We start from the raw sequence: 71,117 nt of genomic DNA on the forward strand, positions 1-71,117 counted from the left end.
ACTATAAGGTCAACCCTGTAAATACTCACTGCTTTTTGTGATTATAATGCAGTGTTTGCAACTTTAACCTCAAGAAATACCAATAATTCTTGTATTTATAAATCACTTTTCAATCAAAATGCACAAAGAGGAAGATTATAAAACACATGCGAGGATGAAGGAACTTTAAAACATAGCAGTTCTCTATCTTAATGCAGCAAACCCAGAGACATCATGTCTTTTATTCCATACTTTCCTCTTTTCTCTCAAAACCTGGAGCCCACAACTCGAACCAGCAGCTCTGTTGCAGTCTGATATGTCTTAGAAGGTATTTTAGCCACAGTCCACTGGCCTCAAGCAGAGAGACGGCGCTAAAGAGGTCTGGTGACCTGAAGAGATTATATTTTTAAACGTGTAGACTTCAACTTCCCTGACTCCGGCAACATCTCCTCGGGACATGTATTACATTTAGCTGGAGTGAAGTGTTTCAGCTTGAACTCAGAATCTCAGGGCTCCAGTTCAGGTTAAACAGAAAAAATACCTGGACATGCATCGGAAAACCAAAAATGTCCTAATACTGTGTGATGTCCTGCAGCGCCTGAGGTTTCCTGATGTGCGACTGGTAAACGCCTGAAGCTTGACAGCAGTATTAGTCAGTAGGATTACACATAACCGTCACACACACACACACACACACACACACACAACACACACAAAACAACACACACACAGAGGCGTGTCTGTCAGCAGTAATACTGAGGTGATGCAGGGAGGATTATCGTCACTTCTCTTAGCCTGCTTATTACACATTGTGTGTTAGTGTGTGTGTGTTAGTGTGTGTGTTAGTGTGTCGTGCAGCGGTTGTTAAGCAGGATTAACGGCTCCGTCTCTGGGCTCTCAGACTATAAATTGTGGGAGTTTCTACCAAACACACACTCAGTGGGCTGCTCTCTTTTCTTTTCCCACTTCATTTTATTGCTCTTATTTTTCCGTCTCCGCCACCTGTCAGCCCCCGCTCGGCTCCCCGGTCCTGCTGGTGTCTCCGGTAATGGTCTGACTCATCGCCCACAGACTGGGATTTGGGGGATTTGAGGCGTCACTTGAAACGAGATGGGGACTGATTAGAGATGTGCAGCGTGTCACCTCGTACTGTCACGCTCTGAGTTTTATTAGCTGCCAGAGGTGAAACACATTCCTGCAGCTTTGACATTCAAACTTGAATTCACTCGTTAAAATTTGAATATTCCTTTTATCGTTTTCCACCTTTAACAGAACAATTCTTCTCTCCTCTCATCTCCTCTGCAATCAGTAAATCAAAACCACTATAGATTACTGTACTGGATCAGATGAGCCTCTAACAGCACGACTATTTTTAGAGCCTGAACCGTCTGTAGGTTCTTCTACACGGATATAAAAGACTCACAGAGCTTTTTATTATTCCAGCTGATCAGACACAGGATTTTGATAACATCTTTTCCCTATGTTCGTCATGTACATAGAAATAAATAGACAAAAATGCTCTAAAGTAAAAGTAAAAACACCACATTAACTTTCCTACTTCAGTAAAAGCAAACAAGTACTCGCTTTTAAATATACTTTGAGTAATTAAAAGTAACTCTCAGATGGTCTGCTACATTACTGTATGGGGACGGGTTTCTGCGTCTTCACGGCTGGAGTAAAAGTAAAAAATATCTCAAAATAAATCGACTGAAGTGAAAAGTAAATGTACTTTGTTACATCCGACTAATCTTAGAAACAAGTTTGGCCCATGAATTTCTTGGACATTTTAATTCATATCCTACTGGACAGTGTGAACATCTTTATGTGTCGTAACTGGAAAGTGTTATATTCCAGAAAACCTGTTTGTATTGTTCTTAATTGATCATCATTGTTAACATCATTCATATTTAATTAATTGTATTGAGGTTTATTGCTCTTTGTTGTTTATAGTTATTCTCAGCTTGAGTGAGAATAGAGGACCTGAGAGGAAAATACTGGTGCAATGCATACAATATCAGGTTTTCTTTTGGATCACACCAAAGCTGCACAATGCAGAAAAGGTCTCTGACAGCTGCTGAATGGAGAAACAATACTCCTCTAGAGAGAGGAGGAGAGGGGAGGGGAGGAGGAGAGAGGAGGAGGAGGAGGAGAGGAAACGAGAGGAGAGGAGAGGTAAATGAGGAAACAAGGGAATATAAGCCCCAGAGCCATTAGTCTCTGTCATCACCCCTCCCCCACCTCTTCCTCTCTGTTTCCTCTCCTCCTCTTCTCTTCTCCCTTCTCCATCGCTCTCTCTGTTATGTCTTTTTCTCTCTCTCTCTCTCTCTCTCTCTCTCTCTCTCTCTCTCTCTCTCTCTCTCTCTCTCTCTCTCTCTCTCTCTCTCCTTGTTAATCTGATAACGCTGCGTCGAGATGATATGTGATGACAGAGGCAGTTTGATGCTGATCATGTGAAACTTATACGGCTGTTTCAGTGTTATCACTCGTAGGGAGTCGTCAGCCCAGAGAGAGAGAGAGAGAGAGAGAGAGAGAGAGAGAGAGAGAGAGAGAGAGAGAGAGAGAGAGAGACGGGAGCAGAGAAAGAGAGAGAGAGAGAGAGAGAGAGAGAGAGAGAGAGAGAGAGAGAGAGAGAGAGAGAGAGAGAGAGAGAGAGAGAGACGGGAGCAGAGAAAGAGAGAGAGAGAGAGAGAGAGAGAGAGAGAGAAATTTGAGCAAAACCAAGTTGTATTTATTTCATTTGTACAAGGTTTTTTAATTATTGCAACTAGGCAGAGACAAGCTGAAGAAAGAGAGATGGAGAGAAGAGACACAAACATAAACCATGTAGAGCAGAAATAGTTTAAACTCCTTCATACTTATGAAGACATCTGCAACTGTCTTAATTTTTACTAGAATTAATAGAAAATCCATGATTTGGGCTTTTTATAAACGATTTGTTAATATCAATGTGTGTGTGTGTGTGTGGCATGTTAGACCAACTCCCTGGGCCAAAGTAGGGCAGGAGAGCCTGGCATTGACTCAGCTTCCTGCATGAGTGACCTGAGGAAACAGTGTGTGTGTGCGTGTGTGTGTGTGTGTGTGTGTGTGTGTGTGTGTGTGTGTGTGTGTGTGTGTGTGTGTCTCCGCCCTAGAGCGAGCTGCTGTCAAACAGAGGGAGGAGCAAATGAACGCACCAGCGAACAAGAGATAGGAAAAAGAGTGTAGTGGAGAGAGAGTTAGCATCTGTTGTTTCTGTGGCAGCTGAGCAGCGCTGGACTGACTCTAATCACACACACACACACACACACACACACACACTCTCTCACACAGACTAACTACTGCATACCTTCACACACACTCACACACATTCACATCATTCCGCTCTCTGCCTCGCTCACATTCTGAATCTAGCGTGGGGCATCTCTCTCTCTTTTATACACACATCTGTGCTCTCTCTCTCTCTCTCTCTCTCTCTCTCTCTCTCTCTCTCTCTCTCTCTCTCTTGCTCTCTCTCTCTCTCTCTGTCTCTCTTGCTCTTGCTCTCTCTTGCTTTCTCTCTCTTTCTCTCTTTCCTTTCATTCATTTCCCGGGACTTTAAGCTTCAAACCACATCCTCTCTCTCTCTCTCTCACACACACACACACACACACACACACACACACACACACACACACACAGACGCACACACACACACACATGCAGACACTGATCTGAGAGTCGTACCGGCATCGCATCGCGTTGGGGACGTTGAGGCTGCGTGTCCTCCAGCAGCATGTGAGTACAGCAGAGGAAACACAGAGCTGAGCCGGAGACGTTGTTGCTTTAGTTTATTACCCCTGACTTTAAAGTGATCTGCTCCGACACTTTCACTGATGAGGACGATTACAGCTCTGACTTCTCAGCTTTGATCGGAGCAGCAGCCTCGCCAGCTCCGGCTTTGTGATTCTGTTCAGGATCCGATAGCACTGATATCGTAGCTGCAGCCCAGTCTTTGCTCTTTAGATCACAGACGGGGGCAGCATCTCTTTTTCTAGCTCTCTGTTCCCATCGTTTAGCACCGCCTCTCTTGCTCTTGTTCTTTATTTCACTCTTAGAATATGATTTTTCTGCAAATGCAACAATCAATTTCCTGTCTTTCTCTTTGCTGCCTCACTTCATTCTCTCTTGTTTCCTGTGTTTTAGCATCATCTCTCATTGATAAACTTTTGTTTTAATTCTTTATTTCACTGTTTGAAATAGTATTTTTGATGCAAAGGCTGTAAAGCTCAGTCACATTATCAATTTCTTCTTTCTTTCTCTTCTCTCTTTTGTTTTCTCTCTTTTTCTCTTAATCCCATAATGCTGTATTGAGGCGATTTGTGTCAACAGGGACAGTTACATGTTAATAACGTGAACGTGTGCAGAGTATTTGTGATCCGGACGTGTGTGGGATCACCCCGCACAGAAATAGAGTTGTTAATCCGTCAATTTATTATGGATTATAGAGCCGAGATTGAAAAAGCCATAACGAGGTCAGGGATGGAGACATTGAAGGTTAACACCCCCCCCCAAAAAAAATGAAAGTTTGGGTGAAAGGCCACTTGGTTTTCTTGTTATTACAGAAAGACTGGAGGCTGTTTCGCTTCTGTGTTCGTGTTGTGCTCTGAATTTAACATGAGTCAAACCTAGTTCATGGCTTCATGAGGTGAATCTCCGTCCTCCAACAAAAACATCCCTGTGTAGTTTTTAAAAAACCATCCTGGAGAAAAAGCCATGGCAGGTTGTGTTATTCTCAGCATTTCAGTGTTGTTGTCTTTTTTCTGCTGCTCCAGTGCAGTTGAGTTGTTTGCGTTAGATTAATGAACGCTGTGGGGGAAATCAGAGCTGAGATCTGGGAGTTGTAGGCTGGTTTTTGACAGCGTTTATAGGCCGAGCGTTTAAACAAGGAGGGAGTGAGTGCGAGGGGAAATTCGGGAGACGCTGCAGGTTTCAGATCTGCGTGTGTGTGTGTGTGTGTGTACCACGAGTATGATTGAATTACTCAGGGTTAATTAGATTCTGTAGTCCACAGTAATGGTTTAGAGACACACACACACACACACACACAAACACAGGGACATCCTTCAGAGGGGCTTTTTCAGGCTTATTGCCAGCGGCGTTGTCATCCGAGTGTTAGTTCTGAGGTTTCTGGGAAGCTGTGTGGTGTTAAGAGGACTCGAGGACAGTCGGTGAGGATTTATTACAACACACAGCTGCTGTTTCCACGGTCACTACGAATCCAAAAGTGCCACGCGTCACTGTCATCGGGAGACGGCGACTCGCAGGTGTATTTACTTTTTCAGCTTATCACCCCGTGAAAAGCCATGAAAGTGCATTAGAGGGAGCGTTATGTCATTTGTTTTTCCACTTTGTGCATTTCCATAAATAATGTACATTTATAATTAAAGAGGCACAATGACATTTTTATGGCCACTAGAAAAATAAATGGGTCAGAAACTCGAGTGTTTTTTGGGGTTTTTTTGCTGCGTGAAGCGGGAGGATACTAAAGCTGTGCTGAGTGTGTGAGCAAATCATTGCTCTTTGCATTGATTGGCCGACCGGTTGCTCCCTCGCAATTTACTACTTGTCTTTCAGCCGAGATGTGGATTCGGTTGCTGCTGGCAATTACACTGAAAGTGCTATTTGAAAATTCATGTCTGTCTGTGTGCACGAAAACAGCAGATAAATGTGTGGAGGAAAATTAGGATTATAAAACAGGGCAAAGTGCTAATTCGACAATTAAATAGAAAATCTGTGCAGCGATAGAGTTGAACTTTTAACATCGTTTTCCATTTCAGCCGTAAAAAGAATGGAATGAGGATGAAAGAGCTGCACTGGATGATGCTGTGTCACTCCACTGCTGAGCTGCAGGGACGTCACAGTGTGAAGTCTGTGTGCACGTCTAATGAGACGCTCACCGCGCACCCGCCTGTTTGCCGACCGCAGAGTGACATGTGAGCGGCCCGTGTCAGATTTGTCAAACATGTCAAGCTGCTGTGTATGACAGCATTGTCTGAGTGACATGAGCTTCTAGGCCACTGCAGTATGTCAGCTGCTCTCAGGACAGATATTCATTCACACCGGTCATTGCATGATGAGCATAAAACTGTTTTCTTGGGTGTTAACATGTGGAGGCAGGAAGGAGGAAGTTGTGTGTGTGCACATCGATAGTTGTTTTTTGTCAGCTGGAGAAACAATTGACCAATCAGAGCTTTGCAAAGTGCGGGGATGTCATCTTTATAAACAGCTAACACGCTATAATAGTGGATAATAATGAATTAATGAAGTGAAATGAATGTGCAACATCATATGTATTCACAGTAACTCGATAAATCACTCCCCAAAACTGCATCTCCACCCATATGGGGTCTTTGGACTGCGGGAGGAAGGTGGAGGACCCAGAAACAAACTCTATACAAGAAAGGCCCCTGGCCAAATAGGGATTTCAACCAAGAACCTTCCTGCCAGAAGGCATGGGTGCTAACCACTGCTCCACAGTGCCACCATTGAACATTTCATTTATTTAATTTCAACTAAACTGCAACAGCTGCTTGTTTGGTGGGAAATGTAATAGTTGGCTGAAAGAAGAGTGAACAGGAACGACAGATTCACATAATTATCTGGAGGTTCATTTCTATAAATGGCACATTTTCATAATTTTCACATTTTAAATATATCAAGTTACGTCAGTTGGCATGATGTCGCCTCACAGTAATGAGGTTCTGGGTTCGAACCTACCGACCAACCAGGGCCTTTCTGTGTCCGTGTGGGTCCTGAGCTGCTTGCACCAGCTTAGGTCGTGTCTGTATGTCGGCCCTGTGATTGGCTGATGACCTAATGTCAGCTGGGATTGGCTGCGGCCTCCTGCGACCTCTGAAGATAAGCAAAAATAAATGATGGATGGATGGAACTTGTATCCGTTAATCTGCAGCTGGAAATGATTCAAAACATGTTGTCAAAGAGCAAATCGGCCAAAGTCTCTGTCAGTGATTTGATTCAAAAATATCTAGTAGATTCTAATTCTATCGACCGTCCTCTCCTCGACTAGAACAGTAGATAGTAGAGTAGATGTAGAGTTAGACAGCAAATACAGGTTTTTAGGATTTCTGGTGATGTCCATATTGTAGAATTCTGACGATGTGCATGTGTGGACGTGCACGTCGATGTGCGGAGGTGATGTTATTGGCACGGATCAGATCTGATGTAACAGGAGTTAATATCCAGATCAAACAGACTATTAGATTATAGCTGTGGAGAATCTGATGACAGCTCGACGTGTGCGAGTGTGTGTACGTGTGTGTTGAAAGACGAGCGACTTAATGAAGCCCGTCTGCACTTGAACATGGAAAATAAACTTCTGCACTGGCTGTTATATTGGTAGGAAACGTGGTTAACACAGCACATAAACCTCCGCGGTTCGTCAGGCTGCGTTTGTTGTTCTGTTGTTCTTTGATCCACGCGTCGTAACGTGGCATAAAAATCACGGTTACTGCTTCTAATGTGGAGAAACAAATGTGGGCCTCTTTTGGCAAACATCCGGCCCCAATAACACAAATCCAGGCCACCTTTGGTTGACATGTGGTATTGCTGTGGTTTACTTGTGGCCCAGACCTTGCAAACAAGAGCCGTCATCCAACGTGGTATGTGGGCCAGATAGGGGCCAGATGTGGGGCTCATCTGGGCCAGATAGGGGCCTAATCTGGGCCAAAACAATTTTGCTATTTGGGAAGTATTATTTTTTAGAGGAGATTTGTAAGAAAAAGGAAAATACTAAGACCTCTGGCATTGCATTAAAGTTGTCTTCTAAATTCTCCCAACAATGTTTGTCCTCTTTGTGTGTGTGTGTGTGTGTGTGTGTGTGTGTGTGTGTGTGTGTGTGTGTGTGTGTGTGTGTGTGTGTGTGCGTGCGTGCGTGCGTGCGTGTGTGTGTGTGTGTGTGCAGAGTACAGTCGTTTCGAGGCGAAGATCCATGACCTGAGGGAACAGATGATGACCAGCAGCGTCAGCTCCAGCTCCACGTCGCTCCGCTCCACACAGAAACGCACACTTTACGTCAGGTAACACACACACACACACACACACACACACACACACACACACACACACACACACACACACACACACACACACACATGCACCAAACGGACAAAGGTGACTGACTGTCGAGTGTCCTTCAGTGTGACACAACTATTATAAGGTCTTATCTCAGCTGTCGACTGTTTCGATTTGTGTGTGTGTGTGTGTGTGTGTGTGTGTGTGTGTGTGTGTGTGTGTGTGTGTGTGTGTGTGTGTGTGTGTGTGTGTGTGTGAAACACTTAGAGAGGTTATCACATCTGAAATCACAATTAGATTGTCTGGCAACCTCCGTCTCACACTCGTGCACAAACACATCCATCGTCAAGTCTCTCGATTTCTCTGTGTGTGTGTTTGTGTGTGTGTCTCCTTCTGTCCTTTTGTCATTCTCGTCCTTGTCCCTCCCCGGTTGTTCGTTCTTCTCTGGATCGCCCTTCCCTCCTTAGTTTCCTCTGTTAAGAACCTTTTTTCTACAAGAATCACAGTGTTCGAAATATTGATTAAACGCCGGGTTGCTGGCTCCACATAAGTCACATTGGCGCTGTTAGGAAATCAATAAGGAGGAAAACAAAGACGGGGAAAGCAGCTCTAATGGCAACACCAACGATTGAATCCAGTGGCTTTCAGGAGACAAAGGAGACTTTATTTAGGTCGAGATTCACCTGAAAAGGATTTAGTCCAAGAGCAAATATCAGTGATGGTTTCTGTCAATGATCCAAAGACACAGTATTTAATCTTGAATGTTAAAGTCACAAAAGAGAGAGAGAGAAACCACGATCACTGAATTCAGACTGTGGGAGTTAAACCTTTATCAAACAACAGCCTGAACACAAACTGAGAGGAGGCTTTAGATGAGAAGTGCACACACAACACAACACAACACAACACAACACAACACAACACAACACAACACTTTATAGGAATAAAGACATTTCTTAAAGATGGCTGAAGTGCACATTGTCTATAGATTCTTAATTACATTCACTTAATTACATCTATTCTATGCGTCACTGTTTTTCATGTTTGGTCCACTTGCTTTTCTCCAACGCACCAGTCGCTGAATAAATGTGAGATTTTTCTGTTCTGACAAAGAGAGAAACAAAAACTTTGAAACTTCAAGTTCAATGAACAAATTATCGCACATGAATGGAACATCGAACCTGAACTGTGTGTTCAAGTGGCCTGGAAGGAAGAGGGCAGCAGCAGCTGGGACAGTCACCTTGAACTACACACTCACAGACACACACACACACACACACACACACACACACACACACACACACACACACACACACACACACACACACACACTGACTCACTGAACAGAGCAGGCCGGGGTCACAGTCGGTAAAGGGAGCCAGAGGCCAAAGGTCACGTTCATCCATCTGGAAGCTGTAGTATGCGACTTGCAGGTCAATTGGTTTTTTAACAAACTGGTTTTAAGTTGATTTCATATATTTGCATATATGACTGAAATATCTCTTTTTTATTCTATTCAATTTACTTTCTTCGAGTGTCTACGCTAGCATAACCACATTACTTTGTAAAACTTGTATTGACCTACTTGGCACATACCCACCATTAAAAGAAATAATCCCCTTTTTGAACTGAACTTGAAAAATATGAAGAAACGTGACATTGCAGCTGCTTGCCGTCACCCTTGATACATTTTTAATAATCACCCATAGGCATCATCATCATTAGCATAAATTAATTGTGCATCCACAGCCTTTATGTGGTTTTGTTTAACAATGAAAAAAAAAACGTCATGTGATTAAGCCAGAAGAGCAGGATGTTTATAAAAGAATTGCTTTGATACCACTTAAGTGAAATGATGCAATATGAAATTTTCTGCAGAAAGAATAACATTATTATTCGGCTTCTTTGAGAAATTTAACAAATATCACATTTGTTTTGCAGCAGTGATGTTTTCCAGCAGTCACACAAACACGTTGTTAAGAAACATATTTCACAGAAAGAAACAAAACAACTGAAAACAAAGAGTTGTTATTGAAAAGGAGCAGGTTCACTGAGCAAAGATAAATCAAAGTCAGCTCCTCATCCAGCTCAACATGCTCGATCAGCCTGAAATCATTTGTCAGTGAGTTTCACGGAAAAGACACAAAACCACTTCTGCTTAATTTCTTCCCGACCAAACATATTATAACACGACTAAGGGTTTGTTATCTGTGCTTCTTACATCCGACGAAAAGAGTCTTCGCTGGTTTCAGACCGAAAACCAGATAGAAAACCAAATTTCACCTGCAACCATCAGGAGGCTGAATCTGACCTGAAATCTGTTTGCATTGAGCTGTGGTCGGTTGTTCGTTCTCTCTTCAGGCAGCTGAAAGAGAATATTTTATTATTGTAAGGGTCGAGATTGTAATGCATCTTCATAGGCAGGTGCACATTAACTTTGATGTTAATAAACACACGTTTTCCTCTGCAGAGAAGTGTCCTCTCTCACAACCAAACCAGCTGGGTGCAGGAGCTTCTGTCTATCACACTTAAAAAAAAAACTCCAATGATTAATCAGGAGATTAAAGGAACTACTTTGAACCACGAGTCTGGCAAGTAGATTTGTGAAAGGTTTTATCCTCAAGCGTCATGGTAACTCATCTGATTGTGTTGTCTGAGCTTCACTTACAGAAACACACAGCACACCTCTCAGCAGAGAAAAACCTGGAACCAGCAGATTTATATTTATATAAAAATTTATATTAAAACCACTCAATGCACCAGTGAATCATCACAGATTTAATAAGGACATTTTCACGTGCCAGGTAATTATCTTGATGCCCTCTGTAATATAATCAATTACATGCTGAATCTCAATGATAATCTCTAAAGTCGAGTCAAAATGAGGCCAGGATCATTCCAAGGTTATGAAGAATAATGTAGTAACCCACCAATAACCCGCATAATGAATCAATGTCATATGAGAAGCTCCTGTATCCGGTTACTGCCCAGAGACGACCAATCAGCACTTCAATATTACAATAAAAAAGCCTCCAACAGGCCAGCTGATTGGTCGGGATGAGGCTGTTGGTGCGTGACAGATTGGGGGTTTCTGGTGCTCTGGGCTGCTGTGTGTGTCTGTGTGTGTGTGTGTGTGTGTGTGCACATTTGCAATGGGGGTTTGTACTACATGCATATGCATAATGTGTGAGACACAAACTAACCTTTCCTCAGAGGAAATGTCGCTGAAACAAGGTGACATACAGTGTGGATGACTGTGCTTTGTGTGAAAGGTGTGTGTGTGTGTGTGTGTGTGTGTGTGTGTGTCCTCTGTTTTATTCCCTTCTGCTCATTTTACATTCACACCCATTATGGTTCTATTTTAAATACACTGTATGGCTCAGTAGCTCTGCATTGTAATCCTGTATTTCACTGTGCACCACCTCTAACAGGCCGGGGCAGCTCCAGAGCAAACGATAACAACGACTTTAGATTCTCTGTAGAACATATGTTAATATTTATGTTGGAATTGTATTCCAGTGACACGCCGCGGTAATTAATGTGTGTTCCCTGACTCGAGTAATTAGATTTCAGACGGTTCCCACACAGGAATTAAAATGTGTGCAGTGCTGAGAACAGGTAATTGATTTAGAGCCGCACTTACAGTACTGCAGCCTCAGAAATGCAACACGTGATCAATCAGCTGCAGCAGTGTGGAGGTATTTTCACTCTGCACATTGTGAGTGAAAGGAAAGTTATCAGCTGAAACTTTGCTGTGGAGCCGCTAAGGCAAACGCAACCTGCTGTTTGTTTTAATGGACGTTTTTTTTTTGCTGACGATACACTACTGTGCTATAAGGACCGTTTAATGTCCATAACATATCCACAGGTTAGCACACACACACACACACACACACACACACACACACACACACACACACACACACACACACACACACACACACACACACACACATCCACCGGATTAATCAACGTCTTTTCCATAACTTGACTAATTAGATTTCTCCCTCACGGGACTGAAAGTGGCGGTAACACTGAGAACATGTAATTGATTTACAGTTACACACAGTCGCTGTGGCCATAGTAAAACTACACACTACACACTCTCCATCAGTGTTTCCTGCTACAGCGACAAAATCATTCAAATCATCTGGGATCTGTGCTGTTGTTCCTTTGTTGCTGTTGTTTCTCTGATAAACATCAATTCTGTGGAGCAGCGACATTACAGAGGGAAGTAGAGGTTATTCACACACAGACTGCAGACAGCCGCCCTTTGCTGTACAGATCTGTGGATCCACTAATACACAGAAACACAACCCTGCACTTCATGTCATCTTTTACTATTTTAGAGCCATTTAAATAAATCACACATTTCCTCACTAGAAAAAGCTACCATTTTACATTTTCCAAAATAAACGTTTCCTGGAACTCACCATGTGATTTGACACTAATTCATTTTAGATTAAAGAAGGATCTGCTGGAGCTCTCCTAATTAATTCCATTATAACTCAAATTTCGACACAGGTTTAGACTTTAATGCTGAGGACAGCAGGTCAGCTCAACATTAGAAAATATGTCAAATATTAAAGGACAAATTTATAATATTTACTTTGGTTTAAATGCAGTAGTTCTTTCAATGAAAGTCCTAGCAGGAAATATTTAAAATGAACTATAATGGAACATTTTGTATTCATATAAACTTTATTGGATGTTTCCTGACCAGATTCCATCTAGAAATGATCTTAATCTGATGACATAATTTATTAATATGTGTTTCCAGTGTCCACAGTGAGATCAGATTGAAATCAGTCCACCTCTGGCGTTAATCCTCCTCTGGTTTACATGGGTACAAAATTTAAAAATAGGTTGGTCTCATTGAATAACGTGTGGACTGAGGAGAGGATGGCTGTAGCTGCCCACATAGTTGTTGGATTGACAACACAATTGCATTTACACTTGTGTTTTTACACAATGTTTCCATGACAACATTCAGTGGTTTGGTCGATCAGATCACAATCCACCCTCAATGCATCGTGGGAACATTTACACCTGTTCCTTCGTGTGGTCGAGCTCCATCCAATTGCAAACACATTTTACCAACCAGTCTAACCAGTGCAGGGATTTAAGGTTTTCACCCTGGACTCATTAGATCAGTTTTCATCACGTCCGGTCCTTTCTAATGGAGATTGACACGTTTGAGCAGTGAGATAAATTTATAATGTTCTTTCTTTATTGCACTGATGTGTTTCTACCTCTCCGTCTGGTTTCATGTCTTTCTCTCTGGGGTTTTCTCCTTCTCTGTCTGCGTTCTGTTTTATTGATGAAGGCAGTAGGGACTTTAGGGTAGGCCTGTTATTTCAGCTCTAGTTCCTTTGCACGCACACACACACACACACACACACACACCCACACACACCACACACACACACACACACACACACACACACACACACACACACACACACACACACACTGCTGGCCTACTTTTCCAGGTCTTCGTACAGCTTTTGAGCTCTGTGGTCACAGAGACAGATCGCCGTTCAGACACAACACACACGTCAACACACAACAGCGACAAACAAGTCCGCACAAACAGACCGACACACTCAGGTGGATGTGTACAATTGCTTATACACACACACACACACACACACACACACACACACACACAAACACACAGACAGGGTCACAAATAAATAGTGTAGAAAAGCAGTTCTACTATTATAGAATATCATTATTGTCTGTCTTTCTGTCTGGTTTTGATGATTTATTTTATTGTAAGCCTTTAATATAGGTTTTAAATGATCAGTAGTTGTGATGAATATATTAAAAAATAACTCAAATTAAGATTAAAGGTGTGGTTAAAAACTGCAGTTGTGTTTTTGTTTTGTTTAATGTGACATCTTCTCTCTCTGTCTGCAGAGCATTGTTCGACTACGACGGAAGTGCGTCCGATCTGAGCGCGCCCAATCAGGCCCTGCCGTTTCATTTCGGGGACATCCTCCATGTGAGCGGCGCCGGCGAAGAGGAGTGGTGGCCCGCCCGTCACCTCAGCCCCCCGCCCCCGAACTGCCCCGAAGTCGGGGTCATCCCCAGCCGCAGGAGGTCAGAGTTATTGGGGTTTTTTTGGGGACGGGCAGAGGATTTCAGTGATTCTGAACTGAGAGCTCAGTCGGGCTGTCGACTCGAGTCTGTCACAGCTCTCACGCAACATGCTCCTCAACATTTACCTTATCTATGATCTATGATCATGATTTAATCATATTAAAAGCATCAGTGCTGCTGGGACTTCTCCTCCCTGCTCCTCTCACACGACTGCTGCTGTTCACATTTTAAAAGCCTCACCTCCACTCTGCAAAACATAAATAGTTCAGATATAATGTGACACTTCTCTGACATCTCATCCCTCTCTGACTTGATCGGAGTAGGATTGTAAATACTCTATATGCTGCAAACAAGTCATAGGACCGGCTCTGTGACGTTGCTGTTCACATGCCACTAAAACAGAGACAACCGAGCTGTTAATCTCAGCTCGTCAGCTCCAGCAGCTTCACATTAGTTTCTATTTACGTCAGGGTGTCGTTTTGCAGTCGGCTCATTACCCTGCGAGCATCATCATCGTTTCTACCTCGCACACTGTGAAAAGGGAAAAGTTAGAAAAATGAAAACAGATTTTTCTAAGTCCCTGATCCTTCCCCTGGTCCAGAAAGGAGATTCGTGCATTGGACACATTGGAAACAACTTCACATACATATAATGCGTTTGACACAAAAGCCCCTTAATTGAATTTTGGTGCCTCCAACACCAGAGACAATATGATATACAATATATCAGGCAACTTTCCCTTATCCACACCTCCCTTCTTCTTTCTCACTATCCTCCACCGAGAAGGAGGTGACAGACAGATGTTCATTTCTGCGGAGAAGTGAGAGCGTGTTAGAGTGATGGAGAATAAGTGGGAGATGGAAGGAGGGAACAAGGAAGAGTGGGAGTAGGTGAAGGAGCGAGTGAACATGGAAGGGAGGGATACTGTCACACGGGGGGTGCAGTATTAATAGACTGAGGTGTTAGAATATAGAAGATGTGTCAGGGGTTGGTGCATTGGGCTAATAGAATAAATGTGTTTTATTACTGAAGCCCCAGGTTTTAAAATATGATGTATAAGAAGATTTAAGAATATTAAACATCCAACAGAGGTGTAGGATTATTAGGAGCTGTTCAAATGATGAGTATTAAAATATAATGTTTCATTGTTATTAGAGGTATCATGAATGTGAGGTTAATAATCATATTAGCAGCCATGCAGTCTTTCTATATGAGATGTTTAAGCGTCCTTCTCCTTCTCATTTCCTTCACCTCCTCCTCCTCATTTCTCCTCCTTCTCTTCTCCTCTTCTTCTCCTACTTTCAATCCTCCTCTTCCACATCCTCTATTCTGCTCTTTCCCTCTTCCCCTCTCCTCCTTTCAACCTCTACATTTGTCCTCCTTTTCCTCCTTCTTCCTCCTTCTCTTCTCCCAGCTCTCCTCACACTTCTCTCCTTCGGTTGTCTCTCTCCTGTTCTCTTTTATTCCGCTCCTCTCCTTTTCTCTCCTCTTATCTTCCTCCCTTCACATCTCTTTCTTTCTCTCCTCTCCACCTCTTGTCCTCCTTTCTTTTCCTCCCCTTGCCATCTCACTCCCCACCCCCCTTTACTTCTGTACCTCTACTCTTTGTCTTGCTTGCTCCTCCTCCTCCCCATTCTGTTGCTCCTCTCTTCTTCCTAACCTTCCTTGTACCTTTCCGTCTAATTTCCCACCTCCTCCCCTGTTCCCCTCCTACTCCCTTCTTCCTCTCATCCTCCACTCCCTCCATCCCAAATCTTATCCTCCTCCCATTTTCCCTCTTCCTCTCCACTTGTGCTCTCTCCCTGTCTTCCACTCTTCATCCTCCTGTCCTCTCCTCACCTCTCTCTCCTCCTCCTCCTCCTCCTCGTCTTCCTCTCCTTCCTAAGTAAAATAACCAGTGGATTTTTGCTTGGAAATTACATTTTGATTATATTCTTTGAATGGAAGAAAAAAAGAGGAGTGGAGGGATGGAAGTAAGGGAAGAGGGTGGAGAGGTAAAAGTAAAGATGGCCCTTTTTTTGATGCAGTCATGTTTATTTTTCAGAGCTGGGCTGTCGTCGGGGATTTAAACCGAAGCTCGTCCAACATTTTACCTTAATTTCTGCTGTGGACGACAATGCAGCCGCTTTATTTTCCCCGTCGGTTGTTTTTCTGTTTACTCACATGCATTATGTACGAATTCAGCACAAAAATAAATCTGACTTTTCAGACTAAATTATGAAATGAGGCTTCAAGAAGCAAACAGGTCCCTCAACTGAGATGCTGCACATCCAGCTTATTGGAAATTCAAGCAGCGAACATGATCGCCAGCAGGAAATGGTCCCGCACTGGAAGTGACAAATCTAATTTTAAACTTATAGGAGACCAAAATGTCTCGGAAGCCGGAGCGAGCAGAGGCTGTATGAAAGCAGAGCGTCTGTTCTGGTCCGTGACGCTGCAGCTGACGTCATGTTCTCTGTCTCTTGTCCCTCTGCGATAAGTTAATCACAGGACATTCAGATTCGTGGACATGGATCTGCTCTTTTCTGTCAAGTTACATCACATCTGGACGTCAAATTGCACGAAATTCAATCAGCCGCCTCCCACTGCTCGGCAGAAACCTCACAGATGAGATACAGTAGATCCAAAAATATACTTTAAATACAGACAGGGACGAAATTATATATTGTAGGATGGTATATTTTTAGTTCTGAGGTTAACCTAGTTCTACAGTTTGAGGGAGGCAGATTTTTGTTCTTTAAAAACATCCTGATGATTCTGTGTTTTGCAGTTTTGATCTTTCAAAACATAAAAGAGGCTTCAGATGGAAATCCCTTCACAAACAGAGTTCAACCTCAGTCTCTGTGTGAACAATAACTGTTGTGTGGGCAGAGTCTCGCAGGCTTAAAGCATCACAGTACGAACCTGAAAGCACTGAATGAAATGAAAAGTCTTAAGTGTTGAAGGAAGTTCACACGTTTGATCACCGATGTTTCTTATAGCTGTCACTTGAGACATTCTGTCCTTCTGTCTCCTTCCTCTTTACGTCATCCTGTCTTTGTTGGCATCTGTCGTCTCTCAATATGTCTCTAAATGCTTCTCTCTCTCTTGTCTCTCCGTCTCCGTCCTGCAGGGCAGAGAAGAAGGAGAGGTCGAGGTTAAAGACGGTCAGAGTGTCCAGGTCTCAGGACAGATCGGTGAGTGGTGACTTGTCAGATCTTTGATTGGTTTGTAGAACCAGCGTGCGTCTGACTTTGGAGTGTTGTCAATTCGGCACAGGAGAAAAACAACCTCTCCGAAACCATCAAGTTTGTTTCCACTGTAAAATCCTTTGTTGTGGTCTCGTCATCAATCCAGTCAACTTAAGAAAGCACCGACGAGTAGTTAAGGCTTAAAAGAAATAGCAACAAGTTATTTCTTTGATCTGGAAACTTCCTGCCTGAGTTCACATGCAACGTGACTTTAATCTCACTCACACATCGTGATGACGTGGGCTGACACACGAGTCTAACACCAGCTATTGATATCACTGTGGTGTCAGCTCGCTCTCTGCTTCCTCGCACCTTGTGAATCAGCAGCTCAGCACGGTGAAGAGCTGATAATTAAAAAATATCACACACACACACACACACACACACACACACACACACACACACACACACACACACACACACACACACACACACACACACACACACACACACACACACACATACACACACATACACACACACCCCCCGGCACAACAGTTTGAGAAATCTGCAATTAGTCTCACTCGTGTGTGTGTGTGTGTGCGTGTGTGTGTGTGTGTGTGTGTGTGTGTGTGTGTGTGTGTGTGGGGCCCATGAGCTTTTAAATATGGCCTCTGTTGATAACAGTTAAGATTCTGTTGTGATCATCTTGGGTGTGATGATTAATTCTTTCTCTCTCTCTCTCTCTCTTCCTCTGCAGGATCAGGATGATAAAGGTAGGTATCTCCTCCATCAGGGACACCTGCTGGTCAGTTCCGGTACTTTACCTCCTACATGATGTTGAGGGACGTTTTACAGGATATTTGTTTAATCCCTAATTCTCAGACAAGCCCTTATACTCGATTGATAGCTGCAGGATCCTTAAGTCTTCATATGTACTAGCATGGTACTCAACTTCGTTTTCTTTTTTATTTAACCTGTTTCTCCCTAGTCCTGCAAATGTATGGAAGTACAGTATCCAGAGTGCACTGTTAACATTTGTCCTTTATTATATAGTAGAAGAAGTATTCAGTTGTGCTGTCGTTTACACACATAAATCCTACTTTTGGTCAAGTGCTGCATCTTATGTATAGTGATCGAAGTGTGTGTTAATGTGAAACAGAAAGAATGAAAGACTGTGTGTGTGTGTGTGTTTTCTGTGTGCTTGTATGTGTGCTTGTATGTATGTGTGTTTGTGTTGCTGACTCTGACCTGTCTTGTCCTTCCAGAGCTGGTAACCTCTGGCACCAGCGATAGTGAGAGTAGTTCCTGTAAGTCTAGACCCTTATGTCTCTCTCTCTCTCTCTCTCTCTCTCTCTCTCTCTCTCCCTCTCTCTCTCTCTCTCTCTCTCTCTCTCTCTCTCTCTCTCTCTCTCTCTCTCTCTCTCTCTCCCTCTCTCTCTCTCTCTCTCTCTCTCTTTCTCTCTCTCTCTCTCTCTCTGTCTCTCTCTCTCTCCCTCTCTCTCTCTCTCTCTCTCTCTCTCTCTCTCTCTCTCTCTCTCTCTTTCTCTCTCTCTCTTCTTATTTTTTTTGTTTTTTGTCCGTGGTGTGTGTGTCTCTGTGTGTCATTGTGGGAGTGTCATGCATACATGTACACATAAACATGTATTTGTGTGTTGTGCTTATTGTGTTTTTTATGTGCTGTGTGGGTGCATATATGTAGACATGTGAGTGTGTGTCTGTGTGTGCTTGTGTGTGTGTGTGTGTGTGTTTGTGTGTGTGTGTGTGTGTGTGTGTGGTTGTGTGTGTGTGTGTGTGCTTCTCCAGCCTGATTTTTCAGAGCTGTTGATGAAGCCAAAAGTGAAAAGTAGAAAAGGACGAGGTTGTGTTTTGATGTGACTCATCCACTGCTCCTCTGAATGTGTCCTCTCTGTTTGTCCACTCAGCCGGTCAGGAGGAGGTTTTACTCACCTACCAACCTGTCATGCAGCAGGAAGGTCAGTGCTTCACCCAATTCTCTCATTTTATTTTAAATCACTTTATGTTTGTCAATCATGGACATTGATAAAAACATTTTCTAAATATATCGTCCTGTATTAATCAGTGTAAACATGATTATTCATTTATAAATATAATTAGTGCAGCTTCAAAGTGACTTAAACATGATTAAAAGGAGAAAAGTGGATGTTGTTGTGTTGGCATCTCAATGTGCGTCTTTGTGTGTATTGACGTGGTTCTGTTTCTCTTTTTCAGTTAATTACACGCGGCCGGTCATCGTGCTCGGACCAATGAAAGATCGGGTCAACGATGACCTCATCTCTGAGTTCCCTGACAAGTTTGGCTCGTGCGTCCCACGTGAGTCTCGTATAAGAACCGACAGAACGTATAGATCACCTATGTTGACCTTCACTCACATTGTGAAAACTGTCAAATCATGTTTATGATGCTGTAACAGACGCTGACGCCTCCTGAGATGTTTGTGTTTTATGCTTCTCAGCACTTTTTTTACGAACTCACTTAAAGTTGATGTTTAGCTTAAAGCAAAACTTTCCCACATAGTTCAGATTAGAGCAGACAAGTACATTTTCATCGTACACTTTTCACTTGGAACAATATCCAGACACTTTCAAGAGATTCATTGTTTGACAGGCAGCAGAGACGAGTTGTGAATCGAAAGTTAAAGTCAAATATTAAAATGAATCAGCTGATAGTTTTGCTTTTATACAAATTCATGCAATTTGACAGATAAAAAAACTGAGAATAATAGTAACGTGATAAGATTCCATAAAGCAAAACTAACAGAAAGGACCTGATAGGTATCTATTCTTTAATGATGTGTAAAACCACTGATCCTCAGACACGACGCGGCCGCGGCGAGACTACGAGGTGGACGGCAGGGATTACCACTTCATGGCCTCCAGAGAGCTCATGGAGCAAGAGATCCAGGAGCATAAATTCATCGAGGCCGGACAGTACAACAACCATCTGTATGGAACCAGCATACAGTCTGTCCGAGAGGTCGCCGACAAGGTGAGACGCCGAGAGTCGTGACACGAGGAGGAATAAAATGACAGAGGATGAAGGGATGAAGGGATCGATGGAGGACAGAATACACAGAGAAGCTTAATGATTCCTCTCTCTCTCTCTCTGTCTGACTCTGTCTCTCCACCAGGGTAAACATTGTATACTGGACGTATCAGGGAATGCAATAAAGCGTCTCCAGATGGCAGGCCTCCATCCCGTCGCTATTTTCATTAGCCCACGCAACGTCGACAACATCCTGTGAGTAACGTTAAAAAACACCAGTGAATCTCACCATAAGGTCCAGTTAGTGGCAACGTTTTCCACATCACATGGTTTAACTTTTCACTTTCTCAAATGTTGAGCTTGAAATTTCATTCTTGACCTTGGAATCAGCGGTTTGCAGAACAGTCCCATCAAAAGGTCAGTTTAGTAGTTTCCTCTGGAGCTTTTGTCCATATCACTCCGTCCTAGTCAAAGAACTTTAACATGGATGAGAGAAGGAGCAGTTCTGGGACGACCCAACAGGCTCCTGTCTGCGGATGAAGACAAGGACATATGGTCGAAAGCTCCAGGACAAGCAACTAATTGACTCCAAGTGCATAGCAACTGGCAACTACTGCAATTGATTTGAACTGGTTATCAAGTCAATGTATTGGAATCTGTGTCTGGAAGGGAAAATGGCATCGCTATTTTCCTTCTATCCGGGCAAACTACAAAATGAGTTCTCATGTAGATCTGCTTGTTTGTTCACAAGTTTAATCTTGAAAGAAATTGAAATAAATCAAGTTATACTGACACAATTAACATTTGACACATTTGTCAGTGTCCTTTGTACCAAACTCTTAGATAAATGTACACTCATTAACCCCCCCACCCCTCTGTGCACTGCTGCAGTTCCACTGTAATAAAGGTTAAAAGTCATCATATCATGGGACCATTGCTGAACTTTACACTGAGGTCAATGAGGTTTTTAAAGGTTCATATTCGTGGAAGAAGCTGTTGTAAAATGTGATGATGAAAGTGTACGTTACGTCTCAGTAATGATTTGTGACCCTGGTCTGTCTCCAGAGAGATGAACAAGCGCTTCACCGAGGAGCAGGCGAGGAAGACGTTCGACCGAGCGGTCAAACTGGAGCAGGAGTTCACAGAGTACTTTTCTGGTCAGTTCCACACGGGACCACACGGGCACGAGCCAGAGCTGCTTATCCCACAAACCAGTTCATGACCTGCAGAGAAAACTCCCACCACAGCTCTCACACAATCAAAAGCAGCAACACTTTTACATACAAAGTTATGAAATTATTATTATTATAAATATACCAAATCTATAAATAACTATAAATATACCATGTGTCAAATCACAGCACATTAAAAAACACAATGATGTAAATTGCCTGAGCTTAAGAAAGTTCAAGCCCCACATCTAATTGTTGATTATTATTATATTATATTAACTCCTAATACTGTCAATACTGTAACTGATCATACATTATGTGAATTTTGGCAATATTGATTATACAGACGTTCATCTGGCAACGCTGCCGCACCTTTGTCCAGATTCATGCCAACATTTTTACATCTTCCACATAAAAACCCTTTCACTCACACACACACACACACACACACTCACACACACTCACACACACACACACACACACTCACACACACACACACGCATACGCATCTAAAAAAGACAATTATGACCTGCTTTCCTCCTATTCCTTATTTTATTACATTTGCTTTGTGTCTCTCCTGTTGTTGTAGTTGTAGTTGGTCACTAAATTGTATTGTATTATTTCTATTAATAATTATAATAATGATAATAATGATCTTTTCTGCTACATCTCATATAATGGAGATTTGGATGATAGTTTATTTTCCGTGTGTTATATATAAATGTTTGTTGTGTAGTTGACGCAGTGTGTGTGTCTGTGTGTGTCTCTGTGCAGGAATCGTCCAGGGCTCGTCTCTAGAGGAGGTTTACTCGCAGGTGAAGCAGATCGTGGAGGAGCAGTCCGGTCCGTACATCTGGATACCAACCAAGGAGCGACTTTGAATAAACACATCACACACACATCACTCTTTCAATACTTCCTACTTCTCTAATTTTCTATTATCAGCCTGCTTCCTCTCTCTCTTTCTTTCTCCGGTGCACTCATCACGACGAACACACACACACACACACACATTCACACGAGCACATGAACTGGGACGAGGGCTGGGACTATCTGGGACTGCCAGTTCCTGAAGAGGGAGGAGCTCAAGTCTGTCCAGCAGCCTATTGGTGGATCTTCCTACAGCTCGGTTCCTTAATGTTTAAGGAGGTGGTTTCCAATCAAGGCGACATGTACCATTATCTGATTTGATTTCATTATTGTTGTTCTTATTGTTGTTGTCGTTGTTGTTTTCATATTAATGAAGGGTAATGCATCAATGTATGGGTTTGTAATGATAATATTGTCACCAAGAGGCAGACTTTTGCACGCTGTAGCTTTAAGAGCATGTTTTTGGGAGAAAACTTGATCTCCTCTTCCTGTCGGACCGTCTTTCCTCATGGCATCACTCCTGTTTAGAGTTTCTCTCTCTCCCTCGTCTTTTTCTTTCTATCTCTCATAACCCATCCCTCGTTCCATCCTCTCCTCTGTCAGACTTTAAATATGAGGTGAAAACTTTATAATGTGCCCCCAACCTTTTGGAATCAAGGGCCAGAAGGAAACTTTACGTACATTTACGGTTAAGAGATGTAGAAACTAAATATATATGAATATGAAGTTATTTAAGATTTCTAAGATCAGAATTTAAATAGATAGAATAGATGTTATTGTTTTTGAAGGCCCGAAAAGAAACTGAGCACATCAGCCTCATAATGGTGGAAGAGTCCCTGTGGAGCCCTGAGCCGTTATTTATCAACTCTCTGAGAATATAGTAAAGGTACATATTTAAGAATAAAAACTTAAATCGCTGTAAGTAAAGATTAGGACACATTTATCAATGTATCCTAAAAGACTGATAATTGTTACAGGAAGCAGAATGACCGAAAACATCTGAGCCCACAGCCGAGGAGAGAAGGAACAGGCGGAGGGGTGAGAAAAGAAAAGTCAGTGGGACATCTAAAGGATTTTAAAGCTGCTATTTAAAGGTGAAATAGTTGCATAAAGTTGCATAAAGAGCAGCTTTCACATGATTAATTTACTATAAGCAGAAACGGCCAATTAGAGACATGTATTTAAACTACATTTGCCGGAAATCAGATACTTGTATTTCACTATTTCATATTTTACTCTGCAAAAACATGTAATTTAAATGATTAATTTAAATATATAAATGAGGGAAATCTCCTGTGATGATCAAAAGAAACCCAAACTGATCAGGTAGTGAAAGCTGCTGCTGGTCGATACTCTACATCTCCACATAATAAAAAAGATAATAAATAGAATATAATGTCACACTGACAAGTGGAAATCAATCATTTTTAGTTGTGTTCTTGTCGTACCCCTGAGCCTGTTGAAGGAGATAATAAGTAGAAGAAAAAGTTCTGGAAAATCTTATTAAATGTTCAAATCAAATCAAAATAACATGTAATCATGTTGCTTGAGCTCAATATTGTTCATCGTGACAAAAACAATATTTTGTACAATCCCACTAAAACTATTGTATGTAAGAGTATAAGATACTTTATGTCAAAGGAAATTAAAATATATTTTAGTCTACTGAAATATAAGTGAATGATTTTTGGATTCATCTTTCAAAATTTAACTTTTAGCTCCTTGATAAATACGGGCACAGATCCTCTGATAAAGAAACTTGAGTAAATCCCACAATGTTTCACTGCCTTTCTTTCCCTCCTCCTCCTCTTCTCTTCTTCACGCCTTCATTTTCCTCCTCTTGTCCTCTTGTCTCCTTTCCTCTCCACACTCACGTGACATTAGTTGAGCATTGAACAGTGTATCATCATCTTCTTCAACACTATCATCACGATCATAATCATCAGCATCATCGGTATAGCTTTCCTTCTTACTGTAGTTGCACTAATGAGGGCTGGTTTCATAAAAGTATCTTAGGGTCACAGGTCTGATACCGTCCCAGTGTTTCTCTGGTATTTATAGATGTGTGACGCATTCACTTGTCCTTCAGCTGATTCTCTGCTTTATAAAACTGGTTTGAAAGCCCTGAAGAGAGGACACATTTAGCATTTAGCAACTGAAGAACTAAATCTTCCCCTCAGAAGTCGGTGGTGACCAAAAACGGAGCTAAAAGAGAGTGAAGTCAAAACCGCAGCTTAACGGAAAAGAACGACTATAATCTGCGTTGTCAAGTGTAACATTCAAGATGCTTTTGGTGACACAGCCCCCCGTATGGACCTTGTCAGCCCAACCACGACCCATCACCACCCTCAACCCCCCCCCCCCCGGCGACTCCTCCACGCTGACTGGAGACCAGAGACACACAGAGAGGCCTGTTCTGTCAGCAGAGTAGCTCCCAGACCCGCATACTGGATAGTTTTGACCACGTGTGTTTCAAAAGCTTTAATATCTCCTCACAGAATGTTCAGCTAAACTCCAATCCCCCTCCTCGTGTGTTCCTCTGTGCGAATCGAGTAGACCGGTGGTGTTTGTCAGTTGACAGAAACAAACTCTCTGTATGACTCCGGCTGTGTGTTTCTAGCCAGGGGACCATGCCACTGTCTGTTAGAGTAAAGCACTGATGCAAAGAATCTATTACAGAGATGGATCTATATCTAACATATTATAATATTTATCCCTGCTCTAACTGCCTATTTTGGTACAAAAATGAATAAATAAAAGTCTTTATTGACATCTACTGAAATCCTTCCACTAATTACCACATATGATTTTTTTCTTTTTCTGTCGTTGAATGTGAATATGATATATTAACTGTAAATATGAATATATTTTCCTTTACTTTCACCTGAACTGCAGGTTTGTATCGGACTCTGTGAATTTCTGATATGGCTCTTGTGTTGAGTTTTTACTCTGAATCCTCCGGATCTGTGCTACGTTCATAGCAAGTGTATTTAATAATCTCCATCTTTAATCTATTAATAGTTATGATAAGACACTGACAACACTGTACAAACTACCCTGGACAAATGTTTACAATACACATCAATACAACTCTTCCAACTACACAATAGGACCATTTATCCATTGTCCCCATCTGTGACATCGGCATTTAGGTAAAAAGACCAGTGTAATAATTACAAATACAAACTTACTTTCAATTCAACCTTTTCTCTAACTGTTGCTAAGAAAACTATTCCTCTGAACTAGAACATTCTAAATTTACTGTGAACGCTTAGTCACTTAAAAGAATAAGCAAAGTTTTTAAATCTTTAAAAGTAATATTCCAGTAATGGAACTGAGGACGAGGGAAATTAAAACTGCAACAGACTGCGGCAAATACTGGTTAACTTTTCTTTTACAAATGATGATGAGGATGATGTTCAGCAACAGCTTCTAATGCGAGACTTCACATCTGAAGTCCCACTAGTGGCCCCTGGACACACAGGTTTTCATTGTGCTCTGAGTTGAGCCTGTATAAACACACATCAGCCTCATCAACTCTGGCTGAACAAATCTCGCACTCTTTCGCATAAATCCACTCATGAACACACAAAACTTTATTAATCATTTACCATCTTAGTCTTTCTCTATCACAGACAAACAGTTCCTGTCTCGTTCACACAGACTCACTCACTGCCGCTGGAGTTAATCAGTCACTGGCCATCACGGCAGGATGAGGTTCAGTATGAATGAGGTCACACTGGCCTCATTACACAGAAGAAGACCTGACCTCAAGGGAAGTGGAACCTTTTGGCCAGTGGCTTGATATTATGATCGTTAAGCTGTTGCCCAGAGGGAGCTTGTATAAAGACAAAGGAACAGGCCCTAACATACGTCCTTGAGGGACACCATTTTCAATATGCAATGTCAACGACACAAAATCAACTTAACTAACAATATTTTTCACAACCAATAAATATAATGCATCATAGTCTGGCATGGATCTCAAACACATAATTTCCTCTTCTTGTTATTTCTTTGGAATATTTCTGGGACGAAACTGTCATTTGCTGCAAACTTTACAAAAACAAGAATTTCCTTATAACAAGAGCTCTTTTTAAAGATAAGTGAATATTAGTACATTATTGGAAGTTGTATTAGTCATATATGATGATTTTCTTACTTGCTTGTAGACAATTTTCCCATTTTTATATATTCAGCCAACCTGCCACGCACGTCAGCCACTGTCATGACTTTCCATCTAATTTGTTCCAAATTGCATCACTCTTTCCAGGAAACATAGTCACAGTTTTACAGAATTAATATGAAACAAAAGGGGGAAATTATGAAAAGGGCACATTTCAACAGTAGTGACTCGTAGGAAAACTCTTGAACTTTTCAGGCTGTTAACAAAGCCTGAGATCTCATCTACTTTCAGCGTATGTCTAACCTCATTTATCTGTGTCACAATCTCAAGTCCAAGGTTCAGATCATAACACTTTGAGTTTGTCCAGTCCTTAGGTTCAACTTAACATGATCCGGGAATCACAGTTAATCTCCTGCAGTAAACCACTGTTATCAAACTCAGACACTACTGGGTCAATTAGTGTTGTTATGAACCAAAGTGCCGTTCACTCAGGGTTCACTGTAGATTCAAGATGTTTGGATATTTTAGAGAAAGTCAGTTTTGCAGTGGTGACAGCGGAGGAGTAATAAACACACCAGGAGAGGAGAATAGCTCCGTCCTGACACCTCGGTGCGGCTGCCACCTCCATGTCATCTTCACTCTGTCACACTGTGGATGTTACTGCAGCAAAAATACAATCTGACTCCCCAGCCGGTTATAAACTCTGCAGTGAAATAACCTGCCCTACAGAAACAGCTATACAGTCACAGTTGAGACCATTTGAAAGCTGCACTGCATTTCACCTCACATCATGTTGCATTAGCTGCACTGTGTTATACAAATACTTAGTGAAAACTGACTAAAGTTTTCTAATAACCAAAAGTAAAAAGGAAAGTAAATTCAAGTTAAAATGATCAGTTTTTATTTTAAACACTTCAGGAGTTCACTCAACTCACCAAATTAAGTTTTCAAAGACACCGACTTCTCAGCATAGATTCTGTTAAAGATATAAATCTCCAGTGATTCGTCTGTTCTGCAGTTTAAAGAAAACTTTTATTTTAGAAACTTGCTGTAGTTTGATCCATGTTTTCATAAGTTTCTTAGTAATGAGAACATTGTGAACCACGACGAAGGTCCATTTTGAGATCAATCCCTTCCCCCAGACGTTCAGCTGTAGTTCCTTATTTGCAGGGAAACTTGCATTTTATAGTGTTTACTTGTCTAAGTTGATCTGTAGTAACACACTGTTCATTCCATTTTATGTTTAAACTATAGATGTTCTAAGCTTTATTAGTCTTACCACCGATACTAGGTAATGTTTATGGCTGGATACTTAGAGCTATTACAGCTTTTATGATGAGGCTAGCTTCCTGTTTTTCACCAAATCTATGCAGAAATATTTAATGACCATAACCATGCAGCAATTTCACTTTGGCAGATGCTTCGAAGTGCGCAAAAGCTGGCAGAACATTTTGCAGCTGTTGGAAGTTGCCTACATGTACTTTGTTATGCTAACTGCATAAAAACAGAATAAGGAATCCTAGTGTCATTAAGCTGTTCCCGTCTCCAGGAAGACAAGAAAAGTCCTGCATCAAAGATGATACGATGAGAGAAAAATCAAATATATAGATACGTATATTACAACAATTAATATGCCATAAACTATAATATAATTATGTCAAATTGAAAGTATGTAAGGACAGTACATGACAAAATCTACATACTTAAATCCCTCCAATATGTCCAATGGGATATAACTAATACATTTACTGCATTAAAGCTACTTTATACTTTTTATTTCACTACATTTATCTGACAGCTACTGGTTACTTTTCTTACTGTTGCATAAAAAAATCATGTGCTAAGCTCTAAGTTGAGCCCATCAGTATTATACAGCACGTAAAACTGCTGATCCTCAGTATCTCAGCGACACCTCGGTGGTAGTTACAGGTCTGTCGCCCTATTTGTTACCTCACTATAAAACCACTTTTAGTTTGCTAGATCCAGATTTTTATCTGGAGACACCAAAGTGCACACATATAGATATCAGTTCATCAAATGTCCAAATGATTTTTATTCCATCAAGATCCAGGCTTTATTCCCTATATTGCAATGTTGAAGAAAGTGATAAAAAATTCCTGGATCTGCACCAAACTTTACTGGCTTCTTCCTTAGCTTATGTTCTATCCTTCAACCAAGTTTCGTAGAAATCCATTAAGTAGTTTTTGCGTAATCCTGCAAACAATCGAACGGGGGTGAAAACATAACCTCCTCGGTGGAGATAAAGATTAAACCAGTGGAACTCAACATATTTGACCTGTGACACATCACAGTACTTTTGCTGCTGATATTTTAAGTACATTTCTGTAATAATACTTCTCTTTTACTTTTACTACACTGTGTGTTCAGGAGGTTTTCTGGAAGCTGGTGAAAGGAGAACTCAGGCAGCAGCTGATGTCTCATGCAGAAGGTTTTAATGTAGACTTGATGCATAAACGTGAAACAATACACAAACACTAACAGAGTAACATGAGCAATTGTCACCCCCCCAAGTCTCAAGATGTCTCCCACAGCTTCCCAGTAAATCTCCTTCTTCTTGCGTCACACATTCTTACGCGAAAAGGAGTTGAAGTGTGTCCTTCTCTGTCTGGAGCATCTGAGTTAGACATGAAAGTCCATGAGCGCAGACACTAGAATGTCCTGTTGGTTGGACCTTTATCTAAAACCTGACCTTGGGTCCTGCTTGGAGAGAGAAGGGAGTGTCTGTGGAACTAGACAGGCCCCACTCTCCCAATAGTGTTCAGATATAATGTGTAATATACCTTATATACATAATATCTGGTGGCATATAAAGTAATGTGTGAGGATGGTCAAAAATTCCTCAACACTGTGGTACCTCAGTAATTGGTAACTGACTTTTTCCAGCACACGCAGCAGGAGCACAAGCCTCGATTCAAACCCAGGAAATCCGCAGTGCAAGCTTTTACCTCCTCTACGCCTTCTTAGTCTCATTTCTCTTTAATGACCACATGACCACAGTCGGTGGAGTTATTATTTTTTGGGGTTCAGCTAAGTTATTGATTTCATTAGCCTCAGTTTTCAGTTTCAGATAAATCCAGCTCCTGAGCTTCACGTGCGTGTCAGTGAGGAAAGCAGGTAAACAGCCTGTTTGCCTGTGTTTGTCTCAGCAGCAGTGAGTCACTGACCAACATGAATCTGTTCCTCTCTGCCCGTCAGTGGAAAACACCACAGTAGTAGAGCAGGGGAGCGAGGGGAGAGAGGGGAGAGAGGGGAGAGGCAGGGGTGGGGTCCTGACTGTAAAAGACCTCTCTGTCTGGGCTGTGGCCGGCAGCCAGTCAGCAGCAGCAGCAGAGACGTGTCAGACCAGGTACTCCCTCTCCATAAACACTCAGCATCTCATGATTCCTGAATGACCGGTGACTGGGTTGTAAATCATAAAAAAAAATACAACCTCCTCCAGCTCCACACGAGGACTTTAAGCCGAGTCTTGAAGATAGAAGTTGGACTTTGACTCTGGAGTCTTCATATAAAGTGGAGCAGAGGGAGAAGGAGTCTGTTTTACACCTTGTAACAGACGGAGCGAGGCCATGGCCACGTGGAGGACAGTGGGAGCTCTGCTGCTGATTATACCTGCAGGTAAGAGCTGCTTCATCACACCAGAGGTACATACTGTCAACGGTGTGTTTTAGTTTTGGATAAAGCCTTTCTGATGAGTTTAGATCTTTGTCCCACAAAGATTTATTAAAAACACAAAAATCTAAAACACAAAGAACACTTTTAGATAATTGAGGATATTTAAAGAGTTGTTAATATGCAAAGTGTTCAGAATAACTTTTGAAGTATGAAAATAATGTTAAGTACATGAATACAATTGTATTTTTTGTGAGTAGCTTTCCCAACAATGAACAAGAAGAATGTAACTTGTAACCGCTGGTGTTATGTTGTGATATTCAAAGTAAAGGCTGTGGGATGAGCAGTGGTAGCACCAGAAACTGAAGATTCTTCCTCATCAGACATTTTCTACTCAGGTTTGACCCTGAACACATAAATTGAAGCGACGTCCTGATAACTTGTCACAGTTTGCATGTGAGTTACGAGCAGTTCAACAAACAGGGAATGTTCTCTTCTCAGTTTGCATTATTCGATTGGTTAAACTATCCAGTATTTAACAATAAAAAATATGTGGGGAACGTCAAATAAATAGTAAATACATATATTTGTTTTACATCTTGTTATTCAGCTTGTGCTTCCACAGATTTGTTTTACAACCTCCAGCGTGGGAAGAAACATTCTTTGACAGAAAGTACAGTGGAGTTGACGGAATATGCAAATATGGACAGATTACTAAATAGGCATGCAGGTCCTGTGACCCTGAATGACCAGAAAGACACAAACAACAACAAAGACACAAACAACCACAAAGATATTCACAATGACCATAAGTAACATACATTGACCACAAAATCATATACAATGATCACAAAGAGATGAAAAGCATTACAAATTAGTTTCTTAGCCTCGTTTTCAGTCTGGATGTGTGTCTGATAGTTGAAGTGATGAGTCTTTTACTTCTCTGTGTGTAAACGCCCCTTGTGTCATGATCCATGGTTTTAGAGATTGAATCCTCGAGATGTTCTTTCATGAATCACATGAAGTGTTTGTGTGACTGATCGGCGAGCGGTCTCTGTGTGTCTCTCCCTCAGTGTTTGGCCAGAAGAGCATCAGCTGGTGCACCATCTCAGATGCAGAGCTGAGGAAATGTGAGGCCATGTCTCAGGCGTTCGCCAAAGTCTCCATCCGTCCATCCCTCAAATGTGTCAGCGGCGTGACAGTGGAGGGCTGCGTTCAGAAACTGGAGGTGGGGTTTTTAAAACAGGAACGGGAAACTTTAAACCTCACTGAAAACGTCTAAATCATATGTGATTACTGTAGTTTCATCATACGTAGATCAGTTTATTGAATATTAATTAAACCAACAATAATTTTTTATCAGTCAGGAATAGAATACTTAGAGCAGCAGAACACACTATCGAGCTTCAGATAACAGAGGCAGGATGGAAAGTTGCAATAAACTTCTTAATCAGTAATTCAGTTATCAGAGCGAACACAGCTGTTTATGACAAACACAAACTGGAAAATTCCTGATCTGTGAACAGTCTCCAGAAGCTGAAACGATGTGAAAAACAAGTGTAAATGCACATGTGATAAATTTCACTAATTTGTAAATACTTGATATGAACCAAAACCATATTTTTCTCTTAAAAAAGTATGTTAACAAGTTGCTAAAGTTTAAAGTATGGATATGGTTGTTATGTTCCAGAGATTTATCCCTAAATGTTTTTAAATCACCATGAGGCCACAAAATATTATCCAATATTTGTCTCACATGATTTTTTATTTTTAACCTGTGTCTCTGCAGAGAAAAGAAGCTGATGCGGTTTCCATGTCAGGAACTGACATCTACGCGCTGGGAAAGACCGCCTCCTTCAAGATGGCCGCCAGTGAATCAAAGAACGACCGTAAGATTTGAATAATGATTTATACACAGACACGACACGTTCAGACATGTCCTCCCACATGTTTGTATTTATCTTTTCATATTGAGCCAGTTTCAGCTTTTTACAATGATCTGCTGGTTTGGTAACCTCAGTGTGAAGGCTCGGTTTGTCATGAAATGTTTGTAATCTGCCAGAAAACCAGCGGCACCAACTTTAATAATGTTGGCCATGTTGATGAAGTTAGTCAGAGGACAAAGGCCATTGGCAGACACGACACACCCTCCTCACCCGTCTCCTTCCCTCAGAGGGAGGAGAGGGAGGCCAATTCTACCGTGATCTATTTATCTGTTCTAGATCTCATTTCTGGTCAATGACAACAACACATTGCTGTTAAACTTAGTGTTCCAGTGTCGTATGTGTGTGAACACCTGTGCTGTTGTCGCCTCAGGCACCGGCGCCTCCTACTACGCAGTTGCTGTGGTGAAGAAAGCGAATCCAGGCATCAACATCCACAACCTGGCAGGAAAGAAGAGCTGCCACACTGGGAAGGGCCGGACGGCCGGCTGGAATATGCCTCTGGGATACTTCATAGACCAGGGCTACATGTCTGTGATGGGCTGCAAGTTCTCACAGGGTAGGACAGATTTTCATTCTCACAAATACATGCATATACAGAACACGCAGAGAGCTGGAGGGATATGTGTGTGTCTGTTTGTGTTCAGCTGTGGCAGATTTCTTCGACGTGAGCTGCATCCCCGGCGCCAACGAGGCCGGTGACCCCCCGTCTCTGTGTCAGCTGTGCAGAGGAGACGAGAGTGGAGCGTTCAAATGTGACAAGAGCCCCAAGGAGAGATACTACAGCTATGAAGGAGCTTTCAGGTGACACACATTCATCCTCACACACAGAGAAGTTACTGTCGATGTTCCGTCCTTTCCTTGGCTGCATCCTTTATTCTCATTGTCTTCTCTTTTGGGGCGACCTCTGTAGATGTCTCACTGAGGATGCAGGACAGGTGGCCTTCATCAAACACACAACAGTTGAGGAGAACACTGAAGGTATCATCTTAGTTACCTATTAAGGAGGCAACGCCAAAAATATACTTTGTATCATGTTAAAACATGAAAGGTTTATTGGTCGAACTAAAAGTTTTTCATGTTACTCATCATATCATAAAAATATTGTCTTGTTATGATGAAATTAATTTAATAATAAGAAAACCAAACTTACCACAAAATGAACTCTCATCAGATATAAGAACTACGTCAAATGAGGTACGGATACTCTGATTTATAGTCTGAGTCATGTCCCATTCAAAAAAACATGGATTAGGTGGGGTTTATGACCTATATTGCAGCCAGCCACCAGGGGGCAGTCAGGGCACTTTGGCTTCATCATTCATCATGTCATCCAGCTTTATTTACAGTCTACGTGTCTGTTAGCTAATCAGTTAATGTTTCACCAGGTCTAGGTCCAGCGTGGGCAAATCTCCTGAAGTCCTCCGACTATGAGCTGTTGTGTCGCGACGGCACCAGAGCTCCCATCTCTCAGTGGAAAACGTGTCATCTGGTCCGCGTCCCATTCCGAGGCATCGTGGTCCGCAGTGATGTCACTCCCTCCGTGGTGTTTAACCTTCTGAAGGAGGGACTGGTGCGTCTTCACTCACAAACACCGCGACAGTAACAACCCATGAAACTTGTCCTCTGCTCGTTCATAAGGCCAGTTTCATTTTTCTGTCACGTGAGAAAAACACTAAAGTTGGATCTAAACCTTTAAACCTTAAAGCAACACTATGAAACTTTTTATCTTTAATATGTGTTTGTTGGTTCGCTGACTGTGAATATGGAGAATGTGGAGAGTCACAGCTTCAATTGTCAGAATCAGGTCCAGCAAGTAGATCTGAACTGCAGATCAGATAAAAAGACTTCGAAGTTACTAAATACCTGAGTTTATCTCCAGCAGGAAACTTTTAAAATATGAAGAATTCTAAACAGAGTTTGGTGGATTTGTTACAGCAGCATCTCCCCTGGTTCAGGAAGCTGGGGATTATGGGTAATATCAATGTGGTGGAAAAAGATCGTATAAGCCAACGTTGTCTTTAAAGGTCCAATGTGTAAGATTAACGTGAAAGGGATCCATCGGCCCCTAACCCCTGAGGAGGTGCCTTGTGTTTTATAAGGGAGGTGAGCACAGTTCTGTCACAATCCAGCATCGTGTTTCAGTTCAGTGAGGGTGACTACGCAGTCATAGCTTCACTCAACACAAGACAGACTTTATTTGTCCTCTTTCTATACAGTACATCCTCTACCTTAGCTTGTTTATGACAAACACTCATATCTCTCTAGTGCTAAAAGAGGGCGCCCATTAGCCACTGCACCTGTGTTCGCTGTGTTGATGCCGTGTAACTTCTTGTCTCTAGGAAAAGTCGGACTTCAAAATGTTTTCATCTGCGGAGTACGGAGGAGGAACGGTGCTGTTCTCCGACTCAACCACCATATTACAGGAGGCGGAGTCAGACGACCCTGAGAGGTGGATGGGCCGGTACTATTACAACGCTCTGAGAGCCATGGACTGTAAACCAGAAGGTGAATACATCTATCTATCTATCTATCTATCTGTCTGTCTGTCTGTCTGTCTGTCTGTCTGTCTGTCTGTCTGTCTGTCTATCTATCTATCCATCTCGACTAAGAAAGAAGTTGTTGCTATCTCGATGATGTATTTAATTTTGCGGCTATTTATCTGTAATTATTCCAGATAATTTGCGGTGGTGTGTGTTGTCCGGCGCTGAACAGCAGAAGTGTGCTGACATGGCCAAAGCCTTCAGACTAAAAGGTCTGACTCCAGACATCCAGTGTGTCTATGGAGACTCTGTGACTGACTGCATGAGCAGAATCAAGGTGACACTGCAGTGATTTTCACTTCAAAATAAAAGATCTTGAGCTTCAAGAGAGTGTTGAGAGTGAGATACTGATGATTCACATTCAAGAGTTAATTTAAAATGATCTAAAACTGAGTACACCAAGATAACTGATCAAAACTTACTGGGAAAAAATTAAAATACCCAAGAGTGTGATGAACTGCTTCAAATCGCAGAGGCCATATTCAGAGAAAATGTATTTAATGTTTACTTCGACTTTTTAGTTTAACCCATGTCCCTTCTGCTAACATGGAGGAGGCAGGGTTTGTGATCAATGGGGGTTCCAGATGATTTGGCTTCACTTATGGGAGCTGTCACGTCGTCCATCTTTACAAACAGTCTTTGGTTTGGACGCTGGAACAATGGACCAACCATCCACACACACGTTGGCCTGACTGACAGAAACCAGTGGCTGCTAACTGCAACCGTCTTCTTCTATTTCTTCTTGGTGTATAGAACAAGGAGGCTGATGCCGTCACTCTGGATGGAGGATACATTTTCACAGCAGGCAAAGACTATGGCTTGGTCCCTGCTACTGGCGAGAGCTACACAGGTTAAAAAAACACACAAACAAGACCACAGTCGCACGCTCTGGGTTCAAACACAGCGCGTACAAACGTGTCGTTTTTCTCTCTCTGCAGAGGAAAGTGATGGCTCCATATACTACGCCGTGGCCGTGGTGAAAAAGAGCAGCCTTGACATCCGCAGCCTTGACGACCTGCGCGGCCGCCGCTCCTGTCACACCGGATACGGTCGCTCGGCCGGCTGGAACATCCCCGTAGCAGCGCTGATGGAGAGAGGCCTGATCGCCCCTCAGCACTGTGCGATACCCCAAGGTCAGTGAGAGGTGTGACAGTTAGGGATGGTGGCAGAGGTGTGAACTGCAGCGAGTCAGCTCAACTCACTCACAGTGGTTTGTTTTCAACTGTTTTTAAGGGATATAACATTTTATTTCTTTATTGATTGATCCATTTCTGTAAAACTGTTACTGATTAGTTTTTCATGGCGAGTGGGGCAAGTTTTTAACAAGTAATTTTTTTAAGGTATATTTTGAAATAATTTCTTGTGCTTCAGATAAACAACATATTTGGTGTAAAAGCTTTTCCCTCCAGTGTTTGACTTTGTGTTTCCCGTCTCTCCCATGATGCTCAGCGGTGGGAGGTTTCTTCCAGCAGAGCTGTGTGCCAGGTGCCAATCAGCCTGGTTTCCCCAGCAACCTGTGTGGTTTGTGTGCGGGAGACTCCTCGGGACAGAACAAATGTGAGAAGGGGAAGGACCTCTATGATGGATACAACGGTGCATTCAGGTACACGACGCTGGAACATCACAAAACACTTTGCATGTTCGTAATACTACAATGCCCATGAGCCTAGTTCCTGTTGCAATGGGAAAGAAGCCAGCAGCACATTCACAACACTTACTTATTGAATTTTGGGGGAAAAAACATCAGCTTTCTCACATTTATTGCAAAAAATAAATCAGAAACCAAAAGTAAATCTCCAGATTGTCATTACTTTGATCTTTGGCTTTCACCTGTTGTTTGAGACACAAATCAGGAATTTTAAGCTCAGCGATTGGATGTTTCTTATTGTACAAAACTTAAAAAGATCTGGTAAATGTCTTACTTTTAGTTTTAATGTTCACAGACTTACATCTTTATTTTGAAAAAAAACAAAAAAGGAATATTTGGAGGACTAGTTTCCTAAACTCATGTCCCACACTACACGTGTCTGTCTGTCTTCTCTCAGGTGTCTGGCAAGCGGAAACGGAGACGTGGCGTTCGTCAAGCATTCTACCGTCTTCCAAAACACAGATGGTGAGACGACGAACTCCGAGATACAAAATGCTCTTCTCAGGTTTATAAGGGACGTGTAGTAAACCACCTGCCTCTGTGTGTTCGTTCAGGTAACTCTGCAGAATCGTGGGCAACGCTCCTCCACTCCGGTGATTTCCAGCTGCTCTGTGCTCATGGCACTAAAGCCGAGGTCACCCAGTACAGAAGCTGTAACCTGGCTCGAGTCCCTGCCCACGCTGTGATGGTCCGGCCTGACACCAACATCCACGCCGTCTATGGACTCCTGGACCGCGGACAGGTAGGAGTGTCCACACCGGGGATAGAAGGGAGGGACACGTAATCCTTCAGAGTAAAGGACTTTAGCCTTTGTAAGAGTTATGACATCATCGTAAGGTCACGAAGCTACAACAGGATTTTCTCATTTTTCATTAAAAAGAATTATGTGCTGTTAGACAATCAAATCCAAAAGACAAAAAAAATGCACCATGAGAGAAAAGCAATCTTCTCATGTTGGTAAAAAAAACATAACAAATACAAATAATATTAAAAAGTAATTCATAATCACTGTGAGATGAGTGGTCATGACGTGTAACTGACTCGTCTGTCTTTGTCTCTTCCTCTCTCTGTGTCCCTGTAGATTTATTATAAGAACGACACAGGTACTGGTTTCAGGATGTTTGACTCGCAGGCCTATCAGGGCAGTGATCTCATCTTCAAAGACTCCACTGTTCGCCTCATGGGGGTCGGGGACAGGAGGACCTACCAGGAGTGGCTGGGACAGGCCTACATGGACTCACTGGTCATGATGGAGTGTAATTCATCCACTGCAGGTAAATCAAAATCACAATTCTCATTCCGACAATCAAATCCCAATCAAAGTGACTTGTGTTTTTAATATATGAAATTTGTTTTTTTACTTTTACGTACTAATAAATTTACAGCGAGTAACATTACTTTTGGAATAATGTGCAGGTGTAATCATGGAGTGATGATATCACATTAACAGGACCTGTAATATAAATCATTTTCATAACAACTACCTAAAATTACATAAACCCTCTGTGGGAAAAATCTTCTTAGGTGTAGTTAGATTTTTAGTTGGGTGGAGGTGGAGTTTAATAACTATACTGCAGCCAGCCACCAGGGGGCGATACAGATGATTTGGCATTACTTTTGGGGAACAGTCATGTCGTCCATCTTAACATTCACGATTCAGATTGATACAACCGCCTCATGCACTAAATATGAAGCTGCAGCTAGTAGGAGGCAGTGAGCGTAGTTTATGCTGCGTTGGAGTTATCGTAATTACCAGTTACCCACTTGTAAAAAGTGTTTACATCAACATCTAAGTCTTGATAAAGTATGGGAAAGTAAACGTTTTCTGAAACCTCTGATTCATTTGACTTTTACAGACTTTTGTTCGAAAATTACGGAAGCACAGGGAGAAGCAGGCGAACATGTATATCCCCTGTTAACTTAATGTCCACTGTAAAAGTAATGAAGTGCTAAACTTCAATAATTAAAGTGTTTGAACCCCAACACAGTAAAACAACTCAACACCATTACACTAGAGGTGCTTTTTAACAAACCATCCGCTTGCTAGTGACAGTCTCTGAAAAGATGTGTGAGTTAGCTGTTTTGTTTTGCAAGTATTTAGCTGAAATATCCAGACACGACTCACTTCCTGTCTGTATTTGTGCGTTCAGTCCGATTATATGAAAGCCACGTTTAATCAGACAGGGTGGAGATACAATCAGTAAAATTAAATTGCTGTATGTCACTTTGTTTTGAAATGTGAATTAAGCTCTCAGTCTCTACTGCAATAAGAGCTGGTATTAAAAACGTGGCAAGATGTGGTGAGAAGTGATTTCTTTCTTCTCTCCTTTCCATCAAAATCCAGGCAGGACTGATATTACAGTTGATGTAATTTACAAAAAGTGGATGAGCAATAAACTTCCTAAGAGGGAAGATGAAAAATTATTATTCCGCTGTATATGAGTCATGAAGTCACATGGATGGATGGAAGATAAATGGACAGAGAGATGAAGGGATACAAGAATAAAGACAATAAAACAGCTTTCAGACACTGAACTATGTAATAATCCAACAGGACTGGAAATGAGAACACAAATGTCCCAGTTAGTTAGTGTGGACATTGTCCTGAGTCTCTCCGACCAGCCCCTTTGTAAAATGTTCAGGGAATGAAAGTGAAGTTCATCGAACTCTTCATTTCATGTCTGACACCGACTTCAGACGCAGTTTAGGGAAACTGATATGAATTGTCATTGCACAGAATAGCCTCTCATCTCAGAGTTTACTCCCTTTAAGCCAGAAACTGTGACAACGTTGTTTACAATATTACTAATATTTCCCAATTTCTCCCCCCCTCACAGTGATGTCCTCCGTGTGGCTGCTGCTGATGACCCTGCTCAGCCTCATGATGACCAACCTCTAGATAACAACGCACAGAATGACACAGACAATCCTCCCTCTATTCCCCTCCTCCTTTGATTCTTCCTCTTTTTCACTTCCTCCATGACGTGGACATCTCCCTTCCTCCCTCCTGTGTCCCTTGCTTTTTTTATCTTCCACCACTCGACCACAGTTAATTTCAGCCACGTCAGCTTTTTGTGGAGACACTCCTTCTCTCCTTCTCTCCCTGAATGTGTTTTTAATCGTAAATCTGGATTTGAATCGTGCTTTCAGCCGTTGTCAATCAGGCATCGCTGCCACGTTGTTTACGGAGGGTGAGCTGCCATATCAGTGTGTATGCTGCCACCTGTTACATTGCGTTAGTGGGTGTTAGTACCTGCCTGTCTGTCCCAAGCTTGTTTTACAAAGAGCAGTGTGACCTTAACCTCGCGTGACCATTGGCAGAGGTCTCACGTGGATGTAGAAATCAGATTGTTGCTCTGCTGCCACTTGCTCTGTGAGTAATGGACGAAGCCTTATCTTAGTTCAGGCTGTGTGTTTCTAATAGAAGCTAATGCCATATCAGTGAATATGCACTAGTGCTGCCTCCACACAGAGCTGTGGTCAGGACGCTGTCATGAGGAGTTTTCATCCACAGGCTGTCGGCTTCATGTGTTCTCCTCAAAAGCTTTCAAATGAAAGATATAAATGATTTAATTCATCATAATAACAATAATAATTATAATAATTATAATAATCATCTTAACTTCATTTCTTTTGCACTTTTCTTATTGCTTTGCAAAATGATTAAACAAGAAATGTAAATTAAAAGAAATTCATTAATTTGCTGCCTACAGATGCTCATTTAAAGCTTTTGCTGTATAATTCTTGAGTTGTTTTATTATTTCTTTAGTTCTTCTGCAACCATTTCCCCCCCCCAAAAAAATGTGTTAAGACATTTAGACACAAATGGAGTAACTCTAGCTCAGTGGTTTGGGGAGAACATGAAGAAAACATCCTGTGGGTTTTGTGAGTGGGATTTAGTGACATCCCGCAGTGACTGGCAGTGAAGGTGCAGGTTGAATGTGATACGAATTCTGCCTGTCGATATCATTATCATAATAAAACCGTTATTCTTAGTTTCATGTGATGAAAACACAATTGTGAATAAAATTAAATACTTTTCAATAATTTCCTCCTAAATCCACAGTTAAGAAGCAATAATCGCTACTCGACTCTTCTGATATCTGATGTGCTTCCTGCTGCTCGACGCTGTTTCTGTTGTTTAACTGTTGATTGGATGTGTATTTTCCTATATGTTGAGATTTCTATTTTTATATGAAGTTCAGGTGCCATATCAGTGTATATGTACTGACTCATGCTGTCAGAAACCAATGTCTCCTTTCCCCCTTGATATGGAATTATTTCTCTGTGAAATGATGTCACATGTGACTAATATTTAGTGGCCAGGCCAGTGTGTCTGCATAAGTATTGAAACATAAAGCTTTTTTTCTCTACTTTTTACAAATGAAATAAAGTTTATGCTGCAAAATTCACTGTTGATCTTTTATTTATTTTTGGGTATTTATGTTGTTGATGTTCATTTTCCGTTGCTTCTAGCTTCTGATCACGACTTATACGAGGACCTGTATCATGTAGCAGTTATTTATACAGGTTTGACAAAAAAAATGACTCCATTTTGGTTTGGAAAGGAACGTGGCTTAATATTTTAGCTTTGTTTTTTCCTTTTTTATTTGAAACTAACCATTTGCACCTTTCAGTAAGAGTAAAGTATCTGGATCTGCTTTCCCCACTGCACAGATCTCACATCGAGCCATAAAGTACACTGTTATCTCCACTTACATCATGTTGGAAAGTACTATTCTCCTGTAAGAGTTGCTAAAGCAAAGGAACTGTGAGTTACCACTTGGGGGAAGTACTGTGTGTAGAGTGAAGTGAATATTGGACCATGAATAGCTTTAAAACTAGTTATAAAAACACTGCTCCAGCAAACAGATGAATGTGGAAATAGTGTCAGATCCTGCACATCATTCTGCTAAATGAAAGTAAGATCCCAAAATACACCCTTTTGAGTGGAGGACTTTCAGATTCATCAGAATGACTTTGGAGTTTCTGAAAACAAACGACACCGACTGAAACAGCAGTCGAAGTGCTATGTCATATATTATCATCTTTATTTATACAACCCGGACAAAAGGGTGAATTCACCGTCTTACATACAATATCCCTCTGAATACACACATACAGCTGATAAATGATTCCCACTGACAACTCAATGTCAGATGAAGGAAACGAAGGTCCTCGGCAGGATTTGGTGTCACGGATGTTCGAGTGCACGGCACATCGGTTCAAGTGAAATTAAAAAAAACTATTCTTTCATCAGGACGTTCCTATGTGGTGATTCATACAGTGCAGCTCCAGAGGTCTGTTCTAAATGTTGAAATAACTTTTAAATTAGCAGGTGTCTTTAGCAAACTCCTGCCAAAACCTTTCTGAGTCAGCTCCTGTGTTCCCCACAGGATTCCTTTAAAACCCTGAGTGCACACAGCAAAACGTCCATGTGTTTTCAGAGAGCTGAATAATTTAGGAACACATTCTCTGGACATAGATTCCATGTGAGTGATGATTAACAGCATTTCACACCAGCCTCTTCCTGGTGTCTGCAGGTGGGAGACATGTTGCTGACACAGGTAGATTCTGTATTTCTCCATCAGGAAAGTAACTGGAATCACAACCAGGTCATAAAAGTGATGTTTCCAGTCACAAAGTTCTGTCACTTCCTCCTCCTCCCCCCCCCCCAGCGGGTCCTGTTTACTTCTTGATCTGCCTGGAGCCGTCCTTCCATCCCTCCTTCACCTCGTTCACGAACGTCTCTCGGAGCCTCTTCAGGCGGCTGCCGGCCTCCCCCAGGTCCCGGGGCACCCTGCCGGCCTCCTCCCGGACCTGCCGCAGCGTCTGGGAGCGCATGGCCCGCTCCGAGGCGTCCCGGCCGGCCATCTGCGCCTTGGTGATGGCGTAGGCGGTGATCTGCGCCGCCCTGCGCATGGGACGAGACTCCGCCAGCTTCTCCACCACCTGGAGCTTGTTGATGATGGTGAACAGCAAGCGGCCCAGCATGGCGGCAGGTGTTAGCTCGGTGCTAGCTAGCTGTTAGCAAGCCGCGTCCGCACTACCGTGACTTTCAGCTCTGCGACGAGAACAACGTAAAAACCCGTCAGAGAGAAGTTAACGTACATTCATCGATGTCGGTTCATTCTGTCATGTTGATGTGTGAATGAACGTAGAGTCGACTCACAGCAGCTGATCGGGTCAAAGCGTCTGTGGTGTCATAACAGACCGACGGTCGCTTCACGTGGGAGTTACCGCGAGAGGGCGGCAGGCATCCGGCTCATGTGACGCGCGTGGAGCTCGTTCATTGGTTCACTCATTCGTTATGTTTCTGGGGTTTTATTAAATATATATATATACATATTTTTATATACATACATTTACAATTTGACGAACAATATTTGATCAGAGGAACTGTTTCTTTATTTGGTCACTTAATATTTATTGTTCCTTAGTTTATCTTCCTCTCTTTTTGCTATAAATAACAATGCAAATTTGTTTATATTTGATTTGGGGTATGTAGGTATAATGAGATATATATATATATATATATATATAAATAATTATTAACTAATGACTTATGGAGAAGGGCTGAGATTAAATAGGTTTGTACTTCTCGCTCCTTTTTGAAAATGTATATTAAATCCTTAACTGTTTTTTTAGATGAATGAATGATGATTTATTAACTGATTTAAGCAATAACGATAAATAAAGATAAATATTGATGGTTTTGTTTTGTTTTCTGGTGGGAACAGATCTGTATCGAGTTTAAAACCAGGTTCCTATCAAACGTTTTTCCGGACGCTTTTATCCGGTAACCCGTGCGCCACCTCACATCCGCTTCCGGCCTCAGATCCCCCTCTCACTTCCTCCCCTGCAGGTTTTCTTCTCTCGCTGAGCATCGAGCTTTATTCTCTAAACCCAAAACCGGAGACTCGAGCTTTCGAGTTGAATCTGACCCGGAGACTCGAGGGGAAGAAACCGGGGCTGCAGCCATGCGGGTGTTGGTCCTGTTCGCGGTGACGCTGCTGTCTCTGTGCCCGGCGGCGGTGAGCGGAGGCGAGAAGAAGAAGCTGCAGATCGGCATCAAGAAGCGGGTCGACAACTGCCCCATCAAGTCCCGCAAGGGCGACGTGCTCAACATGCACTACACCGGGAAGCTGGAGGACGGCACCGAGTTCGACAGCAGCATCCCCCGCGACAGACCCTTCACCTTCACCCTGGGCACCGGGCAGGTGATCAAGGGCTGGGACCAGGGGCTGCTCGGCATGTGCGAGGGCGAGAAGAGGAAGCTCGTCATCCCCTCGGAGCTCGGCTACGGAGACCGGGGGGCACCGCCGAAGATCCCCGGCGGAGCGACGCTCATCTTCGAGGTGGAGCTGCTCAGCATCGAGAGGAGATCCGACCTGTGATGAAGAGGAGGAGGAAGAGGAGGGGAAGATTTCAACACGTACGTTACCATAAGTGGTAGAGAGTAACTGAGTACTTTTACTCAAGTACACTTGCGTTACCACACGTTGTAGGAATGTAACGTAGAGAAGATGCAGTATCCACCAACTTTAGAGATTCCCTCAGCTTTCACACACTTAAAGGTTCAGTGTGTAGAATTTAGTGACATCTAGTGGTGAAGTTGAATGTTGCAGTTTGAGCTACTGTAAAAAAAACATGGTGGCCTCCTCTGGAGAGGACCTGCTCCAGATGTGAATGTAAAGTATTTAAATATAATTCGAGGTGTAAAGAAAACAACACTTTGTACAATTTATATGAAACACACAAGTGAAAACATCACTTGGATTATTTTATATTCAATTTCGATTCCCTTTCACCTTAATCTTAAACACTGAACCTTTTAACACAAATCTCGTCGTAGCCAAACATTAAATGAAATATCTTTGGTTACAAGAACACTTCAATCATTTACCTTTTCCTTGACAGGTTCATTATTATTATTATTATTATTATTAGTTTTCATGTTAAAATACCAAACATTTCATGGCTCAGGTTTTTTTTTTATTTAATTTTGATGTTGAGCAGATGGTGACAGGATGTGAAGTAGCATTTATCAAATTAACATTAGTATTAATCTAAAAATGTATTCAGATGAGATTCTCTGTTTGTGCTGTTGAATAAATGCTCTTGTTTTCTTCCAGGTTCCAGGAGGTGCTGCAACATAACGTGGAGATCATCCGACCTCTGATGAAGACGACGCGGCAAATCTGGAAGAAGAGTCGACACCATCGTCCTCTTTTCAGTAGCTTTACTAATGATGCTCTGATTTTTTTTGGAACGAAGTTATTAAATGGTAGAAGAACTGACTGTTCTTGGAAAACATAAGTGGAATTGTCAGGTAGTAGCTCAGCCAAGTGTTTGTCCAGAGGCGAATGTTAACGCCATGACGTGCTGTTTCGTCCCTTTTTTAGTTTTTAATTCTCTGTGATTTATGAATGGATTCATTCACATCCAAGTGTTATTTTCTACAACATTTACTAGGTGGTTGATTTAGATCAGGCCAGAGAAAAATCGGTGTCAAAAGTTTTTGTTCTCAATATTTGAATTCTAATAATAAAATGTGGACCTAACGGGAACCTCTCCTGTGTGAAGTGTGTCTTTGGTTTGTTTTTAACAAGAAAACAGGTTTTTATGTTTCCTTTTAATCACATTTATATTACGTGTATAATATATTTATGGGTATTTTTGGATCACAGCCCTATGGATGTGAAGTGTAGTTTATAAAGCATAAACATGAACAGTTTACAAGTCATCTGTGAAGTCTGACTGATGCACTGAATCATTATATATATATATACTGTGTATGTATATAGAATAAATAGTCATAGTCAGAATAAAGTCAATCAGATGCAGCATTTCAAAATAAAATACTAATAGTGCCTTACATTTGCACAATAAATAGAAAGGTAGATTTCCCGTCAGGTTCAAGATGTGCCTGAAAGATGTGTCCCCCGAAGTTCTTACATAAAGCAGGGGCATGAATTTTGTATAATTTTTTTATTGTTGTAGGGTGTAACATCCCATAACCATGCACAAGAAAGACCCTGCAAATATAATATTTAGCAATACTAACCTGCGTGTAAAGTTCTGTGACTCAAAAGTCAAGTGACTTTGGGCAACTTTAATATGTTTGACCTAAAGAGATGGTCGGCTTGGCTCTATTCTGCAAAGTCAAAGGTTGTTTAATGTCACATGTTCACATGGACACTTCACTTTATTCCAACATGGAGGCCAAAGAAATAGACATTAACAAATCTGCCACTTTATAAACAACTAATATTACACACTTGATGAGATTAGAAGTACTTTGATGGGGTGGTAGTCATGATGCATGTGAGGTTTTAATATCAAAGTTGTTTGAAGCATGTTTTTATATTTTACATGTGTGTTGTGTAGTATTTTAGACTAAATGTACTTTGAGTCAAAGTGGTAAACACAGGGGGCGCCATTGTCTTCTTATCAAATATTTTCCTGTCGGACGTCTGTAGAGGACGGACACATAAACCGGAAGTGTTTCCTCGTCCACATCCCGCTCTGCTAACAGCGGAATTAGCCGCAGATCGTGAAACAACGACGACTTCATCATGTCCGCGAAACTCAACGCGTTGAACAGCGACTCGTACATCGACGTCAGTCAGTACAGGGACCAGCACTTCAAGGTAAACGACCGAGTGACGCGTTTAGCGGCGCGACACGTGAGCTAACAGCTAGCACCCCGTTAGCAAACACGGGTCAAACGCGTGAGCTCGTCGCACATTGACTCGACTTCATGAAACCGTGTGGGACAAGTTTCATGTTGTCTCGTGTCCCGGGTTGGAGACATTTAACCGAGACGTTTACTAACGTGGACTGAAGTGATAAGAGTTTCATCCAGAGCATCGGTGTTTGTCCAAATCTGTCCCCTACTCTTGACTCCTATTGTCGGTGGAGGATCCCTCGTTTCCGCTCCTTACTATTTGCAACCCATGATATTTAAATACATTTTTTCATGTTCATTTAAATATGAAGAACTTTCCATACTTAGGTTTCACTCGTTGATTACAATGGGAAAAGTTCAGAAGTCGTAGTTTACTGATGATGAGGAAACGAAGCCCTGAAACTGGAAACACTGCAGGACCAGTAACAAAGAGATATCTGTCATTGTAACTCTATTAATTACTCCAATTATCAATTAATCATCAATAATAGTTCCTGATACTTAGTTTGTTTTATTGATCTACCATTCAAATACATTACTGATAGTTTCACCTCCAGTCTGCGATGTATGTTTAGAAAGCACTATGTATTTCATTTTAATTGTGTGGTTGTTTTTCAAAATGCTTGTATTCCTTTAAAATGTAATGAACTTAACATGAACTTCTCCTCAAATGTGGGATTATTGTTCATTTCCCCTAAAACATTTCCAGTTTTTGACCAGATTAAAACGAGAGGAAATATCCGCCTCTATTTTTCCTGTTTTCAACATAATAGAATCAGATATCTATTAATAGCTTCGGTAGCAACGGAGATAAGCCACCAATGGTTTTCATCTTGGGCTTGTGTCCTTTTCTGACAATATATATATATATATATATATATATATATAATATTTGTCTTAGCATAATAACTCCTAGAAGAACTAACTGTAGGTTTACACCATCGTTGACTTGACCGATACTTTGTGTGTAATAATCAAACGCTAATTTGATTTCTGAATTACTAACTTTTTTATGTGTGGGGATGTTTGGGGAACAAATCAAGTAAATTGTGAACAAACATCAGCTCTGATTGGCTACACAGTCACTTTACTCCCCACACATGTTTATATATATATATATATATATATATATATATTTTTTTTTTTTTTTTTCAGGGTAATCGCTATGACCAGGAGAAGCTGCTGAAGCAGAGCAACACTTTGTATGTGGGGAACCTGTCCTTCTACACCACGGAGGAGCAGGTACGACCATTTGTACTGAGTTCAGTTAAATCCTGACACTGGCTTCTTCTTCCTGTGGGTTGTTTGCTAGTTTGTCACATTTTGTATGGATTTTGTCCCAGATGTCTGTGAATCTAACTGTGATTTAATTTATTATTCAGTATTTCAAAACAGATGGTTTAAATTGTATCTCTCCAAAGCATCGTATGTTTTTAAAACCAAATTTGATAATTGTTTAAAGTATTTAAAGGATCATTTTCCAATGTTGCAGGTGCACGAGTTGTTTTCTAAAAGTGGAGACGTGAAGCGCATCATCATCGGTCTGGACAAAGTCAAGAAGACGGCCTGCGGATTCTGTTTTGTAGAGTATCCTTTCAAATGAAATGCCCCAAATAATAAATGGCGTAGTTCGAAAATAGAAGTCTTTGCATTCACCGACACAGAAATCACACACACACATGCATCTCCATCAAACGCCTGTGACAGACCTTGACCCTCCGGCTGCACCAGATACTACATACGCACAGACGCAGAACACGCCATGCGCTTCATTAACGGCACGCGACTCGACGACCGCATCATCAGGACGGACTGGGACGCCGGCTTCAAAGAGGGACGACAGCACGGCCGCGGCAAATCTGGAGGACAGGTGAGGATTCCAGACACTTGACTGAACATGTGAATATCACAGTGTGGATGCTGACGTGTTGGTATATTGAGAAATGAACATGTAAAGCACTGATTCCTTTTTTATTTTTCAAATTTAATTCAAACAGCCTGTATATCTGCATCCTCTGTCCAAAAAACGTGTGTGCTTTTAGAAATTCACATCCTTTTAACTGTAGTTTATATTAAAAACAACACAGGGCAGTTCACGTTGTATAGAATAAAATATAGACTCATTCCCAGCATCGGATTCTCCTCCATACTGGGAACAGCTGATTGGAGTTGTAGGTTCCCCTCTCTTACTCTGAGCTGCCCATGTTGAAAAAGTTTGGACTTTTCCGCTGTGCAGCAGTTTGAGAAAACAATAATAAAAAACACGGAATAATATGACATTTAAAAAATGACACATACTGAAATTGCATTGAAAAAAAAACCTCATGACATTTTAATACACCAGTATGATATTTAGAAAGTGGTATAAGTTCCAAAATGAATTATGCATGATTAACCGTGGCCTTTGAAGAGATAACATTACTGTTGTATGGCATTTGAAAAATTAATGTGTTTATTATGCTGTTAACAAATACAACATATAAAATCACGTCCAGTTTGCGTGTAGTTGTATTCAACAAGATTTCTGCCAGAGTCTTAATAAGAAAACGCAAATATTTTGCAGAGGCTAAACTCGTTTTTAGTAGAAAAGGTTTGCTTCTAACAAAACCCCCAGGATATTATATTATCATAAAACCTGTTATTAATCACTGTAAATATAAAGAAACAACAATTACAGCCAAATATACAGAACTTGAAATAAAAATACAATAAAATGCACATTTTCTCACATAAGAAATTCACAAAATATAGATGAAAAAAATATTCAACTTAACAACCTAGTGAAAATAATCAATTATCTAAAAACTTTATTTTTATTGATATCTTCCCTCAAAAATCTGTGAATAATTATCACTTTTGGAGTCACAGAAGTCAAACTGATTTATTTAAGAGTCAAAAATCCAATTTAAATCCAAATTAAAAAGAATTTAAATAATCACGTGGGAAGGTTAACATAGAGTCACATGTTTCTGGTTGAATCACGAACCATCCGATGCATCACACGTGGAAAATGAGGCATTTGATTTCTCTTGTAAAGGTTTTTAGTTTATGGATCATTCAGTTTTTTATCTGTGTTATTTCTTCATATACCTGTGTGTTCTGGTTGTGTTGCTCCTGTAGGTGAGGGATGAGTACAGGCAGGACTATGACCCAGCCAGAGGCGGCTATGGTAAACTGGCTGCGCAGCATCCGGCCGCAGAGCAGCGCAACACGTTTTAGACTGAACCCCCCCCCCCCACACAGCGCTCCATCGTCAGCGCTGGACCGGATTCTTCCTCCTAACGATGCCAACACAGATTGTTTGTCCCGGTGTTGCCGTGAGACGCTCGACAGCAGCTCTGCATGAACCACTGGCCTCTGGAAATCAGCCGCTGTTATTTATTTCTCCTGCAGACTTGTTTTCTCTCTTCTAATTGGCTCTCATACGTGTTATCGGTCTGCATCGGCCCCAAAGTTAAACTGTGTGATATTTAGTGATGTTTCCGTCGTCCTGCAAACAGAAACACTTTGAATGTCCCCACAACGCGGACGACTCTGACAGGAAGCAGCGAGTGGGACTAAATGAATCAAATGCACAAAATGATCTTCATGTCGTGAAGTCATAGTAGTTGGCTGAAGTACTGATTTCTATGAATGAAACTTTCTGTACCAAACTTTGCGTTTACTTTTTTTAAATAAATATTTTTTTTCATTTGAGTGAAATTTCTTTCCTGATCTGAGGTCAGATATAGTTGTTAGTGTAAAAAAAATAGTGCTTATAGGAACTTTAATGATTGAAGTGCATCATCATGCGATAAACCTGAGACTTTAAACATAGTTTAGTAACTTTAACACACATTACTTGCAAGGGCTTGGCTGAGATTTGAACCTGGGACCTCACAGAGCATCTATACTATAGCAAGTGACCAATGAGAGTCAGTATATATGGGCGTCCTTTGTTTTGTAAGGGGAGGGACCCTAGCCCTTTATGGTGAGTCTGACTGTTAGTATGTCAAGCTTTAAGTAAGTCTACTGTAGAATTTCTGAGAAAATCAAAGGCAAAGTTGGCTACTTTTTCATTATAGCACTTCACACCCACTCATATTGAAGCAGCAGTTCTGTCTCCAAACAAACAGCTGATCTCAGACCGTGAACATGAGGTGAGTCCAACAAGTTTCTTCGTGGTGGAAGTTGATTCAACATTAAATAAAAGTTTCTTGTCACAACTAACATGTTGAAAAAGAGCCACTGAATCACGGAGGGTCTTAGGTTGAAGTAACATGTAATAGATAGTGTGAGTGTGTTAAACTCAGTGAGGAGTGAACAAACATGGTTGGAGACAAGGAAACATGTATTTGACATAAAGCTCAATTACACTGTGATGCATCAACGTCTCTGGATTTAGACCTTAAAGATGTTGTTTTCCCAACAATAATCGACTGTTACACTTTATTCCTAATCAAAGCAGGTTTTTTAAAATGACCACAAGATGGCAGGAGAGGAGATGGAGTTCCTTAGAGCAATCGGGGGAAAGGCAGATGTGGTCGTAAAGTTGATGTGAGAGAAAAGCACCTACTTCCATTTTAATATTAAGACCTTTATCAACAACCATCTCCAAGGACCAATCATCAATCATCTGTCAATATGAATGTTGATTAGCTTAAACAACTTGTTTCTTGAGAAAAACAAACAATCCAATTACAAAATTGTGAAATGCTGATTTTAAATGATCGGATATTAACATTTCCTGTCACAATAATCAATACCCCGCCAGCCACTGGTTTACTACACAGTAACACCACAGAGCAGAGTTGTGTTGACACAAAGAGTAAATAAAAAAGAACTAATGAAAAGTCCTTATCAAGCAAAACTAAAAGTATCTCTAAGTTGTTCAAAATAAAGTTGAAAGTTTAGCTACATACAGAAGATAAAAGGGTGATAGAATTACCTCAAAGTTGTGAATAAAAAAGTAATAAATTTGCCAAAAGCATCTGAATAGTTTTAATATAAAAAATAATGTGGAAATACTTTAATAAACTTCACAGATAAACTGTTAAATAGTTTATAAGTTGTTAGCTGAAGGTTCTGGATAATAGTTGAAATCATTTGTTCAACATTTTGCAGAAAACAGTTGAAACAATTGTCTGAATGTGGATAAACTGCAATAAAAGGATTAAAAGATAAGTGATAAACATTTTAATTGGAAAGCTTAAACCAACGAATGGTAAATGGTTGAGTTTCTGCCACATCAAGTTGAAAACTCATTAAAACTGCTATAAAATTAACATTTATCCGTATAGAAATATTGTGAAAATGTTTTATTTAGTATTATTAACATCCTCTGTCAAAATCAGTGGAAACGAACACATTTGACAGACTGGGTCAATAAAGGAATATATATGAGGCGTTGCATTTACAGACTGAGCCGGACACCACCACTGTCTCATCCCAGTTTGTTATAAGATGCTGTGTCGATTCCATCTAGTCCTAAATATCACAAAGAATCAGTTTATGATCCGTAAGCGCTCTGCATCCTGGGGATTGATCCGTTTGTGTGCAGCAGAAGAAGAGAAGCTCTGCGATGCCCTGAATGTGTCCCACCCGATAAGGTCCCTGGAGATTTACAACATTAGCCCTTATCACAGTCGGGTTCAAACGGGGTCAAGAGAGAATCAGACGGCACCGGGGACCAGAGCCGGAATTAATGAGACATTATGCTAATGAGGGGGCTGTTTGGAAATACCTTCGCTAAAGGAACTCATTGGCCGGTTTATAGATGATGGAGGCAGATAATGATCCACCGCTACAATGAAGAATAACAAGCGCTCAACACCAGCGGGAACCGGGGGAGATACGCCCCAACTCGGTCATTAGTTCACGATAAGAGCTGCGTCATGGATCAGCAGAGGAACACACCAGCATGTCAAGTTGCTCAATCTGCTCTCTCTCGTATCTACACTCAGGCAATTTGGTTTGATTTCATTCGAATCTTAATGCTGACAAAAGTATTTTAGAGAGTAACACGGAACTTGACCGCAGGGTGTCTACGAGTCTGGGGTTTTTCAGACCTTTTTAATACCACTTGAAATTAAACTTAAGACCAAACTTCCAAGTGAAATACACACAAAAGTGAAAATATACCTGTTCAACATAACCACATTTATGTCCGTTAGAATCCTTATTGTCCCAAGTTTGATCGTCTTTCTGAATCCTCTCTCTTTATCCTCCGTAAGTACTCGTCATCTTAAGACATTATTGATAAACTAGCTTTTCTCCATGTTCAGTAATTAGCCAGCAAACTGACTAGAGAGGTATTATATTAATACTGACACTTAGCTGGAAACAGGCAACAAACAAGTAATTCTTCTTCTAGTGTCTTGCAGAGTAGAGAATCTTTTTTTTCCCGGTGACCTTTGTGAATGATTTGCCTACAAAATAAAGACCCATCCAATCTGAATTGAAGTAAGTGTGATACTTTTTTAAAGCCTTTTATTTGGTCAAATTGAATTTAAGACATTTTCCGGCCTGTGGCTGCGCAGAGCGACTGAACTCAACCCCAACACGTTGGTGAAGAGCTGGACGGCTGCCTGTGAGCCAGGCCCTTATCAGCCAATGCCCGACCTCAGCAATGTGCTCGTGGCTGAGGGGCTGGGATCACTTCTCTGCAGCCAGGTTCTTCAAATCCTGTGGAAAGTCTTCACAAGCGTGCAGATGTAGCATCATATGCACATTTGTGATCAAGTCAAACATCACCAATGGGTGTAATGTTCAGACAATGTAATTTATATCAACGTTTTTGGGACTGTGCAGAGGTTTGTAAGGAGAGTGGAAGCAGGCTTGTTTTAATTAATTCATTACTCATTCATTAAAGCTTATTAAACAACCTGGATTAAATGAAAGTTTCTACACTTCTACGTTTAATGTCGTTTAAACAATAAAGAAAGAAAACTTAGTCCATGATACATTTACTCCGAGGGTCACTCCAAGGCAAATCCTTCCATCACCATTTTGCAGTGTCGGGAGAAACATTAACCTCCTACATATTTTATTTGCTGCAGGAGAATATCAGCTGCAGGCATTTCAAACGGTCCAGTGAGTAAACATGTCGATTTCCGGTTATTGAGGGGGATCTCATTACAGCGGAGTAATTCCCTCCTCCATGGCCCGTTTGGAAACACATCTCCACGCTGACGAGCTGCAGCGCGCCCATAAAGCAGCGGAATTAGCAAATGTTAGCTTGACATTTTGTGGCCATAGGGGAAGCATTTGTGGGAAATAGGGTGTTTTATCTCGCTTTTTAAATTCAGCCTAAAATGTGAGTATTGAGAGTGAGTAGTGGGGGGGGTGATGAGGCTAAAGGAGGAAGCACAGAAAAAGGGATTTGACAGGTAGGAGCTCAGTGTCGAGGCTGTAAAAGCCCTTTTTGCGTCCACACTGATCCTGTTGTACAGTGTTTCATCGCCTGTGGTTTCCTCTGTCGTCTGATACGAACGGATGATGCAGGAAACTCAAAGAACACAAGTTTCATGTTATTAGACAGATACTCAGATATTTCAACCGACACCCAAGAGTCCACTAGTTGCACTGAATTCCACACACTCTTCTAAATATGCCTCATTATATTCATCACGAATTATTTGCTCAGAAATCAATGAAAATGTTGAAAAACAATCTGGCGATGTTTAGGAAAGTTTAAAAACTAAAAATTCTTGAATCCGCCCACTGATTCGGAGCTGCACCAAAATTCAAACAAACACAGACTCCTTGGTGGAGGTAATAATGGACTTCAACATACTATAAAATCAATGCCAACAGAAAAAAGTTATGCTCTAATAAGTCTCTTTGTTTGATTGTGGAAACACGACACTATAACAGGAACATATTCTCATCAACCCTCCAGCAGGTGGTTGACTAATCGCCCTTTTCACCAGTGTCATGCTGGTGCCTAATCTAGAACAGATCACTTTCACCCAAAAAACAAATCTTCTTCACAAAATTGGTTCGACAAAAAGTTGACATCTGCCATTTTGAGAAAACATGAGCCAAAGCAGCAGAAACCTTCAAATGAAAGTTTTAATGATGCCATCATTTCTAGTTCTGTAGCAAATGGAATGGACATTGTGTTATAGAAATTGGTGCATTGCAGTCACACAAAAGGAGCTGTTTCTGAACGGGCTCTGCCACCGTCCGGGTGGAAAAGATGTTTAAACTCTACCAGACAATTGCTGTGTGGAGAAAATGGCCCAGATGGGACGGTGAGTAAGAGGAGAAGGAGCAGCCATGGAAAAATAAATACAGTTTACTAGGGTAATGTTGACCTGGGCGTATTTAATGCATTAGGAGCAAGTTGTTGGGTCATTATCAAAGGTTGAGTGGGAAATCAACATTATTTAAATTACTGATTGTCAAAGATGCACAACAATGAGCAATGCAATTAGTTTCATTTAACAGGTCTAGGTTCCACAAACTATTGAAACAGGCTACAGTTCAGCAGACCACACCTCTAAAGCTGCTTTCACACATGCACTGAACTCCGGAGATTCTCCTCTGTTTCTCCTGAGGAGGTATCCATGTGAACGCAGTGTGCGTCACACACGTAGAAGACACTGACAAAGCTGTCAGAAGAGTTTGTGTTGATAAAAGCTGACGACAAGTGTCTATGTGTTGTAAACAAAATCACGTGATCGCTGCAGCGGAGTGAATACGTCACTTCCTGTCTGCTGCACCTGGCTGCTCCACCCCTCACCTGAATAATGCAGAGGATTTCATGCTGTTTTGAAAGCGTCTGTGCAGGAAACCTCCAGCAGCTCACGTTTGAAAACGGCTTCATTGACTCTTTGTGCTGTTGCTGTCTGTCAAGTTTTCTGTTCTTCCACATGTGCAGTTTACGATGATAATTGTTGGATGTAGTGATTTCGGTCTTTTACCCATAGCAGGGACAAAAAGTCAGTTTGGATCCATTTTCAACTTGAGTCTGTTTCTATACATTTGAGGCAGTTTTTAACCTCTTGCATGAGGCCAGCAGAACACAGTCGAGGTTTATTAGCGCCGACACAAGAGGAAATCTGCACATTGTCTAATGTCTAAAAGACCCAAAGGAGGCAGATAAAACCTGCTTTGAGCTGCATGTTAAACTCAGGCGTGTGTTAAACATGAGTGTCTGCTCAGACAGAAGCTTTAACTCACCTCTCCTCATTCCCGTGGAGTTGTTCCAGCTCAGGGGTCTTGTCTGTCATAGTCACCGGTCTGATGATGCCTCTCGGTGGGAAGCGTTGGCCTTAATATCACGCTCCGCAACACTCTCAACGCCCCGCAGCTTCCCAGAGAGCTTCACCTCTTCCTCTGTGCTCAAACACTGCTGCAATACATATGTTCCTCTCGCGCTCTCACTAAAGATCGATGTCAGCTGAGTGAAACACCTACCGGAGTGGAATTTAATAACCGGTTCATACCCCTGAAGCTTTCAGTAACTACACGTCCAAGTTTATTTGCGGTGACGGACTCAAGGTTGAAGATTTCTGTCCCGGCGTTACTCCTCTGATAGTGATGCTCTGAGTGTAATCTGCAGGAACCACTGTCCCGCTTTAGCTCTTCTTGCCTGAACTACAAAGAACCTCTCAGCGATCACGTTGAGGCCAATTGAGCACAGCGGTAATTACAGGAGAATCTTTCAGTCTGTTTTAATTTGGCACAGTTCATTTCCCACCTCGGATTGATTCGCTTTCTTCCTCCCAGTGCTGAGGATTGTCTTGCATAGACAGTAGCTCACAGATATAAAAAAATTCAAACAGGTTTCATGACCCCACACTTTCTGTCTCTGTCCTCTGGGTAAACACCAGAAATCCATCTATTACCTGAACGGAGAGATCTCCTTGAGTAGAGAGATCTTTTCTTTTGGCAGAAATTGGATTTTTACAGTATATCTCAACTGGAATCCATAGAGAGGATGGTGTGGTAAATTAAAGTGGCTTAAATTTCTTTACAGCTCCTTTCTCTTTATAACTAAGGTCATTTCATCCAAACTATGAAAAATTCTCATTTATCAATCGTAACTTCCAGCCAGGTATTGAAGTTTACTTATCAAGTTTAGACATATACAACATAGACTTATTACTTAGTATTATTTTTAAAATCTCTACATTGCTTTGTGTTGTCACTTGTTGCTTTGGATACTCCACAAAATCACATTGAAATCTGATTTAATTGGGGATTTAAAAAACAAAAAGGAAGTATATTAAATGGATATTATTTACAGCTGCATTTTACAACAAACCTGAGTAAACTGCTCGTGCAATTTCACTAAAATGTTTAATAATTCAAAATGACATCATCTTGCATCAATCCACATGCCTGTAAAAGTAATAAACCAGATCATGACTCTTACAGGAGCAGGTTGGGAGGTTCAGAAATCAATAAAGGAAGCAGAGTTGCTGTCTCCCCAAAAAAAATGATGCCACATGATTCACTCTTTGTGTAACCTTGATTTGAAAAGCAGACGGGTAATTGCTTCTGACTTGGCGCGAGGATCGTCTGCTTATCGGTGACGGATCAGACATCGCATGGCATCAGCCTCAGTGGGCGAAGGGAGGAGGAGGAAACGGCAAGAAAACTGCAAGATTACATTTCAACAACAAACAGGAGAAGAGGCCTGGTGCATTCTTTGGTCAGATGAAATCAAATCAAATGAGTTTGGATCAAATGGGGTCCTGGTCGATGACAACATGGAGGTGGGGTGTGCTGATACGAGGCTGTGTGTGGGTAAAAGGTGCAGGGAGAGATGGATGGCACGATGAATGGAAATCTGCGCCCCCACATATTGTGACAATGTGGCTCTCGGGCTCGAGAAGCTTGTTGTGCAGGAGAGGAATTTGACAACGTTAGAATGATGCCAAACACACTGGAAAAATAAAAACCACACAAGAGTTTGTCAAAAAGGAAGAACTGACAACTATCACCTAGTCTCCTGAATCCATAAAAACACCTTTGGAGTATTTTACATTGGAAGGTAAACAAGTAAAACCCCTCCAGCAAAGATCCATCGGTGAAGAATAGCAGAACATCTTTCCAATGATTTGTGTAAGAAGGTATCATTGGTCCCCTATGGGGTTGGAATATGTCATCACAAATAGATAGAAATATAAAATTATTGAAAATACAACCAATGGAATCACAATAATGAAGGATGTACTGAGTTTTGCTGATGCAGAGATATGGATTACGTTGATTAGATAAAAACATTTCTATTAATTTCCAATTAATTGACTCTCATCTTCTTTGGCATTGGCTAAAACAAATACAATTATATAAAATGGACAGGATTTTAGATTGCTTTTCTTTAACATAATTAATTAGTCAGTTTATTACAAACCTCCCTTCCCTAACGTTGTAATTTCGACTGGCAACTCTACGGTTCTCATACAGACCTTGAATCGAGCTTTAACTTGAGTAGACAACAACAGGAATATTTTTTATAGTCTAGAAATAGTTCTATATAATTCTATTTTCAGATGTTTGACGTCGCCACATATTGTTTTACCCAAATTAAATTCAGGTTCTGGGCCTTTTCAGCGCTGGGAAGCGTTTGTGGTGCACAGGAGGCGACAAATTGAAAGTAAACACAGAGAAAATAAAGCTCACCACCAGAAAAACAGAACCTCTTCATCACCTCCGCCCAGAAACATGTTGTTTATTTTTTCCCAGTCTTCTGCTGGAGACGATTAGATAAGACAAGTAGCTGTTGGCGGGATGTGGCCCGTGCAGCTGTCGGTCGTCCGGATGGTGAACTCAGGTGAGCGGCTGATGTCCGGGCTGGGCTGCAGCTGACAAATGAGCAGAATCCTGCAGAGACGATGTCATGTGCAGGTTCAAGTCAAAACCTGTCAGCCTCCATCTGCTCGGGATGTGGGAACTATTTTTACCCTCACCGACATGTCTGTGTGGGCAGCTGTCTCTCTGTCAGTTAGTGTGGGTGTGTTTGTATATCCACCTTCATCTCCGACTGTCTTTCTCTGCTTGTTTACAATATGGTGTTCAACCTGAGGCCAAGTTTTCCATTAGTCTGAGCACCGATGGGTGAGCAAGCCTCATATTACAAATTGTACTTGTGGAATTTGTATTTGTTCTGGGAAAAATGCTTATTTATGTCACTGTCTTAACAAAAAAAGAAAAGTCCATTGACCAGAATGCCAAACTATTTATTTAAATAATGAAGTTTTAAATAAAAATGTTTCTAAAGAGAGTTAAGTGCCAATTAGCAAATATTAGCTGGCATTAGACAACCTCACAGACAGAAGAGCAAAATATTGCACATTGTTTTTTATCTGATTTTGGAGAAATGAATAACTTCTAATATGTCCAGTGTTTAATTTAGAAGTTAAGCTTACAAGAGCAAATCTGGGATCTCGTTATAAGGAGTAATAAAGTTGAAAGAAATTACATTAAAAAGTAAATTTGTCATATGAATTTTTTAGGTATATGGACAAAACCAAGTGCGATAAGGAGCCATACACAGTTCCACAGCAGTTGAAGTTTAACTTGCATTATGACATTATCGTTGCTTTTGTCAGATCTGTGGCCAAGCGAATGTGGACAAACCTCTTTTATGTGGAGGCCTGTGTGGTTAGTCCTAAATTCTTAGTATTTCTTTCTGCTTGGCTTTTTAATTAACCAGAGTTAAAGCAGGAAACTGAAACTGAAGCCCCATTCACTTCACATCAAAGTCGATCAAAGAGCTGCAGTGCTGCGTGTTATCTGGGATTTCCGACAAGCAGATGTTTTTGTGAGGCTTCTTCGTGAGTGTTTGTGATGATATTATTCAGACACGACGATGTCCGGCATGCAGAGTCGTGCCGACACGCTGCGAATCTCAACAATGCTCCTGTCACTCAGCTGCAGCAGGCTCGCTGCCCGATTCCAAACTGTGAGTTTCCCTTTAAAGTAATTCATCCAAAATGAATCATTCATAAATCAATAATAAATGCAGGAGAGGTGAAGTGCGGGAGCAGCCAGTGTCGTGCTGGCCGAGGAAAACTGGAATTTAGAAAAAGCGTTGTTTGTAAAGCGACCCGAGGATGAGCCGAAGGAAACATGAATACTGATATCACTTTTCAGACTGTTGTTTTCTCTTCCCTTGTCTGACCTTGCCGTGTAAATCTAGTCTCATAAGTAACACCTTGGGGCTGTGTTTGTTTTCATTACAAGGGTGACTGGGCTCCGACGTGAAGCTGCTCTCCAGCCGATACTGACAAAACCTTCACAGGCCGGAATATTTTACAAGTGGCCCAGTGCCAACGTACACTAAGATTACTGAACATCAGCAAAAACAATAATAATGATAATAATACGTGATTTCCCACAGGTTTGAAACTAAACTGGCAGATTCACCTCTCCGGTCAACTGGAGGAGGAATCTGATCTGGGAGCTCGGGCCCCGTGTTCAACTCAATGACTGAATATAAAGATGGACGACGCATCTCCACTGCCTCTCATTGTAAATGAAGCCTGAACATCTCGGATATAGGAGCTGCCACTTCACGACAGATGCAGTTGACCGATCACAAGTCAGTCTCAGTTGTCGATCAGGATGGTACACCCCTATTTTTACTGCCTCAAATAACTAATTAAAACCAAATGAATTGGGAAAACACCTGAAATGACATGCACTTTTTAATTTGGCCCATGTCTTGACGTTTTTACTTGTTGTGCGTGTTGCAGCCAGATTTTAAAACCGCTTTAGGATTTTAAAACGTCTGCAGTCTGAGCCTGGCTTGAGCCTCAGTGTTGGAATGGTCACCGGCTGTTTATCTTCTCCTTTCCACCCGGTGTCTGCCGGGATTGGCCTCCTGACTCCCTGTGACCCCCGAGCAGGAACATGAATGAATAATGCAAGTAAGGCTTGTTGAGGTTCTTCAGGGAGATCAGGGCGATGGAGACGGGAGTATTTCCTTTTGTTTTTAACCAAATGACCTGACAGAAGCCGAGAGAATCCAGTAGCAGATGTTGTGAATAAAAAGAAAGTTAGAAGACGAGTGCAGTGATAACTTGGCCGACTCCATTTGGTTTGCAGAATGAACGGGAGCATGTGGAAAACACGGCGACCGTAGGTTGGAGAGTGGAACAGCTGCAAAGCAAAAAAAGTATCCATTTTGTTTTGCGGCAAATTAAAGCATCATATTAGGATTAGTGGCTTGATAGGCCGCGCTGTCCAGTAAACCTCAAATTACTCCCTTATCAACCGGAGCTGCCAAATCAGTTACTGGTGGAATATGAGCCGAATGGAAAGATTGAAAAATGCAGATTATTTGATATTATCTTCACATTTAGATAATTCCATTTCTACAGTCGAGCTGTGACCACACATGCTTTGTAGCAGCAGAGTCACATGGAATTATACCAGGGAGCAGTCCAGCACAACCACACACTTTCCCTGTTTGAACACGAGCGAGTCCAATTCAGTGATCGGTTCGGACAAGTCGCAGTGTGAAATTTCATCATCTCATATCAACCGTTAAGGACGCTGAGGTGAAATAACCTTTTTCCACCAATATTCAGTCAGAGAATGAACTGACACGCGAGTGCTGAGGACTCCTGCGTTAAATGTACTGTGCTCCAATGTTCAGCCATGAATAATCCATTCTGCCTAATTCCATATCGGGAAATGCTCCAATATTCACCGAGTGTAAGGACCTGTGTGAAATGTAAATGAGGCAGCTGAAGCCATTCACACACTCAAAATGGAGATAAGAGCCATAATTGAAGTTGATGGGAACTGTGCAAGGAACTGTGTGCATCAGCGATAAGTTTCGGGTGGATCTGGACACTGAGACCACAACTGTGCTGTCCCCCCCCCCCCCCCCCCCCCCCCAACCCACCCGTCTTTCACTCTTTATAATGCGTCAGAAACTTTCCTTGAGCACTTCCTATATGTTCCACTATACGGATTACTGTACTACTATCTGCTCGAGCTCAGTCAGTGTCAGACACGACAGTTGCTCAACTTTTCAGTTCTGGCAAGTCCCAGATTCCACTTTTAAACATGATGGACGACGTGGTGACAGTATATATTTGAGTACATAGATATAGATATATAGGTATAGATATATTTAATATATATAAGAATATTTTTCATTATTCAAGTTGGTGTGTAAGTTTATAATCAATCTATCAACAACAACTGGAGAGAAACAATTGTTGTAGTGCAGCTCATGTGAGTGTGAATAGGGATTTCTTGTTTTATACATTTATTCATATATTTTAAAACCATAGATATAACAATTTAAAACTGTATATTTTCTAAACCGACAAGTGTATATATATACGCAATATTTTGGCTTGTTTTTGTACGGTGGTAGAAATTGATGATGCATCTCTGTATAACTCAAAGTCATTGATTTCAACAATTCAGCTTAATTCTAAGTTTTTATCCATTTATACATTACTAGAAGATAGCTCTGTCAATTATGTATTCCTTCTGGCTATTTCAAACATTTATTCATTCATTTTCTATTTCAAACATTTCTTAGGGATCTATTTTAATCCTTTATTGACAATTTCCAGCTTTCTACTTGAACCATCAGCCCATTTCTCGTAACTCTCTCTCTCTTAGACAATTTCACGCCCTCCTTTTTTTCCAAATGAGTTGAGGAACATGTTCCCCCCGGCAGCTGTGTAAGTACCCCTCTGTGTACAAGTATCCCTGGTTGGGAACAAGTCACGTACAGATATATGAAGCTGAAATACATTCCAGAGCCATTAAAAGAATCCACCTCTTGTTGCACATCTCTCTTCTCATCTCATCGTTTGAAAGGATGTTGCCAGGGAAGGTGAGGAAATGTGAAAATAATGTAAAGTAGCACAAACGAAGAGCTGCATGCCCAGAGGCGAGCGGACATTACTGGATTCACTGGTCTGAAACTGAACGCTGGCTTTGACAGGATTTATGCTTGACAAGCAAAAAAGAGAGAGAAGTATTGTTGAAGGAGGAATTCTGTGTGTGTCTGTCTGTGTGTGTGTGTGTGTGTGTGTGTGTGTGTGTGTGTGTGTGTGTGTGTGTGTGTGTGTGTGTGTGTGTGTGTGTGTGTGTGTGTGTGTGTGTGTCGTGGAAGTCCGGATAAATGAGCTAATTATTTCCTCAGACTCACGAGACTCATTAGCACAATATGCTGAGTGGGGCTGACAGCAGGTAAGAAAGGAAAGGAAACCAACAGTTGATGCTTTCTGACACAGCAAATTAATGCTCTGCCCAAAATAGATTTGAGGAAGAAGAATATAATCAAACTTTGTCAAGATATTCACCAAGATATTCAATGTTTTTATTTAGGAATAATTGTTATTTCTACGATATTCGCATGAATCAGAAATCAAAGCTTTATAATATTATTTACCATACGGGGGTCAAATGGCCATTCTGTATGTTATGTATATTTGGAGTGTTGATCCCAAAAATTACTATAACTTGATTCCCTGCTACAATTTAGCCTCGTTTAGCGCATTAGTTTTTTTTCGGTTCAGGCTCAGTGCTCATCAGCGCCATCTTCAGGTGCAACTTTTTACTTTATTTATTAAGCAGTCAAGCCTTTACACAATCTGTGGACTTCCTGCAAGTCGATGATGACGTTAATGATGAGCTGCTGAAGATGAAGTCAACAAAGAGCCAAGTAGCACAAAAAGGAATATTGCAGCTATGTGGACAAAACAAAATGTTGCTGTGTGTAAAGAAGTTGTTTGTGGAAACTTTCCAGAACAGTTTTGTGTGTTCGTGTTTCCACTTGTTGTGCTGCCGCCAAGTGACAAAAACAATCAGTTCAAGTATTGATAAGAATAAGGTGAAATACAGATTCACAAAATATTTTACTGTGTGTTTTCCACTATACTTGTGACATTGACATTTTCATCTTGTTTTATGATTTCATTGTTTGTCTGCCTGCTCTGGTGTTTTCTTTCCTTTGGGAGCACCGTGTAACTTTGTGATGAGAAGAGATTCATGAATAAAGTTTTATTTATTATTTATTACAAAGTTCAGAACAAAGCTTGTTCTTGAATCTCTCTTCAGTTCCAGGCCTGCGTCTGGAACATTATAGAAGCAGAGAGTTGCTTCCTTCATAGTCTGTTACCGAAAACTAATTATAAAAGATTTTCTGCAATTAAAAGTGTAAAACATGCCATAAATTCTGACTTTCACAATTTTTCACAACATTTTCAATGTAAATTAGATGCATTTTGTATATTGTGCCTTTCTACATTAGCTAATGACCTAGCACCACACACACACACACACACACACACACACACACACACACACACACACACACACACACACACACACACACATACATTTCCATAATAAACTGGGCTGTTTAATGGGGCAGCTGTGGGTCAGGAGAGGTAGAGAGGGTCGTCCACTAACCTGGAGATGCGTAGTTCGATCCCTGGCTCCTCCAGTTTGCATTACAAAGTGTCCTTGAGCAAGACGCTGAACCTCAAATGTGGGATAGAAAAACCCTGCGTATAGAGCGCTGGATGAATGTGTGTGTGTGTGTGTTAATATGACCTGTGCTGTTAAGTGCTTTATAGTTAATTTAACATATTGTCTCTTATCTTTCTAACCTGTTACACGATGTTAGCAGCTTCCTCTCTCCTTCTTTGCATTTCCTACTGGGGCTCATTACGAAGCCGTGGATTCTCTTCACTTCTCTGCCTTTGTCCGTTGAGGCTTAACTCTCCTTCCAGAGTGTCGACCTAACTAAACCTAAAACCTGCAGAACAGACACCCGAACAAATGAGTAGATGTGGACAGACAGATGTGATATGAACCCTGCATTAGTCTCCTGGCTGTCTCTGCACCTTCCGATCAAACTGCAGCGTCCTCCCGTCTCCAGGACTAAGCTCCGCTCCGCTCTCGTTCTATAAGAGAAGGGAATCCAGTGGAGCAACACAGACAGAAGACGGTTTAAACTCCATCACAGTTTCCTTTTGAGTTTCCATTTTACTAAAAAAAAGCACATGCAAAAGGAAACTCATGCTGAACATAGTCAATATGATAAATCCTGGTAAGTAGCAATAAGACGGCTATAACAGCAATAAAATAAAATTTGTGTCCAAAGTAGAATGGGGCGATAGTTTCATGGCAATAATTTAAAAGTCAGCCCGTCGATGGATTTTCACAATGTGGGAGAAATGACTTTCCTCACACCTCCACTGCAGAATAGTTCCTAGTCTGATTGGGAGGCCATTTCACCGCATCTCTCAGATCTGGCAACAAATAATCAGGAGGACAAATAGCATCAATCCAATTTTCAATTTGGCTTTTCACAGGAGGAGAGGTTGGTGATGTTCCCCATCTACGAGAGGAGGCTTCTCTGTGTGTTCTATACAGACGGGGAAAGAACATCAAGGACGACTTGGCTTTGAATCTCCTATAAAGGTTTAAAAGTCTTCTTAGTATAATACATAGTCACGTCCAGGTTTCCCTTATTATTAACTGGGCTGCAGTGTGAAGCTCTATGTGGTGGTTGATGATATGTTAAAAGGTAAAAGGAAGATAAATACAAAATAAAGAAAAGTTTCTGATTCACTTCCCTCCTTACTCTACAATTTTAATGTACATAATGAGTCAAATTATTATTCAGGAGCTATTAAATTCAGTTAGTATTCATACTTTCTAAATGTATGGCATATGTCTCCTGTGGATGTGCGCACCTTTCTCCTTTTCTGGATATTAGACAGCAGATATTGCCATTACACAGTCTACTGACTCCTGCTATCAGTGTGTGTGTGTGTGTGTGTGTGTGTGTTGTGTGTGTGTGTGTGTGTGTGTTGTGTGTGTGTAATCCCCTGCCACTCCCACTCTCAGTCCCACAGGCATGATATTACCTGCTGTCTCTTACCGCAGTGCTTCCTCTCGTGTGTCACTCCAGAGTCATTGTTCCTCCCCGTCCCTCCTTCGCCGCGTATGAACATGTGCCTCCTCTCATTCCGGCTGCCAGCTTTCATTCCTCACCCTGGATGCTTTGTTGGATATGATCATGCAGCGGCTTCATCAGTGTTGGCAGTGCACTGTATCAGTGGGGAAATGAACCGGGTGCCGTGCGGCTCCTTCTGGCTCCGCGCTGAGGTCTTGTAAATGTTCATTTCAGAGGGGAGCAGGAAAATGGAGCCGTGTACAGTGAAGTCTCAGCTTAATACGCCTCTTGGCAGCAGGTTGATTATGCAGCGTGTGAATAAAATGTAAATGTCTTTATTTTGCCCTCATTAAACATACATTTTTCCAGATATCTGTAGAATAATGGGATGAGAGAGACAAAGCTAATGAGTTTATTGATTGAAATCATTGCCCATCATATGATATGGGTAAAGTCACACTGGCATCATAAAGAAGTCAAAAATGTCATAGGCCTTGTATAAGAATTAATTTTCCCAGGTTTCTCTTGATCCTACATGACCACAGACACAATCTAAATCTGCAGATCATGTTGTAGGAACGATGTCATCATGACATCACGATGAGGTCAGATAGTGTAAAGCAGTAATGCTTTAACTTCTGCAACCGATAAGTTTAGAGTCAAAGGGCCTTTTCTCACCTGAAAGTTCAGAGCAGGGTACAAACCAAGGTTCATGTCTTTTGCTGCGTTCCAGACAACTCGGATGTCGGATATTCCAACTTGAAATTTCCGAGTTTTGACTTCCAAGCGATTAAATGCACGGTAACAAACATGGCTGACCCTGAGAAGCTGATGTTTATTTGTCTGAGACAATTCAACTGTGACCAGTGCAGCGTCCGTTCACACAGAAACAAAGCAGAGGAGGGAAAACAACGCACAAGGCAACAAGCGCCATTATACATTTTATGTTTATGGAAACACATTCGAGGGAACGAGGAAACAAGAGTCCAACAGAGACGGGCCTCAGCGCTACAGTATTTGCGTCTCCATTAGCGCCGCCATTGTTGTGTGACGTCAGACAACTGCTTGTCCCTGAAGAGTCGATACATTTCCCCCGAGTTCACAAGTCGGAACTCTGACTTTGAGTGGCGTTCCATTATACTTTTTAAAGTAGGTCAGAATTTTCGACATTCCGAGTTGTCTGGAACTCAGCAACTGTCACATTGTTTACATCTGATCCAGTTGTGTCTATGAATACTTGACATTGATTGATTTGTAGTCAGGTGTTGGTCTGACGTCAGTGAGTCGTTTTTGAATGAAGTGGTATTTCTGTTTGTATGGACAAAATGAACGAACCAATCACTTTGTTCATGTTCTTGTCCTCGTCATTCAAACACCAGAGGAACAGACTCCTCTGAGCTGCTTCCACTTCTTTGTCTTCATCTATTGTTTGATGCTGTCTCAACTACTTTTTCACATTTGTTTCACAATGCACACGATCTTCACCACGGTTCAGTTTGATCTGCAACCTGTTGCTCCCGACAGTCGTCTGAGGCACCTTTCACACCTGTTATATTTTCGTTTTTTGGCCTTGAGAAGTGAACCGTGTGGAATTGATCGTTTACTGCTCCCACACACCACATCTGAATCCTCACATAAAGCAGAAGGTGAATCTCTTTTGTACGGTGCCCTCCACTGAGGAGACCTTCGTCAAAGAGCGGCCGAGGCAGCAGCCGGCGACACGCGACCTTGATACCAAACAGCGTGCAGCTGAGAGCGGGGATCAAAGGTTGCGTGGGTTCACACCAGCGAGGCTAAGCTACTGCTGATCCCACTCATGACCTTCACAGGCGTCAACAGAAGCTCCGCTGCTGCTTCCTCCTGGTTGGAAGGTCAGTGTTATATCTGGCGTTTGTGTTTTCCGGAGAAAATTTGTGGATGACTGACATTTGTGGGCGTTTGTCTAACGTGCAAAATGTCTTTGTGCAGGCCTACGATAAATGTAGGTCTGGTTGATGGACTGATGGACATCCGATGAATATACAGTGAGTGGAAAACTATCAAATATTTATGTAGTTAGGGTCCAACCCTCCTCATCGGCATTTCACCCCCGTCCCGAGCATCAAAATGACTGATGAGGTGTGTCAGAGGGGAACAGTCATTAAACTCTGACTGAATATTCAGATGCTGTGTTGTGCACTTTAAAGGTGACAGTTTCCCTCAGCTGGGAAAAGGTGTGTTTATTTGGCCGAGGTGCAGATGTGAGGTCGCTGGGTCAAATCCAGCAAACGCTCGGTGTGTCCTTCACTTTCTCTCCTGCATGACTTCAATCTGAGTTTGTCTGGAAATGAGTTAATGAGTAATAATATTCAAAGGAGCAATTCCCAGAAGATCAATGTCAAGCCTCCACATGGGAAGTCCAGATTTTGAACATAGGAAAAATGAATGAACACTTGATGGTTGGATCGACACAAAACCTTTGTTGATTTAATTCAGTTTAAGCATTTTGTTGATTTACCATATTTGGAAAGTCACCAAAGTGACGACAATGAACATTTTCAGTAAAATGTTCACAGACAGCAATTTGTTTTCTTCCTAATTTGATTCATTCTGCAGTAAATATCAATTTGCGGTGACTCGAGCGTCGTTATACTTTAATATTTTATGTTTAAACTCTCACAGCACTCGGTTAAAGTCGGGTTGTTATACTGAAAAACGTTCACTCCGATCACGTCTGGTCAATCCACTGCCGTTAATGAATGTAGGGTTTTGTTCATAAAAAAAAAAAGACAATAATACAATACACTCAGTGATTATATTGCCAGCACAGTGTAATAAGAAAAACACTTTAGTTATATATGAATGTAATTATATGAGACAGGGTTGGAAAGTGGGGACACTTTTACGTGTCCTTATTATTAAAACTGCCTCTGTAGTAGTGATGTAGGGACACCAGAAGGATGTGTCCACATTTATCTACTAAAGGGGGCAAGGTCCCATGGACATGTGACATCACGACTTAAGAGTTAACAGAAACACTTACAGACTCTTTTTCAATGAGGAAGAAGTAAACAAAATTCAATACAATCTGTCAAATCACAACATGCATTTCCTCAAGGCTCTTCACGCAGTGAGGTCAGGACTTTACAATATTCTAGAGAAACGTAACAATGAGCAAACACAATGAGGAGAAGATGGGAACAATATTTGATCCTTTGCTGGCGTGCTTATATAAGAGCTGTTCCATTCCCTGTCACAGAATCGTGTCACTTGTGAAGATTGATTGGTGGGTTGATGGATTACTTGATGAACTGAGCAGGGTTCAGGTGGTCCGGGGCAGAATGACCACAAGATAACCACAAAGAGTGAGAGACACACTACAAATAGACAGAAATTGACAAAAAAGACATAAAATAAAGTCAAGGAGACACTAAAGAGACAAAGTGACTGCCATTGTTTTAATCTGGGTAGCTATGGCTTCTATAGGAGCCCTTTCACAAAGCTCAGCATCTGCCCATCAGTTAATCCTCTGTATCTCTGTCCCTGGACTCGTGCACAGAGATGTGAGAGTTACTTTCAGAAGACTGAGACCTGTAGTGTGCAGCTGCAGTGAGTGAACCCCCGCTGTCAGCGCTGTGGTGGGACCAGAGGTGGGACCAGAGGTGGGACCAGAGGTGGGACCCCCCTCCAGGAACTCTGCGCGCTCTGTGCATCTCAGTGACGCAGGACTCGGACCTGCGACGCTAACTCTCATTGAAACCCTCCTTCCTCCCTTTTCCCCCCTCCACTCTCTCCTTCTCTTCCTCCCATCACTTCACAGAGGGCTGGCGGTGTGGCAGCATCCTCCTCCTCCTCCTCCTCGTCCTCACCCTCCTCATCCTCTGGGTACCGGCCCCTCCACCGCACCGTGCCAGCGGGGCGACTGACTGACTGCAGCGCGTCCGGAGCGGAGCTGGAGGAGAGCAGAGGGAAGACGCGAGCAGGAGAAGAGGAGCAGAGAAGAGGAGGAGGACGGGACTGTCTCTCCTCCAACAGGCGGGATTACACTCTGCGGTGTCCCGTCGCTTCAACATGCCTGCGGGGAGTCAAGGAGTCGCTGGGATTACTGCGTTTATCGGCTCCTGGCTGCTGCTGCTGCTCGGCTCCTGTGGGACAGGTGCGCAAGGTGAGCGGCTCCGTGCGCGTCCTGGAGAGAGAGAGAGGGGGGGGGGGGGGGGGGGGGGTTACTGACAGGGACCCCCACGGTTTATTATCACTCAGCTCTGAGGGTCTGGACTAACACCTGGGGGGGGCTGTGTGTGGCACAGGGCTGCTGCTGCTGCTGCTGCTGATGACTTTTTACTGTCTGCAAAGTGACAAATAGAAAATCATTGTCATCAATTTACCTTCTGCAATTTATGATAAAAAGATGATAAACACAGAAAGGACTTCATTTCACTGCTAGAATAGATTCAAAACGAGGCAGAAATATGTTTAAGACTCTAAGAATTCATTATTTTACAAGTTGATCAATAATAATAGACAATAGATAATAATCCATAGTCTCAAATATGTTTAGTTTACAATGATTTCAACTAGAAAACACCAACAAATCTGCAACTTTGGTAATTTTGCATAAAAAAAATTACAAAAAGTACGATTTTTTAAAACTTAATATAATAATGATAAACTGAAGTCTTAAAAAAAAACCCTGAGCTTTAATTTTCCCTTTATTTTTTGGGGGTAATTTGTCGTCTGTATTTGTTGTATGTATTTACTGTCTTGATGTTGGTCTGCGACTTGTTTCTCCAGTTTTGGGGAAATGGTGCCGCAGCTCATTCAGTTTATTCTGTGAATCTGGTGAATTAAACAGTGGGCTGCGTGGGGCGGCACTGACCCGACCACCGTGAGGTCTTGTTGCTGAAAGGGGAGCACACGTCCTCTTGGGGGATTTACAGCTGTCAAGTTATTTCAGAGATAGCGAATCCCACAAGTTGCTCGTTCCCATTTTGGCTTTTCCAGCATTTGATGTTTCCCTCAAGAGAGAGAGAGAGAGAAGAGAGAGAGGAGAGTCTCTGTGGTCTGTCTGTGGAAAATGTGGGCAAAGCCGCACAGGAGGAGGCTGCAGCTCCTTCCTCAGCTCCAGGATTATCCTCAGAAAACATCCTGAAAAGTGGCTTCTTGTGCAGGAGGAGGATTTAGGGAGAAATCACAAAAATGCTTATTTGATTGCTGCACGAGAGCAAATTGATATTTTACCCTGCAACAAGTGGGATAGATCAATAGATGGACGTCCCTGTATGCATATGAGGCATTCTCCTCCAGGGAGGCTTCAACAAATAGTTCCAGTAGCTGCACAATTGTAGTGGCTCAGTGAAATGAGCCCTTTCCCCCCCCCACTGTAATTACCGCACTCCCACGGACTGATGTTGTCAATAAGAGTCTATCACGTGACATCCCTGTGGGCACGTCGACAAAAGAAACAAACAAAAATCAGTACTGACCCTAATGGATCCGATGCTTTCGCACTCACATTGTTAATCAGCTATAAGAGAAAGTTGTGAAATCAATGACTGAACGGATGAACGCATGGTGGCTGTAGCTGCTGGTGGTAATAGAGAAAAAGGATTGATGCATTATGGACATTGTTGGTTCCCAGTTGTGTTGATTGTTTGCAAAGACAACATTTGCATAACAAAATGGGACGTATTAATAATTATGGACTAAAATCGATCGATACCCAGATTAAGTCATCGGTGCAACGCCTCAGTGGGTGGAGCCCAACACAAAACCTTTGCTGTGTTTCCCATAGTGTGTTTTGCTCTGCAGCATACTGTGTATACTGTGTATCAGTCATTAATCCAGATTTTAATTCCTGGGCAGTGAAACAGGATTGGGTCAGTGTAAACATTTTCAAACTGGTCCTGTGTTATACCAAAAAAACGACCAGACCAAATTTACCACTAGGTGTCACACCTGAGGTAGCAGACGCTCCTGAATGGAGAGAGAGAGAGAGAGAGAGAGAGAGAGAGAGAGAGAGAGAGAGAGAGAGAGAGAGAGAGAGAGAGAGAGAGAGAGAGAGAGAGAGAGAGCCCCTATGAATGAGAGAGTAGCGACTCCAGTCCACTTGATGGCGCTAATGCACCTCTAAGATGGTTTCACAATCACCAATAAACATGAGAAGAAGCAGAGACACTTTTAATTTCCTCACATTTAGCTGCTTCGTCTTCTCTCAAGAAAAATCAAATAAACTTTGTAGACACAACGTGCACACCGCTCTGAAATGATCTTGTGTCAGCAGTGACTTGTGCACGGCTTATATTAATCACATCATATCGTTTATCGCTAAC

At 41.7% G+C, this 71,117-nt stretch overlaps 6 protein-coding genes across 17 annotated transcripts in view; 5 read left to right on the top strand and 1 right to left on the bottom strand.

Annotated features, from left to right (window-relative positions):
* The window catches only part of LOC117760392 (discs large homolog 1-like protein), a 98,440-nt gene extending 74,906 nt beyond the window's left edge, over positions 1–23,534 (top strand). For 7 of the 9 annotated variants that reach the window (XM_034583386.1, XM_034583387.1, XM_034583389.1 and 4 more), the window contains 11 exons: positions 7,919–8,033; positions 13,951–14,133; positions 17,246–17,309; positions 18,064–18,079; positions 18,572–18,613; positions 19,229–19,279; positions 19,536–19,637; positions 20,140–20,312; positions 20,455–20,564; positions 21,375–21,466; positions 22,256–23,534. In XM_034583386.1, the coding sequence (XP_034439277.1) occupies positions 7,919–8,033; positions 13,951–14,133; positions 17,246–17,309; positions 18,064–18,079; positions 18,572–18,613; positions 19,229–19,279; positions 19,536–19,637; positions 20,140–20,312; positions 20,455–20,564; positions 21,375–21,466; positions 22,256–22,362 (1,055 nt within the window). In that variant the 3' untranslated portion in view covers positions 22,363–23,534. Of the gene's footprint in view, positions 1–3,370; positions 3,733–7,918; positions 8,034–13,950; positions 14,134–17,245; positions 17,310–18,063; positions 18,080–18,571; positions 18,614–19,228; positions 19,280–19,535; positions 19,638–20,139; positions 20,313–20,454; positions 20,565–21,374; positions 21,467–22,255 lie in introns of those variants that run through there. The other 2 variants (XM_034583393.1, XM_034583388.1) reach the window with 2 other exon arrangements.
* Positions 23,535–29,792: 6,258 nt separating this feature from the next.
* On the top strand, positions 29,793–39,509 carry meltf (melanotransferrin). The gene is made up of 16 exons (XM_034583395.1): positions 29,793–30,113; positions 31,181–31,335; positions 31,897–31,996; positions 32,424–32,609; positions 32,698–32,854; positions 32,964–33,031; positions 33,439–33,623; positions 34,393–34,558; positions 34,728–34,870; positions 35,347–35,443; positions 35,532–35,726; positions 36,043–36,196; positions 36,639–36,706; positions 36,796–36,983; positions 37,323–37,515; positions 39,079–39,509. Exons 1-16 carry the CDS (start codon positions 30,065–30,067, stop codon positions 39,138–39,140), a joined length of 2,166 nt encoding a protein of 721 aa, XP_034439286.1. The 5' UTR covers positions 29,793–30,064; the 3' UTR covers positions 39,141–39,509.
* Positions 39,510–41,658: 2,149 nt separating this feature from the next.
* On the bottom strand, positions 41,659–42,514 carry si:ch211-162e15.3 (protein NCBP2AS2). 4 transcript variants are annotated; one of them, XM_034583400.1, is made up of 3 exons: positions 42,414–42,514; positions 41,921–42,305; positions 41,659–41,879 (listed from the first exon to the last, which is right to left on the bottom strand). In XM_034583400.1, the coding sequence occupies exon 2, from the start codon at positions 42,233–42,235 to the stop codon at positions 41,930–41,932; it is 306 nt and encodes a 101-aa protein (XP_034439291.1). In that variant the 5' UTR covers positions 42,236–42,305; positions 42,414–42,514; the 3' UTR covers positions 41,659–41,879; positions 41,921–41,929. The 4 variants fall into 4 exon arrangements, with proteins under 4 accessions (XP_034439291.1, XP_034439290.1, XP_034439292.1 ...); XM_034583399.1 differs by having other exon boundaries at positions 41,659–41,874; positions 41,916–42,265; positions 42,353–42,511; XM_034583401.1 differs by having other exon boundaries at positions 41,921–42,265; positions 42,414–42,504.
* A 550-nt stretch (positions 42,515–43,064) lies between these two features.
* Positions 43,065–44,814, top strand: fkbp2 (FKBP prolyl isomerase 2). The gene is made up of 2 exons (XM_034583397.1): positions 43,065–43,676; positions 44,377–44,814. The coding sequence occupies exon 1, from the start codon at positions 43,222–43,224 to the stop codon at positions 43,636–43,638; it is 417 nt and encodes a 138-aa protein (XP_034439288.1). The 5' UTR covers positions 43,065–43,221; the 3' UTR covers positions 43,639–43,676; positions 44,377–44,814.
* Positions 44,815–45,720: 906 nt separating this feature from the next.
* On the top strand, positions 45,721–49,628 carry ncbp2 (nuclear cap binding protein subunit 2). The gene is made up of 5 exons (XM_034583396.1): positions 45,721–45,894; positions 47,088–47,174; positions 47,425–47,519; positions 47,664–47,802; positions 49,053–49,628. Exons 1-5 carry the CDS (start codon positions 45,820–45,822, stop codon positions 49,149–49,151), a joined length of 495 nt encoding a protein of 164 aa, XP_034439287.1. The 5' UTR covers positions 45,721–45,819; the 3' UTR covers positions 49,152–49,628.
* Positions 49,629–68,488: 18,860 nt separating this feature from the next.
* Positions 68,489–71,117, top strand: part of LOC117759899 (contactin-associated protein-like 4) — a 72,128-nt gene continuing 69,499 nt past the window's right edge. Inside the window, exon 1 of the mRNA XM_034582394.1 lies at positions 68,489–68,953. Within this exon, the coding sequence (XP_034438285.1) occupies positions 68,860–68,953 (94 nt within the window). The 5' untranslated portion in view covers positions 68,489–68,859. The remainder of the gene's footprint in view (positions 68,954–71,117) is intronic.

The sequence above is a fragment of the Hippoglossus hippoglossus genome, chromosome 4 (genome assembly GCF_009819705.1).
Source record: "Hippoglossus hippoglossus isolate fHipHip1 chromosome 4, fHipHip1.pri, whole genome shotgun sequence".
In the NCBI taxonomy this organism is placed as follows: Eukaryota; Metazoa; Chordata; class Actinopteri; order Pleuronectiformes; family Pleuronectidae; genus Hippoglossus; species Hippoglossus hippoglossus.

Excerpts from the sequence above, each read along its gene's own strand:
- fkbp2 (XM_034583397.1), top strand. The coding sequence starts at position 43,222 with ATGCGGGTGTTGGTCCTGTTCGCGGTGACGCTGCTGTCTCTGTGCCCG.
- ncbp2 (XM_034583396.1), top strand. The coding sequence starts at position 45,820 with ATGTCCGCGAAACTCAACGCGTTGAACAGCGACTCGTACATCGACGTC. Across the intron at positions 45,895-47,087 it reads ACAGGGACCAGCACTTCAAG|GGTAATCGCTATGACCAGGA; the intron begins GTAAACGACCGA and ends TTTTTTTTTCAG. Across the intron at positions 47,175-47,424 it reads TCTACACCACGGAGGAGCAG|GTGCACGAGTTGTTTTCTAA; the intron begins GTACGACCATTT and ends CCAATGTTGCAG.
- meltf (XM_034583395.1), top strand. The coding sequence starts at position 30,065 with ATGGCCACGTGGAGGACAGTGGGAGCTCTGCTGCTGATTATACCTGCA. Across the intron at positions 36,197-36,638 it reads GGATACAACGGTGCATTCAG|GTGTCTGGCAAGCGGAAACG; the intron begins GTACACGACGCT and ends GTCTTCTCTCAG. Across the intron at positions 36,707-36,795 it reads CGTCTTCCAAAACACAGATG|GTAACTCTGCAGAATCGTGG; the intron begins GTGAGACGACGA and ends GTGTTCGTTCAG.